A 60,948-nucleotide genomic window follows, 5' to 3' on the forward strand; every position below is an offset into this window, starting at 1 on the left:
TGGCTTGAAGCCATGAAACAAGAAATGGAGTCCATGTACTCTAACTCCGTCTGGGATCTTGTAGAAGCACCTAGTGTAACGACCTGAATTTGCTAATCGGGCTTAGGGCCTTGATTAGTGTGCCTAGAGGGCAATAAGTGATTTAATATGCTAATATGTGGATTTATGTGAATATATGGTAATGATGCATGTTTAAGTGAGTTAAATGTGCATGTGGGCCCCGTCTAGATGTTAGGGGCATAAGTGTGATAAATTTGATAAATGTTATATATATGTGATATGTCTGTGTAGCACAATCCGAGACAAAACTGGGGAGTGGTTAGCCAGAGAGTCACAACAGGGTTGAGATTTCGACTCGGGGCGAGTCGAGCGGTAATTTGGGTACTAGGTGTGTTATGGGATTATTGGGACATGAAAATAAATATTTGGAGATATATTTGAAGATAGAATGTCTAGGCGGGAATATTGGGGAAATTTACCATTTTGCCCTCGGGGACGTTTTGGTACCCCGAGCCTTGAGGTAGCCACATAGACTTAAGTGAATAAAACAAAAGGGAAGAATTATTTAGAAGGTTAAGAACCGACACTTACTCTTTTCTTTCAGCTGAGGATAGTTTTATTTCTTTCTCTCTCATTCACTCTCTAAGGCAAATTCAAAGGGAAACTTTGGGAATCAACTTGAAGGTCTAAGGAGTTAAGCTGGGATTTAGGGAGCTTGGAGCATAAGGGGGCTGGTTCTAAGGTTTAATTCAGCAAGAGGTAAGCTTTAACTATGGAGGTTATGTTTAGAGTTGCAGTTGGTTGTTAGAATATGCATGTTAGTAAGTTTGAATTGTTCTTGTGTGATCTAGTTGAGTTTTGGGGTGGATTTTAATGGGTTTTGATGTTGTTACTGAGTTATTACTGAGCTAAAATATATGTGTTAAATATATGGGTTTGATAGATGAGTTTTTGGTGAATTGGCTTAAGGAAAGGTGTGGAAAAATGGTGAGAAAATCTAGGTTCGATGATGAGGGCTGCGGCCCGTGTGCGCGCACGGCCGAGGGTGGCCGAGAAGTTCATGCGCGCCGCGGCCCGTGTGTGTTGCAGGGGTGTGCTAGCCTCTGTTTTGAGGCTAGCCGCGACTCTTGAGGGTGGGGCCGCGACCCTTAGTGATAATTTGTGCTTTTAAGGGTGTTTAGGCTTGGGAATTCAATGGTTAAGGCTCGGGATGGATTTTATCACCCGGATTGATAGAATTCAAGGTCCCGGAGGTTAGGGTTATGGCTCAAAGTTATTTATTAGATTAGAACTTGATGGATGGATATTGTTAATGTGTTGTGACTAGGGTTTCAGCGAGGCTCAAGTTAGAGGACTGTGCTTAGGACATCGGTTCTCGGAGAGCTCAGGACTCAGGTAAGAAAACCCTTGTTCCCATGGAGCTTGTGTGCAGGGCTGAGCCCAATGTGTTTGAATAGTATTGGTATGCAGGGCTGAGCCCAACATGTTAGAACTATGGGGCGTATCCCTTTAACTGTTTATGCTAGAATTCTATACTTGCTTGTTATACTATGAATATTATTATGTGAATGATCGGCAAGAGCCGGGAACGGTGTAGGCCGGGAACGGCGAAGGACCGGGAACGGCGTTGGGCACGTTGAGTGCAAGGTCGAGAACAGCAAGGGGCCGGGAGCAGCGTTGAGCATGTGGAGTGCGAGTTGCCAGGGTAAGTCCCTAAAAGGATACCTGGGATATTCTCACGGTGTGGTCCGCGAACCCAGGGCCTGGTAAATGCCTGGGACGGCTAGGCCGTATGTGTTTAGCCCTTTGGTGGCCTGTCTATATGCTTGATATATGTGTTGCATATGTTATCTGTTTGTGGGTTTTCTTGCTGGGCTTCGACTCACAGATGCTCTATGGTGCAGGTAAAGGTAAAGAGAAGGTCAACCAACCATGAGTACAGCAGGCGTGTGGTGGCGTGTACATGTTTGGCCAGCCTGGCTGCCACAGCTAGAGGATTTTGGGAGATGCTTGTAAATGAACTTAGATTTTGTCGTTTAGCCGACTTGGTTCTATTTTTATGCTGTAAACATTTCTAAACTGTATTTTGGGATCCCAGGTGTCAAACTTTTATGATTTCAATGTTATGGTGTTAATTCTAATTTTTTCCTCTGTTCATGGCTTAATTACACTGTTTGACTTAAAACCTCGATTAGCGAGTTGTAAGCACGTTTTTAAACTCACTTAGTAATGGCTCTAAGGCAGTAGGGCATTACACCTAGTGACTTACGGTCATTGGGTGCAAGTAGATCTACAAGAAGAAGAGAGGGGCTGATGGAAAGGTCGAGACTTACAAGACTCGACTCGTGGCAAAGGGTTATACCCAGAGAGAAGGAGTTGACTATGAGGAAACTTTTTCTTCGGTTGCCATGCTAAAATCTATTCACATACTCTTATCCATACTCGCAGCTCTTGATTATGAGATTTGTCAAATGGACGTCAAGACAGCGTTCCTTAACGGGAACCTAGACAAAACCATTTATATGGATCAACCATAACGGTTTAAAGTAACTAGACAAGAAAATAAAGTGTGCAAGTTGAATAGGTCTATTTATGGACCTAAGCAAGCTTCGCGTTCCTAGACTTAAGTAACTATGGTTTTGAGCAGAATGTTGACGAGCCCTGCGTTTACCAACTTAAGGAAAACAACATTGTGGTATTCTTGATTCTCCATGTGGATGATATCTTGCTCATTGGAAACAATGTCAAGAAATTATCTGACATAAAGAACTGGCTGGGAACTTAATTCCAAATGAAGGACTTGGGTGAAGCAAGTTTTGTTCTTGGTATCATATTTTGAGGGATCAATAGAACAAAACGTTGGCTCTACCTCAAGCAACGTACATAGATAAGGTGCTTGAGTGTTTCTCTATGAAAGATTCAAAGAAAGGAAGTTTACCGTCCCGACATGGAATCCATCTTTCTAAAAAGCAGTATCCGTAGTGTAACGACCCAAATTCCCTAATGTGGCTTAATGCCTGGATTAGGGGGCCAGGAGAGCCATAATTGATTTATTATGCAATTAAATGATTATATGCATGATTATGTGAGTGATATTATTATATGATGATAAATGCATGCATGTGGGTTCACTTTTCATTACAAGGGTTTGGTAATTTGGCCCGTTGAGGGCATATTTGTATACTTTCATGCATGTTGATGAGGTATGGATGAGGCCACATTATTATGTGGATATGTTCAAGCTATTCGACATGAGACGATCCTATGATGTAATTTAGTGATTTTGTCATAACGGGGTCAGTATTGGGATATTGGATAATAAGAATGATTATTTGATGATATATTGGGAGTTAGTGAGATCAGGAGGAAATTTTGGGAATTTTGACTATTTTTCCCCCGGGGTCATTTTTGGGACCATGAGTATTAGGATTTACTTGAGGTTACTTAAGCTTGAAGTAACCTGTCAGAAGGAAAACTACGTTCAAACACCTTTTCTCTTTCTCCCGCTATCCATTTTTACTGTTCGTCGCATTTTCGAAGGGAACTTAAGTTCTAGGACTTAGATTCTTGTGAGGATCGAGTTATAGCAATTCTGGGAAGGATTAGAAGCTTATTAATCTGAGGATTTATCAAGAAACGACTCAATTTGAGGTAATTCAAGCTTTAACTTTTTAGTTTTTGAGTTTCTAAGCTTTGAATTAGATTTTATGTGTTGATGAGTTTTTGAATTGTTTGAGCCTCAGGTTTTGATAGTTTTGGGCCATTGGGATGTTTGGGAACTTTGATTTTTGGATTTGGGGATGTTTGAGTAGTTTTTGGAAGGATTTAAAAGAGAAAAAACAAAGGTTTTTGGCTGGGTTCCAAGTGGGGTCGCGGCCCTGTTCTTGGGCGCCGCGACCTGAGCTTAATGAAGAAGAGAGGTGGAGCTGAAGGGCCTTGGGGCCGCAGCGCGTGGTGCAGGTACTTGTGGCTGGCGCCTCTGTTTGGGAGGCGGGCCGCAGCTTAGTAGGGTGGGGCTGTAGCGCTTAAGGGCATTTATGGCCAGAATGGTGTTTTAATTGTGGGAACTCAAACCTTAGGCCTCGGGATCATTCCTACTACCCGATTTAGTAGGATTCGATGTCTCAGAGGCTAGGTCTTGATTCGGGAACCTTTTATTACTTATTTTATTGATGGGAGATTGTATTTTGTTATGATTAGGTGACCGCTAAGGGACCAAAGGATTGATCGTTCTCAAGGGTCACTCTTTTATTATTTCACGCTCGAACCAGAAGTAAGAAAACTGCACCTAGTATGTGACATGCATGGTTATTGATGAGACATGTTGAGTGCTCTATATGTGGACATTGATTGCATATTAAATGCTTAGCCGTTTTGCTTATCTGTGAATGCTACTGACTTATTAGTCAGAAACGACAATGGTGTCAGTATTTGTGAAGTTGTGGCTTATTAGTCAAGTTTGACAGTAGTACTGAGCACTGGTCGTATGGTATTGAATTATGAGTCAAGAACAGTATTACTGTGTTTAACGCAAACCGAAAATATTAGATCTAATTGACATAAGCACTATCAACATAAGCATGAAATGCTTGACCGGCCTTAAGTTCGATGAAAACAAAAAACGCTTGTCTAGTCTAAATGCTAGTTATTTAGAGTCAGAGCCAAAAGGCTAAGGTGACCTACACGTCACATGGCTTAGGGAGCGGATCCCCAGAGATGGACTCATTAGCCATCTATTCAATGAGCAGAACCCTAGAGATGGACTCATTATTCATCTATATAGGGAACAAATCCTTGGTGGTAGACTTATTAGTCACTTATCAAGTGTGTAACTCATTAGTCACTTAAACAACTTGTGATTCATTAATCACTTATCTGATTGGGCTGTAAGCCTCAGAATGATTACCAGAATCATTTATTGATCTTCACTTATCTGATTAGGGCTACAAGCCCCAGTATGATTATCAAAATCATGTATTGATGTTGTATATATGTAGTAATAATTTTTCTTGCTGAGCCTTGGCTCACAGGTGCTATGTGGTGCAGGTAAAGGGAAAGAAAAGCTCACCCAGCCTTGAGTGGAGAGCTTAGGTGGCGATGTGTACATATGTGGCCGCTTGACCACCACAGCCAAGGTGTTCTCAGGGGAATTAGGGGTTAACCCTATATTTTGTCGCTTAGGTCGGTGGGTTGTAATTTTTATACTGTAATGACTATTTTGGATTGTAAATAACTTGTAAACGTTTTTATGGGCCCATGTACAGTTTTATGTTTTAAATAAAATTTATCCATTCCTTTTAATAGAGATTTTCACCTTGGCCTATTAATAACACCTAGATGCACGTTATTAACCTAATGACTCGTTTACCGAGTTAAGCACTGTTTAAAGTTCATAGTAACGGTCTTGGAGTAACTAGGGCGTTACGCGTAGACTCCTGAAGAGGAAGATGATATAAGAATAAATCCTTATGCATTTGCAGTTGGAAGTATAATGTATGCTATGTTGTGCACTAGATCAGACATCTGTCATACAGTGGGAGTTGTGAGCAGATACCAGTCAAACCTTGGAAGGGAACATTGGATAGAGGTCAAGCACATACTGAAATATATTTGACGAACTAGGGATTATATGCTAGTTTACTCGGGTGGAGTTTTGAACCTGTTAGGCTACACCGATTCTTATTTTCAGACTAATGTCGATGACAGGAAGTCAACTTCTGGAATGGTGTTTACTCTTGGGGGTGGAGCTGTAATATGGAGAAGCATTAAGCAATCCGCGATCTCAAATTCTACCATGGAGGCTGAGTACATAGCTACTTCTGAGGCAGCTAAGAAAATAGTCTGGCTGAGGAAGTTCCATACAGATCTTGGTGTTATTATAGAAATGGATAAACCCCTCATTTTTTATTGTGACAACAATGAGGCGATAGCCAATTCTAAAGAACCTCAGAGCCACAAAAGAGTGAAGCATATAGAGAGGAAGTACCACATCATCAGAGAATATGTGGCAAGGGGAGAAGTGAAGTTCATGAAGATTGCATCTGAGGACAATCTTGTGGATCCCTTCACAAAGACACTAGGAGAGACAACTTTTCTAAAGTATATAAAGGGAATGAGTTTGAGAGAAATGTCGCATTTGTTTTGAAAGTTGATAACTCTACAAAATAGAGTTATTTTACCACTTTTTATGTGTTAATTGTTGCTTAATTCTTGAGTTTTTAATTGATTTATTAAGTTTTTAAGTAATTTTGAATTTATTAGTCTTATCATGATTTTATATACTTTTGTGTGTTTTTATAGTTATTTTTTTGTAAAATGTTGTAGTTAATTATCTGAATTATTATTGTTAAGTTAGTGGTAAAAAAATGTTGTATTATTGAACTCAAATATAAAATATAAATTAAGTTATAATTAATATTTTCAAAGAATTAAATTGATTTATTTTATAGTTGAAAATATTGTATTATGATTTATTTTATATTTATTTTTTAGGGAATTTTTGCTCTTGAAAAAGCAAGAAAAATAAAGGAAAATTGACATTTTTAAGGAAAAGAAAGAAGGAAAATTGCATTTTTAAATGCCATGGATCAAGTTGCAAAGGCCCACCTGTCCAGGCCCAAGTAGGAAGCCCATGCCCATTCCTTCATCAACCAGAGCCCACCATTTATTCCTCATCAATTCAACCTCTCCACCTCCACGTGCCAGCCTCCAAACATCACCATTTCCTTCCTTCAGCAATATCTCATTTGCCTCTTCTCAGCCGTGGGCCAGCCACCAGCATTCGGCCCAATAAGCAGAAGTCCTCCCAGCCATCAACGCCTCTTCCACTAGCAGCCTGCCTCAGCTGCTCCCAACGCCAGGCATAGCAGCCACTTTGCCTAGCACCCCATGCATGCCATTTTGTATCTTGAGCCCATAAATTGTCCAAAAGCACATTTGTCCCCTATGACAAAAATACCACTTTTTACTCCACTTTCTACACATTTTACCCCAAAACATAATTATTATACCCTATAATTTACCCCTATTTACCATATTATAATTTATTAAATTAATTTAATCAATTTAATTAATTTGAATTAATTATTTTAATACCTCATTTGTGGCTATAAATAGGGAGTTTTGAAGACCATTTAGGGTGTCCATTTTAGAGGGAGGTTACTATACCAAATTCTACACATTTCAAAACCTCTCTATTCTCTTCTTCTTCTTCTTCTTTTTGGTTATTTTCTATGTATTTTTAGAGGAAATTTTGGGGGTTTCTCCTCCGAATTTTCCTATTTATGTTTGTAATTTTTAGTTTGTATTTGCTATTCTAGTTACGTGTTTCTAATCTTTTTAAGATTATTAAGGTGATAATGAAATATTATGTAACTAGATAGTATTTATTTTGTATGTTGATTTCCCATTTTGTGCAATAAAGTTTATGGAATTTTCTTCTTCAAATATCTTCTTTCATCTTAAATATCATGTATTTTGGATTATTAGCACATATTTAAACTTTGTTCTTCATTAGTGCAAATACATAATATTCTTTGTGTAAGATGTGTCATTAAATTGTACACATCCATGCTTAGAACAAAAATATTATGTTTTGCCTTATAAATAATGTTCATTGATTTATTTGTTATTTCATTAGATTGATTTACACTAAATGCTTTGAAATTATAACTTTGAAAAGTGAAGAAAAATCCTATCTTTTTAGAAATAATTTGTGCTTAAAATTATAAATTTATTTAGAAAATGATAGTTTGATTTATTTTAACTATCACTAAAACTTGGGAATCAATGTACTTATAAATATTATTGAACTTATATTTTGTGGATTCTAATCCTTAATAATCTTATTTTACCATCTTCATTTCTATTATTAATTTATGTTATATATATTGTCTTTAATTTCTTTATTAGTATCTCATATTTTATTTTTATTATACAAAAATCTCATCAATCTTTGGAACTAGGTTAGAATTTATTAATTTTGGTTTAAAATAGTTTCTCTTTTTCGATTTTAGTCAACTCCTTTGGGTTCGATCTCGTGCTTACACGAACACTATATTCCATATACGATTCGTGCGCTTGCGAGTTATAAATATTTAAAACATACCCGTTTTGGGTCTATCAAAAGTGCAAGTGGGAGTTTGTTGGGTTTTATGCCCTTATAAAACCACATTTGTTATGTAATTCATTCATTATCAATAAAGTAGTAGAAATCATTTTGTTCAATCAAATTGCGTTGTTTACATGTTTTATTACATGATTAATTATTATTAATACAAACGTTTATAAAATCCCGAACATATGTATAGTTACAATTATAGTGACTCAGTCACAGTGGATTATAATTGTAATTATATGTTCAAAAGCATTTTTTCCTAAGATTAAATCAGGACACTGGATTTTTACTGATTGGGTAATCTACGATAAGATCTACTTACACATCTGGTGTGATGTCATATCCAGGACATTGACCAAGTAGATAAGATTATATATATTTTGTTACATTGGACTGAGCTGATATTGATTATTAACAAGATAAGTAAGTATCGTTATTCTCTAATCTAATCATATCACAACATTGACCATAGGTCAATTCAATCTTAATTATGAGTGATTACTATTCTGCTAATTGTATTATTCAAGTCTTTTGATTTGTTCGTTACCAGCTTACCCTACAGACTTGATCATACTTACATATTGGAGATTTGGTAGTATAATTGAGTGAGAGTATTTATCATAGATATGAAATTGTTTACCGAGGTTTTCAGAAACTATACTAATGAATATTAGCTAAGATTAAAGATATGGAATTTAGAAGATTAACACAGGATTTTTAAGTGGTTGGGGTGTTAACGAGCCTTAGTCCACGAGTCAGTTGTATTAGAGCTTAGAAAGTCTTTTACAATGGAGTTTCTCTCTATGTTTTGACAGAGTAACTATATACAAGTCGAAGAGAGATCCTTTTTTCAGTGCTCTATCGCCTATATTTATAGGCTCATAAGAACACTAGATCTGGGCCGGGTATGACCCGGGCCCATCAGAGATGTGGATACTCTTGGCTTCTCTGGCGGAAGCCCAATATAAAAGATAAAAATACATAGGTCCAAGAATAATTAGGGCCCAATAGGGCGGCCCAAGAACTATATTTCGCCCGAAAAAATGGTGCTTTTGGTATGGGCACTCCGAGTTATGAGGCAGATTCAGGGGACAAAGCCAGTCAGAGTACTTGGCAGCGTAGGTCTGAAACAGCGGTGTGCAATCCCGAGGTGGCCTTTTCCGCAGGTGAAAAGTGGGGACAACCCCCACACATCGTGGGGCGGCTTCAAGGTCACGGATGCTTTTCCTTGCCAAACCGGGAGGACCTGATCCAGGTTTGTTTACCTCTGTCCCTCTTCATTAACCACAGGCCCGGACCGTTTACCAGGCTCCGGGATCGTTTTACGTATACTTCAACTATAATCCTAACTGTCCATACGTCTCCTGGACGACTGTCCTGGATCACCATCCTGGACACCATCCGGGTCCAGAATCACACTTGGGTCGTAGCCCTTGGTTACTCCTGTACCAAGCGGGCTTGAGCTGGGCCCATATCCGAATGCCTAGACCATGGGCCTGGACCATTGTCCTGGGCCCACAACAAGAATGGGGATAACATTTACCCCCCAAGCCTTCGCCTGGGGCCGCCAGGTGGAGGCTTGCCTTGTTCCTGGACAATCCGCGGTTGCCTTCCCAGTTCCTGCTTGGAATCGTGGGTCCGTGACAAAGGGCAGTGAAGCTGGCCGCATACTGGGCCCGGACCATTTACCAGTGTCCGGGTACGTTTACCTAAGTCCCACTTCGTGGCAGGGGGACACATGTCGCTAGGCGACTGCTGTATGGATGGATCTTGACCTCGAAAGGTCACCTAACCACCTCAAGGGTCGCTAGGCCTAGGCTAGTGCGTCAGCACAGATTCTGAAGCATCCCATCCGCACTGGGGTCCTTCATTAATGCTCCTGTGCTGAGGAGGATCGTCGGATGGGGTGACCTTTGACATTTGCCTCTCCTGGGCCGTTAGATCTGAGATGGCAAGGATCCAGCTTTAGAGTGCTCATAAACGCCCCTGCACGGTCTTGGACCGTTCGATGGGGAGATTTCTATCCGTTGGATCAGAGGCCAGGATTCGAGCCTTTATAAATACTCCCCAGACACTCATTTGCCATCTTTACACTCTCGAGCCATTTCAAGAACTGATAAGCTTTGCATGTCCGATATAGCCGACGAAATCCTTCATCGCCTGTTATGTAATGCCCCGAATTCTCCGATATGGTTTAGTGGCGGTTTAGTAGGCCGGGAGGGCCGTAATTGTTTAATTACGCCATTAAATGAATATATGCATGTTTATGTGAATTATATTATAATATGATGTCATATGCATGCATGTGGGTCCACATTTGATATATTATGATGTCTTGATAATTTGGCCCATTGAGGGTAATTTGTGTATTTGGGTGCATGATGTTAATTGTGAATGAGATTCCATTATTATGGAGATATATTTGAGCTATTTGGCAAGAGACGGTCATTTTTAGTGGATTAGCGGTTTTGTCATAACGGGGTCAATTTTGGGGTAATAGGAATGTTTATTTGATGATAAATTAGGAATATTTCAGATCAGAGTGAAATTCTGGAAGTTTTGACTATAATGTCCCCGGAGGTGTTTTCGGGACCCCGAGCATTAGGTTTTATTTGAGGTTACTTAAGCTTGAAGTAGCTGTTAGATAGAACGTACGATAAGAAAACCTCTCGTTCTCCTTCGTTAGTTCATTTTTTGTCACCCAAAGCATATTTGAAGAAATCTTGAGTTCTAGGAGTCAGAATCAAGTGAGGATCGAGGCCTAGCGATCCTAGGAAAGATTAGAAGCTTCTTGACCGAAGGATTTGACAGAAAACAACTTAATCGAAGGTAATCTAAGTTTAAAGTTTTGAGTTTTTAGAGTTTCTAAACTTTGAATTGGACTTTGTGAATTGTTGAGTTTTCGATTCGTTTGAACCTTGGGTTTTGATGCATTGGGAAGCTTGGGAACCTTGTTTTGATGATTGGGGAAGGTTTAGGGATGATTTTGGAGGTTTTGAGAAGTTGAAAACGCGTTTGAGAATGACCCAGGGTTGGGGGCCGCGACTCTGTTCTTGGGCGCCGCGGCCCTAGCTCGAGGTAGGGGGAGAGGTTCTGTTTGCATTGGGCACCGCGGCCCTTGGGTTAGCGCCGCGGTGCTTGCCTTTGGAATTTCTAGGGGTCGCGGCTCAGGTGCAGGGTTGAGCCCATTTGCATGTTTTGACCCCAGGGTCATGGTTTTAGGCCTTGGGATCACTCCTACTACCCGGATTAGTGAGGATTGATGTCTCGAAGGCTAAATCTTGGTTTGTGAACCCTTGATTATCATGCTATTGATGGTATCCTATGATGTGTTATGATTAGGTAACCGCTAAAGGACTAAAAGCTAAACCGTTCTCAAGGGTCGTTCTTTTGTTCATTCTAGCTCGAATCAGAGGTAAGAAAACTGCACCCCAAATGTGACATGCATGGTTATTCATGAGGCATGTTGGTTGTATAAATGTGGACATGAATTGATTGTGGAATACTTAGCAAATGTTGCTCACTTGTGCATGGTACTGACTCATTAGTCAGATTTGGCAAAGGTGTTAGTATCAACTGTGAAGCCGTGACTTATTAGTCAGGTTCGGCAGTGGTACTGGGCATTGGTCACATTGTGCTGACTCATTAGTCAGGACGGCTTTAGCGTGTTTAACGCAAGCCAATAAAGATTATATCTAATCGACTTTCTGCATTGAATGACTCAAAGAGCATTAATGCTGGACCGACCTCAAGTTCGATGAATAATATAAGCGCTTGAAGGCTAGTGGCTTACCTAGCAGCCACTCTTCCACTTGAAATAGTGACTTGCTTGTCAGTCACTCAGTATGGTTTACCAGAACCTGTTGAAGGCTAGTGGCTTACGTAGTAGCCACTCTTCCATTTGAATTAGTGACCTGTTTGTCAGTCACTCAGTATGGTTTATCAGAACCTCAAGTGATATTCACTCATTTGTTTGAAAGATTTAAGCTCAGTGTGATTATAATGATAACCATTTGATGATGTTTACATATAATACTGTGTTTTCTTGCTGGGCTTGGGCTCATGGGTGCTATGTGGTGCAGATAAAGGAAAAGAAAAGCTCACCTAGCCTTGAGTGGAGAGCTTAGGTGGTGATGTGTACATATGCGACCGCTTGACCACCACGGCCAAGGAGTTCTCAGAGGAACTAGGGGGTTTACCCTATTTTTGCCGCTTAGGTCGGCGGGGTTTGAAATTTTGGAACAGTAATGACCTTTTTGAGTTGTAAATAACTTGTAAATGTTCTTGTGGGCCCATGAACAGTTTTATGTATCAATAAAACATATCATTTCCTTTTTACTGGTTTTCACCCTAACCTGTTAATAACACTTAGATCACGTTTTTAACCAAAGGACTCAGGCAATGAGTCAAATTTCCGGTTCACCGTAACTGTTCTGGGGTAACCAGGGTGTTACAACTTGGTATCAGAGCAATGCCAAGGTTAAGGTTCCTGTAGACTAGCTAGGCATGTACACACATCACTGAAGTCAAGCTCGACTCATGGTTTGGTAACTATTTATGTAGTTATGTGTATAACTGCCTAAATGTGGTGCATATGCTTTACTTGTGTGCATGAGACACTGTGTTGAACCTGTGCCCCTGAAATATTATGAATTGTTATGTGATACATGCTGAGTGCTGAGTGCCATAAACATGTATATGCTTGTGAATGTTGAATGACTGTGGAATATGATAATTATCTGCTTGTTCTTGGATCGTGAGGCGGCAAGAGGTTTAGTTATTACTACCTGACTAGCCGTATTGATCAATGTTTCAGCAAGGTATCAGATAAGAATGAACCCAGAACAGACAGACACTACAGCTGTCCAGAGTGATCAGGACCAGAATAATAATAATAGCCAGGGTCAGGAAAATGACCAGTCTCAGATTCCACAGCCAGCTCCTGCAAACTGGCAGCAGTTGTTTAATGACTTACAGGCAACAGTGTTGAAACAAGGAGAGGAGCTTCGTCTCCTGAGACAGCAACAAGTGCCTGCAGTGGTTGGTGTATCAAAGGCACCTTCTGTGTCAGTGCTAGCAGCAGGGCAGCTGCCTGAGGTAGGAAACAAATGGGAACCTCTTTATGAAAGGTTCAGGAAGCAACAACCTCCTATTTTTTAGGGCAGTGCAGATCCTGCCAAGGCAGAACAATGGATGAGCATGATTACCACTATCCTTGACTTTATGAGGGTAGCTGGTAGTGAGAGGGTGGCCTGTGCTACCTATATGTTTCGGGAAGATGCCCGGATTTGGTGGGAGGTGATTACCCATAATGCTCTGAGCTGGGAGGAGTTTCAGACCTTATTTAATGAAAAGTATTACAATGATGCCATCAGGGCAGCTAAAGCTGAGGAATTCATCAGACTAGTTCAGGGAAGCATATCAGTTACTGAATATGCCTTAAAGTTTGACCATTTGGCAAAGTTTGCCAAAGAACTGGTGCCCACTGATGGGACCAGGAGAGAGAGATTCCTCCAGGGGCTACAGCCCAGACTGGCCCGTGATGTACGTATCACCACTGTGGCAGGAGTTACTACTTATGCACAGGTGGTGGAAAAGGCACTCACAGCTGAGAGTGCAGAGACCAAGATCTGGCGTGACAGTGCAGCCAAAAAGGATTTCAGGAGGACAGTTCCTCCATTTATGGGTTCTGGTAGGGGTGTTGGCCCCAGTGATTAGAAGAGGAAGGTTCCTGATACCTTCCCAGGCCCACGTCCTGACAGGAGGCCCCGTAGTATTACAATGGGTCGTCCTGGGGGTAATGAAGCCTGGAAGACTCGTCTTGAATGCCCTAGATGCAAGAGGCGCCATTTGGGAGAGTGTAGGACAAAGGCCTACTACTTGTGTGGAGTAGTGGGTCATCTTAAGAAAGATTGCCCTCAGGTAGGGAAAGAAGAACCCAGAAAGGTGGACAGCTCGGCCCCAGCTCGAGTGTTCACATTGACTCAAGCAGAAGCTAAGGCTTCCCCCTCAGTTGTTACAGGTCAGCTTCTTAGTGATGGAATCCCTTATAATGTGTTGATTTATTCTAGTGCTACACATTCCTTTGTTGCTAGTAGCATTATTGATAGATTGTGTAGACCTTGTGATTTCTATGTTGTGGGGTTGGTACTTTGTTACCCACTGGAGAGTTAGTGGTATCCAGGAGGTGGGTCAGATCTTTGCCAGTGACAGTGGAGGGCAGAGAGTTGTCAGTGGACTTGATAGAGTTAGTTATGACTGACTTCGATATGATACTGGGTATGGATTGGTTGGCAAAGTATGGGGCAACTATTGATTGCAGAAGGAAGATGGTCACCTTTGAGCCTGAAGGTGAGGATCCTTTTGTGTTTGTTGGTGCTGTGCATGGACCTCGTATTCCTATGATTTCTGTGTTGAGGGCCAGGGATCTGTTGCAAAGAGGTTGCATTGGATTCTTAGCCAGTGTGGTTGATACCACCCAGGTCATGCCAGTGAGACTAGAGGATACTAGGTTAGTCTGTGAGTTTCTGGATGTGTTTCCAGAAGATTTGCCAGGATTGCCACCACATAGGGAAATTGAGTTCGTTATCGAACTGGCACCAGGGACGGAGCCAGTGTCTAGAGCACCATACAGAATGGCCCCAGCAGAATTGAAAGAATTGAAGGTGCAGTTGCAAGACCTGTTAGACTTGGGTTTTATTAGACCTAGTTTCTCACCTTGGGGTGCACTACTTCTGTTTGTGAAAAAGAAGGATGGTTCTCCGAGAATGTGTATAGATTACAGAGAACTGAATAAGTTGACAATTAAGAATAAGTATCCTTTGCCAAGGATAGATGATCTATTCGATCAGTTGCAAGGTAAGAAGGTATTCTCAAAGATTGACCTTCATTCTGGTTATCATCAGTTGAGGGTCAAGGAGGGAGACATACCGAAGACTGTCTTTCGTACTAGGTATGGGCATTATGAGTTTCTAGTTATGTCATTTGGATTGACTAATGCCCCTGCTGCTTTTATGGATCTGATGAACAGAGTGTTCAGGGATTACTTAGACCAGTTTGTGATCGTCTTCATCGATGATATTCTGGTATATTCTCAGACTGAGAAAGAGCATGAGCAGCATCTGAGGTTGGTTCTACAGAGACTGAGAGAACACATGCTGTTTGCTAAATTTAAGAAGTGTGAGTTCTGGTTGTCTCAGGTATCCTTTCTTGGACATATTGTCAGTAAGGAGGGGAATAAGGTAGATCTAGCAAAGATCGAAGCGGTCAGAGATTGGCCAAGGCCAAAGAATGCTTCTGAGGTTAGAAGTTTCCTTGGATTGGCAGGTTATTACAGGCATTTCGTGGAAGGGTTCTCGAAGATTGCTAGTGCTTTGACTGAGCTGACACGCAAGAGCCAGAAGTTTGTGTGGTCAGATAAATGTGAGAACAGCTTCCAGGAACTGAAGCAGAGATTGATTACAGCTCCGATTCTGAGCCTTTCGACAGATCAAGAGAAGTTTGTGATTTACTGTGATGCTTTTCATCAGGGTTTGGGCTGTGTTTTGATGCAATCGGAGAAGGTTATTGCCTATGTTTCACGTCAGCTAAAGGAGTATGAGAAAAGGTATCCCACTCATGATTTAGAGTTGGCGGCTGTGGTTTTTGCTTTGAAGATATGGAGGCTTTATCTCTATGGAGAGAAGTGTGAGATCTATACAGACCACAAGAGCCTGAAGTACTTCTTCACCCAGAAAGACTTGAACATGAGACAAAGGCGTTGGCTGGAGTTGGTAAAAGATTATGACTGTGAAATTCTGTATCATCCAGGAAAAGCCAACGTGGTAGCTGATGCTTTAGGCTGGAAGGGTCCGGGACAAATTCATGGTATGAGGCTGATAGCCAGAGAGTTAGCAGATGACATGACCAGAGCTGGTATAGAGTTGCTGGTGGGCCAGTTGGCTAACATTACGCTACAGTCTACGCTGTTGGAGAGAATCAAAGAAGGTTAGTTGAGTGATCCACAGCTGATCAAGATCAGAGAGGATGTTCTGGCTGGAGCATCCAGAGATTATTCAGTGTCTGAGACAGGCTTGTTGAGATACAAAGGGTGGATATGTGTTCCGTTAGACACTGCATTGAGGCGAGAGATTCTGGATGAATCTCATACTACACCTTATTCTTTGCATCCAGGCACCACGAAGATGTATCAGGATGTGAGATCACTATATTGGTGGCCAGGGTTAAAGAGAGATGTAGTAGAGTATGTGGCTAAGTGCTTGACATGTCAACAGGTCAAGGCTGAGCATCAGAGGCCGGCAGGGTCATTGCAGCCTCTGGATATCCCAGAGTGGAAGTGGGAAGACATCACGATGGATTTTGTGGTGGGCTTACCCAGGACTACTGGTCAGCATGATTCTATTTGGGTGATAGTGGATCGCTACACCAAGTCAGCTCACTTTCTGCCAGTGAGGACTACATATACAGTTGATCAGTATGCAGATCTCTATGTGAGAGAGATCATGCGGCTCCATGGTGCACCTAGGTCGATCGTGTCAGATCGGGACCCCACTTTTACTTCCAAGTTTTGGGGGAGGTTGTAGAAAGCCATGGGGACACAGTTGAAGTTCAGTACAGCTTATCATCCTCAGACAGATGGGCAATCTGAGAGGATAATTCAGATTCTGGAAGACATGCTGAGAGCATGTGTGCTAGACTTCGGTGGATCTTGGAGTAAGTATCTGCCTTTGATAGAGTTCTCCTACAACAACAGCTATCAATCTACCATTGGAGTAGCACCTTATGAGATGTTGTATGGTAGGAAGTGCAGATCTCCCATTTATTGGGATGAGATAGGTGAAAGGAGATACTTAGGTCCTGATGCAATTCAGAGGACCAGTGAGGCTATTGAGAAGACTAGAGCCCGAATGCTTGTTTCTCAGAGTAGACAGAAGAGCTATGCAGATCCCAAGCACAGGAACGTGGAGTTCTAGGTAGGAGATTATGTTTTCCTCAGAGTCTCGCCATGGAAAGGGGTGAGAAGGTTTGGGAAGAAAGGCAAGCTGAGTCCTAGATTTGTAGGTCCATTTGAGATCCTAGAGAGGATTGGTCAGGTGGCTTACAGATTGGCCTTGCCTCCGGCGTTGTCTGCCGTGCATAATGTGCTCCATGTATCAGCTCTTTGGAGGTATGTATCTGATGTGGGCCATATTTTGAGTTATGAAGATCTGGAGCTTGAACCAGATCTCTCCTTTGAGGAGCAGCCAGTTCAGATACTTGACAGAAAGGACAAGGTCCTCAGGAACAAGACAATACCTTTGGTTAAGGTATTGTGGAGGAACAACAAGGTCGAGGAGGCGACCTGGGAGCTGGAGTCAGATATGCAGAGTCAGTATCCAGAGCTGTTCAGGTAAATTTCGAGGACGAAATTTCAGTAAGGAGGGGATAATTGTAATGCCCCGAATTCTCCGATATGGTTTAGTGGTGGTTTAGTAGGCCGGGAGGGCCGTAATTGTTTAATTACGCCATTAAATGAATATATGCATGTTTATGTGAATTATATTATAATATGATGTCATATGCATGCATGTAGGTCCACATTTGATATATTATGATGTATTGATAATTTGGCCCATTGAGGGCAATTTGTGTATTTTGGTGCATGATGTGAATTGTGAATGAGATTCCATTATTATGGAGATATATTTGAGCTATTTGGCTTGAGACGGTCATTTTTAGTGGATTAGCAGTTTTGTCATAACCAAATTTCTTGGGTTTAGGTACTGACTACTTGGCTTTCTTTCTTTGTTCCCAGATCATCAACTATGGCAACGGGCGTCACCCTTCACTCCGAGGAAGAAGTCAACATGGTCCCTGTCATCCTCTCCGGGTCCCGGACCCCCAAGGGCAACAGATGGGAGATGGACGTGTTGACCAACCTGTTCCTGAACTACCAGATGATGTACATCCTGGAGAAGCGCCTGGGCATAGAGTCCACTCCCGGACTCTTCCACAACCGCCTGGCCAGGATCGAGGAACGGGCGCACACGTCCGTAGAAGGGTTCGGGGCCTAGAGCGCCAGCCACATCAGTGCGGGAGCCACACTCCTGCTCCACGATTACTTCGTGCGGTTCCTGGCGTATGTGGGGATCCCACCGTTCCAGCTCCTGCCACAAGCGTACCGGCTACTCGCGGGATGGTGAGTATTCTGCATCGCGAAGGAGATCGCGGAGCCGACCCCTACGAAAATCTTGTATTTCTACAAGATGGAGCCGCAGGTCAACACCAAGGAGAAGACCTTGGACGGCTTCTACAGACTGAAGCCGCGAGGTAGCTACCCCGCTCCCACCAGCTCCTGGAAGCATCCCCCGAATGTTCGTCATTACTGGTTTATGACGTCTGGGTTCCTCGTGGAGAAGAACCCCACGCTGCTGCTGGACTTCCAGCGAGTGTGTAAGTGCTTTCCCGATCCTTTTTCCCTTTTTGTTTTATTTTTTCTTTCTTTTTCTTCGTTTCTCATCATGTTCCTCCGGGTGGCAGGACCTTTCGCTCAAACTCCCCTCACCCAGTTCATCATGGAACAGAGGAAGTTCTACTCTGGGCTGAGCGCAGAGGACCTGGACATAGGAGGCTACGTCAACACGGACCACCTCCGACTGGTCAGGATGCTCGCGGCCCACCAGACTATTGTCATCCCGAACCTTCGGGGAATCCAATGCGAGAAGAATGTCGCCATTAGGGAACAGCTGGCCCTGGAGCACATTGCAGAAGTGGAGAAGGCAGCGTGAGCCGACGTGGCCAAACGAAAAAGGGACCTGGCCCAGACGGAGGCGGCCACTTCGGAGGAGCTGGAAGAGCTCTTCGAGGACGCCCTACCGAACACGGGGACCCCCGGGGCTAACGTATCGGGGTGAGGTAACTCCCCTTTAATCTTAACTTATGCTCCCCAAGTCGGGGACTTAGCTAGGGATAGGCTAGCACTCCGAGGCCCCGCGTTCGGGGCTGACGGGGAGATGAGACCTTCATCTCCCGTCCTCGTAGGCTTGGAGGTTCTTATGTTCTTGTCCGGGTTCCTTTAGTAAGGGAATTTCTTGAACCCGGACAATATGGGGGACCGAGTCCACTCCTTCACTTTAGATGAGTTGAGTCGCGCCCGGAGCATAGATGAGGGTTCGTCCCGGGTCATTATTATTTTTTATGCTAATTCTTTGGGTTTGCCGTACTAACTATTTTTTCGGTGCTTTTGTAGGAGACTCCGGCATGTCTACCCCCACGAACGAGCTGAGGCAACTCCTTAAGGACAGGGCGGCCAGGAAAGCTACCAGAAAGGCAAACGATGTGGCGGGCCTCGACCCAAACCTCAACAAGGAGGCGTCCGGGGCAGAACTTCGACCCGGCGAGGGAGCCCTTGCCGTGGTCCCCATTCAGGACGTGGACCCGGCTGCAGTCTCTGGCTCCGCCCAACACCCGGTGATTGACTTGGAGACGGGTACAGCGGCCAGCCAAAGTTCTAGGAAAAGGGGTCTGGACGCTGGCGCTGAGGCCAGCACCGGGAAGAAGAGGCCCCGGACGAGGCAGGCTAGCTCGGCCAACTAGTCGCACGACGAGAGTCGGCTCGGCCGACGAGTCGCACGGCGAGAGTCGGCTCGCCGCGAAAGAGATTCTCGCACCACTGGTTCTCCCCATACATCCGGCACTACTCGAGGAGGGGGAAGCCGTTGTGCGGGATGAGCAGTCCCGGCTGATTAACCAGACTTGGGAGAATGGTCGAGGTTGGAGAGATGAGACATACAAGGCCCTGATGATTCGCCGTCAGGTCGAGTTCGCGGAGCGTCCGGCAGCGTTCAACACTCCTCAGCCAATCGTTGATCGGCCAGCCGCCGAGACGAGCTTCTGCCCTAAGCTTGGGCAGGACACGACCCCCCTGGCAGCGGACCTGTTGGACCAAGTGGGGAACACCATTTCCAACCTCCAACTCAAACGGTACGCCACAATAGCCAATCCGAATGTGCTGTTTATCCCAAGCACTCCACCATCAGGCCACCGCGGTAAGTTCATTTCGTATTTTTTATTTCCCTCTTCTTATTTGTTTATAAGGATTCCTTCTAACTTTGCTTTGTTCCAGGTTGATCTACTGTCCCATCGGAGTGTCGATCTGGTGGCCAAGTTGGCCATGAAGATGGAGATAGTCCAGCTGGAGTTGGAGGCGGCCGTGAACCAGAGGGAGCCTGCCAAGGAGGCCCTGGCCAAGGAAGCGGCCCAGGCTCGGGCGGACCGTGCGGTGTTCGACCGCATCAAGGCCGGGCTGGAAGAGGCTTTGTTCCGGAAGGAAAACGAGGCCAATGAGAGGGCAAAACTTCTGGAGGCGACCGCGGCTCAGTCTGCCCAGGACAAGGAGGAGATCCAGACCATGGTGGCTCGGGTCCGTGAACTGGACGATTCTCTCCGTGAGGAGAAGACGGCGCACGAGAAGGCCCGCCGCGAGAAGGAGAAGGCGGACGATATGCTGGAAGTCACCTTCGAGGAGGCCATTTACATGGCTTGGCGCAAGGCCAAGAGCATGAACCTCCTGATCTTCCCCGACCCGGAATCGAAGAGGGCCGAGTTCGAGGCCAAGGAAAAGGAAGATGCGGAGCTTCTGGGGGATAAAGCCTAGGCCCGGATCTTCACCTTGTCTCTTTATCTTTTTGTTGTAATTTTGTAATACCTCTTTTGGACGCGTACGCGTCCAAGACACTTTGTATTGCTTTCTCCAGTATATATATTTTTCTTTTGTTATTCCTTGAGTATAAATTTCATTTTATTACCGTGTTTGACTGATTCAGAGGGTTTGGTCCCGGTTCCAACGGCCTGGACTAGACCAACTGATTAGCTTGTCGAGTTTTCAGACCTAACCGCCTATTTTCCTTTCCCGGCTCCAACGGCCCGGGCCAACGTGGCTAACTAGTTTATTTTGGAACCTTGTTCTCCCTTTACCAGTTGTAGGCCACGGCTTTGCCCTGGGGCATATCGGATGCTTCTCTCTCCCAGACATCGCTCGTCCGGAGTGGGACCAGCCTTGGGCTCGGTTCTTTTAATTTATGCCCCCGGACATCGTTCGTCCGGGGTGGGACCAGCCTTGGGCTTGGTCCGCATTGATTTATACCCCCCGGACATCGTTCGTCCGGGGTGGGATCGGCCTTAGGCTCGGTCCTCTTTAATGTATACCCCCAGATCTCGTTCGTCCGGGGTGGGACTGGCCTTAGGCTCGGTCCTTCTAACATTATACCCCCGAACATTGTTCATCCGGGGTGGGACCAGCCTTGGGCTTAGTATGCATTGATTTATACTCGTTCATCCAGGGTGGGACCGCCCTTGGTTCGGTCCTCTTTAATTTATACCCCCGGACCTCGCTCGTCCGTGGCGGGACCGGTCTTAGGCTCGGTCCTCTTTAATGTATACCCCCGGACATCGCTCGTCCAGGGTGGGACCGGCCTTAGGCTTGGTCCTTTTAACATTATACCCCCGGACATCGTTCGTCCGGGGTGGGACTAGCCTTGGGCTTGGTCCGCATTGATTTATACCCCCGGACATCGTTTGTCCGGGGTGGGACCGGCCTTAGGCTCGGTCCTCTTTAATGTATATCCCCGGACCTCGCTCGTCCAGGGTGGGACCGGCCTTCGGCTCGATCCTTTTAACATTATACCCCCGGACATCGTTCGTCCGGGGTGGGACCAGCCTTGAGCTTAGTCCGCATTGATGTCTGGGGTGGGACCGACCTTAGGCTCGGTCCCGCGGGGTTTGTATTACCCGGACATTGTTGGTTCGGGCCAGGACTAGCCTGATATTACGCCCACCGGGTATTTGCTCATACCCATGATACCCCCCACAAGTGAGCGGAGACTAGTCTGGGGTCACTTGAGTAAGATTCTCATTGTTCGACAACATTTCTTTATGACGGTTTGTACACGCTATTTTTATTATTCAAAGGGGGTCGCCCTGAGGCATACATTGTTTACAATGAAAATACAAAATTGGAACACGCTCTCCTGACTACTGATAATATTTACGGAGATGTTCCGCATTCCAGGCTCGCAGGACTTCCGAGCCATCGAGCTGCTTTAAGCGGTATGTCCCGGGGCACACTTCATGTTGAATCTCATACGACCCTTCCCAATTCGGGCCCAGAACCCCCACTCCCGGATCTTGAGTAGCAGGGAAGACTCTTCGCAAGACTAAGTCGCCTGTTCCGAACTTTTGGCTTTTGACTTTCGAGTTGAAATGCCGTGTGATCTTGCCTTGGTACATCTTCAGCTGCACCTGCGACTCCTCCTGGATCTCCTTGATGAGATCTAGTGATTTCTGGAGTAAGGCGTGGTTCTGGGCGGGATCATACGTGTCTCTTCGGTGAGACGGGATGGTCATTTCGATGGGGATGACGGCCTCGCATCCATAGACCATGGAGTATCGAGTGTGGCCAGTTGATGTCCTCTTGGTCATCTGGTAAGCCCACAGCACGTGGGGCAGCTCTTCGGGCCATTTGCTCTTGCAGGCTTGGAACTTTTTCTTCAGCGTCCCTTTTAGGATTTTTTTCACGGCTTCTGCCTGCCCGTTTGCTTGGGGCCTGACGACCGCGGAGAAGCTCTTGATGATACCATGTCTCTCGCAAAAGTCGGTGAAGTGGGCGCTGTCGAACTACTTCCCGTTATCAGATACAATTTTGTAGAAGAGGCCATACCGACACACTATGTTGTTGATGACGAAATCCAAGGCCTTCTTTGAAGTGATCATGTTCATGGACTCTGCCTCAACCCACTTGGTGTAATAGTCCACGGCGATGATGGCATACTTCACTCCTCCTTTCCCGGTTGGGAGCGATCCTACCAGATTGATCCCCCGCACCGCGAAGGGCCAGGGGCTAGTCATCAAGGTTATTTCTGTCGGGGGGGCCCGTGGGACCTTCGCGTATCTCTGGCACTATTCGCACTTGCGGACGTAATCGATACAATCTTTTTTCATGGTCGCCCAGAAGTATCCTTGGCGCAGGATCTTTTTGGATAGACTGGGCCCCGCTGTATGATCTCCGCAAAAGCCTTCTTGCACTTCATGCATGATGGCACTTAGTTCTGTCCCGGACACACACCTGAGGTAAGGCATGGACAACCCCCGGTGATAGAGTTTTCCATCCATCATGACATATCGGTGGACCTGGTATTGAAGCTTCCTGGCTGAGGCCCTGTCTTCTGGCACTTCCCCGGCTGTCAGATAGCGAATAAGCGGTCCCATCCAAGACGCGGAGTGGTCGACAGTGTGGACCGCGGGGGCTCTGATGCTTGGGACGGGGAGATGATTGACGGGGACTAGCCCTGCCAATTCTGCTTCAGCGTCGGTGGCCAGCTTTGCTAGTGTGTCCGCGAAGACATTTTGCTCTCTGGGGATCTGGCGGATGGAGTGCTTTGCAAACGCTTGCAGCATCTCCCTCGTCTGGGTCACATAAGCCGCCATTATCTCTCCTTTAGTTTGATATTCCCCCGAGATCTGCCTGACAACCAATTGGGAATCGCTGTAGATTTCCAGGTTCGCGGCTCCTACTTCCCGGGCCAAACGTAGCCCGGCTAAGACAACTTCGTGCTCAGCTTCGTTGTTCAATGCCTTGAACTGGAAACGAAGGGCATTTTGTAGCTGGTGCCCCTGTGGTGATACCAAGATGATCCCGGCCCCGGCCCCATTCTCATTCGAGGCCCCGTCCACGAAGACCTTCCATACGGGCGCCGCGGGGACCTCGGGATCATCGTCTTCCTGAGATATCCCGGAACACTCAACGATGAAGTTGGCTAGGGCTTGCCCCTTGATGGACACTCTAGGGACGTAAGATATATCAAACTGACTTAGTTCCATGGCCCACTTTAGGAGTCTTCCCGATGACTTGGGCTTCTGTAACACTTGCCGCAGGGGGTGGTTGGTCAGGACCTTTATGGCGTGGGCCTGGAAGTAAGGCCGGAGCTTCCGGGATGCCATTAGCAGGCAAAAGGTCAGCTTCTCGATTAATGGATATCGAGACTCAGCATCCAGCAATCGCTTACTCACATAGTACACTGGGAGCTGCATCCTTTCCTCCTCCCGTACCAGCGCGGCACTAATCGTGTGCTTGGTCACTGCCAGATAGAGGTACAGAGGCTCCCCGTCCACCGGTTTTTCCAGGATCAGAGCTTGGGCCAGGTGTTCTTTTAGTTTCCGAAAGGCTTCTTTGCACTCGACTGACCATTTGAACCGTTGGCTTCCTCGAAGGACGTTAAAGAACGGGATGCACTTGTCCGTGGCTTTAGAAACAAAACGGCTTAAGGCGGCTATCCGCCCGGTCAGGCTTTGCACGACCTTATGCTTCCGGGGAGAGGGCATATCAATCAGTGCCTTGATCTTATTCGGATTGGCCTCTATTCCCCGGAAGCTCACTATGAAGCCCAGGAACTTCCCGAAGGCCATGCCAAAAGTGCACTTCTTGGGATTCAGCTTCATCCCGTACTTCCGAATGACTGCAAAAGCTTTAGCCAGGTCGTCCAAATGCTTCTCGGACGTCTTGGACTTGACCAGCATGTCATCGATATAGAATTCCATGTTTCGCCCTAGCTGGGCCCGGAACATTCGATTGACAAGCCTTTGATAGGTAGCCCCAGCCTTTTTCAGTCCGAAGGGCATGACTATGTAGCAGTATATTCCCTTGTCGGTTTTGGAAATTGGTGTGCTCCTGATCTGCCACATGCATAGAAATCTGATTGTAGCCGGAGTAAGCGTCCATGAAGCTTAAGATCTCGTACCCGGACGTAGCATCCACCATTTGGTCGATCCTGGGCAGCGGGAAACAATCCTTCGGACAAGCATTGTTGAGATCCGTGAAATCAATGCACGTTCTCCATGTTCCGTTTGGTTTCGGCACCAGGACGGGATTGGCCAGCCACACGGGGTATACATCCTCGCGTATGAAGTTGATTGAAGACAGCTTCTCAACTTCCAGCTTAAGGGCCTCGGCCCTCTCCGTCCCCAAAGGCCTGCATTTATGGTGGACCAGGGTCGAGTTTGGGTCAATACTCAACGCGTGGCAGATGATGTTGCGGTCGATCCCCATCATGTCTGAGTGAGACCAGGCCAGAATATCTTGGTTTTCCTTAACTTGGGCGATGATGGTGGCCCGAACATCCGCCGGAAGATTTTTCCTGACCTGGATGATCCTGGTCAGATCGGTGTCGCTGATGCACACCTCTTCAATCTCGTCCATTGGCTCCAGGACGCGACCATCCCCTATCCTCGGGTCTAGGTCATCTTCTTCCTGGATCACTCTCTCGCTGTGTGGGGGAGGAATCGGGTCGATGAAGTCCTCAACGGGCTCGTCCCGGACCATGTATATTGGCCGGGCGGACACATGGTAGCACTTTCGGGCACTCTTTTGATCTCCTCGGACAGTCCCCACCCTACCGTTGTCGCAAGGGAACTTCATGCAAAGATGGCGGATAGAGGTGATGGCCCCGAACTCGACTAATGCGGGTCGGCCGAAAATGACGTTGTAAGCGGTGGGGCAGTCCACCACTACGAAGGTGCAGAACTTGAACGAGTGCTGCAACTCATTTCCCAATGTTACAGGCAACTAGATCTTCCCCATGGGGAGTAGCGCATCTCCATTGAAGTCGTAAATCTGGGTCGGGCACGATGCCAGATCCGCTTCAGTCAAGCCATTGGCGGTGAAGGCGGGCTTGAACAAGAGGTTGACGAAGCTCCCGTCATCCACCAACATGCGAGACACCAACTTGTTGGAAATTTGCGCATCTATGACCAGCGGGTCATGGTGCGGGAAATGGACGTTGCGGGCGTCATCTTCCATGAAGGTTATGGGAGGTTCATCAACTTCAATCGCTGAGCCGGGGCCTGGACAAGGGCGCACACCTCCTGATCATGGTCCAGTTCGCTTAGGTAGCGCTTTTGGTCGTTCCTGGACGGTCCTCCCAGGTGAGGTCCGCCCGAGATGGTGGCCACATGCCCGTCCACTCAAGGGGGTGCTGCCCCGGATGGGTAAGGCATTCCTGGGCCGAGAACTTGCGCGATGGGGGCCCCCTGAGGGGTCTGTGCCGTCGATCCCTGTGCATACCCTCCCTGAGGCGGGTATGCCTTGGGTGCTCCTGGGACTCCCACGGGCATCCTGACCCACTGTTGGAGATGCCCCAGCTTGATGAGATTTTCGATCTCGTCCTTGAGCTGCCGACATTCTTCAGTAGTGTGGCCTACATCCTTATGATAGGCGCACCTCTTGCTGGTATCCACCAGGTTGGTGTATTCTGAATATTGGGGCTCGTAGCCTCTTTTCCCCTTCTTGGCCGGCTCAGGCTGATTTTGGCCTTTGCCAGATCGCTTCCCTCGGGAGGGGTTCACGCTCACTTCTGTCACTCCCGCCTGTGACTGCTGGGCCTCGACGGGGGCGACGCTGTGACCTGTCGGCGCAGCCCCATATCAGGAGAAGTGGGTGGATTGGGTCGGGGCATATCCCGAAGAGGCAGGATCGTACACCGTAGGGGTGTAGGTGATTCCAGGAGTAACGGCCGGTCCTGGGGCTATTGGGGGCGCGACATAGGATTGCGCTGGGAACTGTACCCCGTACCCCGGGAACACTTGGGCACTGGGCTGTGGTGTCAGAGGCCATCCGAAAGCCTGGATCTGGGCCTATTCCCAATTAATAAATTCTTGGGCCCTCCTGATGAACTCTTCCAGGGTAGCCGCCTTGTTACGCTGCATGTCATCCCAGAGAGGGGACCCGACCCGAATTCCGGACTACAAAGCCACCAGGCACTGTCCGTCGTCCACCTTTGTTTTGGAGGCTTCTTCAGTGAAGCGTTGGATGTAGGCCCTCAGCGTCTCCGTGGGGAGCTGTTTGATATTTGCGAGGGTGCTGATCTGCATGTCCATCCTCATGACGGCCACGAACTGCTTGCGAAATTCTGACTGCAGTCCGGACCAGGATTGGATGGACCCCGGCTTAAGTCTTTTCCACCACTCCTCGGCGGGACCACCTAGAGTGATCAAGAAACAGAGGCACTTGCCGTCGTCACTGACGTGGGCCACCATCATAAGCCGATTGTATCGGGACAGATGGTCCCTGGGGTTGGTGTTTCCGGTGTAGGCAGTGAGGCTTGGCATCTTGAACCCCTTGGGGAGTACAACGTCCAGGATGTGCCTCGCGCAGGGCTCTTTATCCTCTTCATCGGAGTCGGTATCCGCTCCTTCCTGCTTGCGGACCAAACAGTCTGTGACCTTTTTCAAAGCGACCAGCTGCTCCATGAGCTGCCTGGCCATGCCATCCTCCAAGGGGATTCTTTCGTTCCTCCTGTCGTTGATGTTGTTCCTAAGGTCGCCACCTCGGGGGAGAATCTTTTCCTTACAGGCCCGCTTTTTTCGAGCGTTCAGTCCATCGCGTAGATCTATCCGGGACGTGTCGTCCCCTGAACTAAGGGCATGACGCTCCTCGCTGCGCGGCAGATCCCGATGGTTTTTGTTTACTGAGGCGCTTGGGTACAAAGACCTTTCCCGTTCGTCTCGCCCTGGGGCGTGCCGGGGCCGTGCATTCCGCGGCCGCGTCCTCTGCGGATCGGTCGGGTGGCCTCGTCCTGGGACGGGGCGCACCTTCTCTTTCCTAGGGAACGGCTGGGGACGGGTCCCGGCTTTCGTGACAGGGGTGCTCTTTTCTCGGGTCTTTCCACCGGCCTTCTTTTCCTCCCTGTCCGGGTTTCCTGGGGCTGGCTCAGGAAACTGCTCCGGGGGAAGGGTCGGCCTTGCTTCTTCGGGGACCCCGGCTCGGGCTTGCTGAGCAGGCTGTTGCACTCCCGGAAGTGGGCCAGCTGTAGGATTGGTCGCTGGACCCTGCGCGGCTATGAATGCCTGCAGGGCTTAGAGAGACTCTTGCATCCGCCGATGCACCTCCGCTTGCTCAGCGATCCTGGCCTCCTGGTCTAGGACTTGCTGCCTCAGTCTAGTCACCTCCAGGTCCTGCTGGTTGGGCTCTCCTTTGGGGATCTCGGGATCCGCAACTTCGTCGTGGTACTCCCCCTCATTTTCCTCTTCATAATATTCCTCCTCGTTCTCTTCTTCGTACTCTGTCCCACCCTCATAGTCTTGTGACCCGTCAAGGTGAGATGTTTGAGGAGGAACGTTCTCAGGCGGATTCTAAGGAAGATGCTGGGAAGGCAATGGATCTCCATTGCCCTGCTCTGGATTACTAGGGTCGAACGTTGTGTGTCGTGTGTTCACCATTGTAGCAAAGGCTTGGTGTTAGCACTAGCTTTCTCAGGCTCTCAATGAAAGCACCAAAATGTTTACTGAGGTTTTCGGAAACTATACTAATGAATATTAGCTAAGATTAAAGATATGGAATTTAGAAGATTAACACAGGATTTTTACGTGGTTGGGGCGTTAACGAGCCTTAGTCCACGAGTCAGTTGTATTAGAGCTTAGAAAGTCTTTTACAATGGAGTTTCTCTCTATGTTTTGACAGAGTAATTGTATACAAGTCGAAGAGAGATCCTTTTTTCAGTGCTCTATCGCCTGTTTTTAGAGGCTCATAGGAACACTGGATCTGGGCCGGGTATGACACGGCCCATCAGAGATGTGGATACTCTTGGCTTCTCTGGCGGAAGCCCAATATAAAAGATAAAAATACATAGGTCGAAGAATAATTAGGGCCCAATAGGGCGGCCCAAGAACTATATTTCGCCCGACAAAATGGTGCTTTTGGTCTGGGCACTCCGAGTTATGAGGCAGATTCAGGGGACAAAGCCAGTCAGAGTACTTGGCAGCGCAGGTCTAAAATAGCGGCGTGCAATCCCGAGGTGGCCTTTTCTGCAGGTGAAAAGTGGGGACAACCCCCACGCGTCGTGGGGCGGCTTCAGGGTCACGGATGCTTTTCCTTGCCAAACCGGGAGGACCTGATCCGGGTTCGTTTACCTCTGTCCCTCTTTGTTTACCACAGGCCCGGACCGTTTACCAGGCTCCGGGATTTTTTTATGTATACTTCAACTGTAATCCCAACTGTCCATACGTCTCCTGGACGACTGTCCTGGATCACCATCCCGGACACCATCCGGGTCCAGAATCACACTTGGGATGTAGCCCTTGGTTACTCCTGTACCAAGCGGGCTTGGGCTGGGCCCATATCCGAACGCCCAGACCATGGGCCTAGACCATCGTCCCGGGCCCACGACAGGAAATGGGGATAAGAGAAATCTATAGCTTCTGTTTAAGAAGTGAAACGATGATTTCCTTATCGCTTGGTTCAAGTGTTAAATGATAGAGTACTCATTTCTGTAATTAAATTTACGAAAATATCATTTACAAGGAACTTAGTGGGAGTTAAGGATAAAATACCAATGAGGGGTAAAATGGTAATTTGCACTGGTCTCATTAGTATATCATCGATAGAGGATTGAATGACAATTATCGTTGTAACAATGGATAATGTATTTACATTTAGTGTAAAACATTCTATGAATTCAATAGTGCAATTCTGAGTTTATAGTGGAGTCACAATGAATTAATAAGGTAATGAGATTATTTGTTATAAATAAACTCATGGTAACTTATTGGAGCTTGAGTTCATGGATTCATGGTCCCTATGTCCTCTCTTATCAAAATGAATATATTAGTCTTAAATAATTAATTTAATTGTTAATTATAAAAATATCATATTGACTAGGTCAATGAAAATAAATAATGTTAAATTATTTATTGATATTTTGTGAGAAAAGAAACAGAAGAAACTTTTGAGTATTTTATTACAAAGTCTCAAAAATATAGTATTATAGCCAATTGAGATAATTTTGTTAATATTGATAAATTGATATTAATATTAATAAAATGAATTAAATAAGTGTCAAAATTATAATTGGTTGATTTTGACAAGTATTTAATTAATTATAATTATTAAATAATTAAACAAAATAGGTAACTAAAATCTATTTTATGTCCTAGCTAATTGCATATATATATATATTAGTGTTTATAGAATGCATTATAAAAGCTGAATTTGACAAGGTAAAAATTCACTACTAATATTCTATACCTAGTCGCCCACTCTTTCTTAGTTTTTTCTCTAGGAATTCTCTTCTCATGCGTTGAGACTTGCCCACACAAACACTAGGTTATTTTAGAGAAAGACTTGAAAGATAGTGGTCTTGTTAGATTGTGGTATTTTTTCAAAGCGGTTTGTGTTCCTTACAATACCTAGCATTCAACAAAGACAAAATGTTAGAAAATCCAAAGGGTGTAGTCATTGTTCCGCTACACATCTCGTAAATAATCTAATAGTTTTATTATTGTATATACGAACCTCTGTACATGAAAATTATTTATATGTATGTATTTATGTTTTCTATTGTATCTTATTTTGTGCAATAAGAAGCATGTGTTAGGAAAATATAATTTGCCTCAATGGAAATTGGCAAGAAAAATACAACTCTAGACAAAATATTACAAATAAATAATTATTGATTAAAAAGTATTACAACTCTATGACAAAAAATACATGTAAATATAAAGAAAGATGTAGAAGTATAAAATAAAACTCTAAGACAAAAAGATATAAATAAACTAGAAGTAGTAGAATGAAATATATAGATGAGATTACAACTCTAAAACAAAATATGCATATAAAAGAGTGAATAGAGAATAATAGAAGAAATGAAAAGCAATAGAATAAAAGAATAAGAACTCTCACTCACACAATCAAAGTGAAGAGTGTTGGGGATCACCAACTTGAACAAGGTTTGAAACATTTGTCCAAAAACTTATTTCCCCCTAACTCAAGCACTAAGGGATCTCTCACAGATTTTGGAAATGATTTATGGAATAATCAAGCCTCTAGATGTTTTCTAGCCAAGTGCTCTAATGGATAGAAAAGTTATATCTTTCAATTAAGCAATAGGCTCCTATTTATAGAGTTTTGAAACACCCTTTGAATTTCAAATTCCACCAACCCCCATAGCTGTTACCAATGATTAATTGGATGTTTATGGAATTAAAATAGATATTTGAGAGTTACTTGGCTGTTGGAAACGTTCAAAATTGGATAAAACCGAAACTTGGAAAATGCTGTCGGCCGCGGCTTGAAAAACACTGGCCGCGACCCAAGACGTTTTTTGAGCAACCAATTTTCAAAATTTGCCAAAACGTTCCAAATTCATTCCCACTTGATTTTGTAACTTCCATACACATTATGAGAGTTAAAATTCCATATCTAACAACCATTTCACATATGGCTTTAAGAAATTTGTAACGCCCCAAACTCCAGGGACCGTTACGGTGTGCCTTGTAAACAATGCTAAACTCGCTAACCGAGTCATTTGGCCAAAAACGTGTAACTAAGTATGATTAGCGGTTTAGGGATTAAACATTTTGGTTAAGATGTAACGTTTCACTAGAATGTTTAATATATACACTGGGATCCCGAAGATATAGTTTCAGAGTTTATTACAGAAAAATATTTACAACAGGCCATTCTAAGCGGCAAAACAGGGTTCGACCCTAGTTCCACTTTAAACCTCGGCCGTGGCGGACGAGCAGCTGCATATGTACACGTCATCACCTAAGCTCTCCAACTCAAGGATGGTCCAGCTTCATCTTGCCTTTACCTGCACCACGTAGCACCCGTGAGCCAAAGCCCAGCAAGAAAACACAATATAACATGATATAATATCAACAACGATCATAATAACCATTCAGGACTATCAGTCCAAACAAATAGGTGACAATAGGCAAAAGTCACAATAATGAGCTCAGCTTCCTCTAGCCATGTGACGATAGGGTCACCAGGGCTTAATTGATGAGAGATTCTTTCATAAGTTTGATCAGGACAGGTGCATGGTGATTGGTCACCAACATAACCTTCCTCTTGACTCTAGAGTCGTGCTATGGACAGCGTCCCCTAGCCATGTGACAAATAGTCACCGGGGTCATATACCTTGGCTATAAACATCTGGTCATAGACCAGGCAAGCGCTTATAAGTTCTTCGACCTTAGGGTCGGTCCCGCATTAATGCCATGGAGCTATTCAATGCGTGATCATCGACCTTAGGGTCGGTCTAGCATTAATGCCATAGAGCCATTCAATGCATGATCATCGACCTTAGGGTCGGTCTAGCATTAATGCCATAGAGCCATTCAATGCATGATTCTCGACTTTAGGGTCGGTCCCTGACTAGTCAGTGCCATACACAAGTAAGTCATGCCACCAATTATATATCACATGTCCAATACTCGTAAACAAGGTGTTCAGCATGCCTACTAAACAGATACTAGTACAATTAGGACCATGCACAACCACAGAGGCACAAGCTCTCAACAATATCATACCCAGTATACAAAGCATGTCCTAATCACAAGTTTCTCATGCATCATATGCAATATATCCAGCAATCCAACTTGCACCAATAACAACCATGCATGTCACGTTTAATAATCAACCAACATGCATCAAGAATAGCCATGCATGTCATACATAATAATCAATCGACATGCACCAATAGTAACCATGCATGTCATACTCAATAATCAACCAACATGCTTCGATAATAGCCATGCATGTCACATATACACAGGGTGTGGTTTTCTTACCTCAAAGTCGAGCTAGAACGATTAAAAGAACGACCCTTGAGAACGATCAACTTTTAGTCCTTTAGCGGTCACCTAGTCATAACCAAATATAAGGTATCATCAATAAAAATGATCAACATAAGTTCCCAAATCAATATCTAGCCTCCGGAACATCAATCCCCACTTAACCGGGTACTAGGTTCAACCTCGAGGCCTATGGCTTGAATCCCCAAGCTAAAAAAACATGTTTTTGGTCAAAATGGCCTTAAGGGACGTGGCCCGCCCTAGCTGCGCCGTGGCGCGCCCCTCAAACAGAGAGGGCTCCCCCCTGACTGACGCCTTGAGTCGCGGCGCACCACAGCCATGCCGCGACTCAATACCCAGAATTCTCAAAATGGCAGCACGCACCAGCCAACTCTCCCCTGTGTTTTCCTCTCAAACCAGCCCTACAAACCAACTCAAAACCTCCTCCAAACACTCATTTAAACCTCCATACATCATCCATAACCTCCCATCATCAAAACCCAATCTAACCATCAACCAAAACCCCTTTAAATCCAAACTTCCAACAATAATCAAAGGCTGAAAATCTAAAGATAAAAACAGAGCACCGCCTGAATTCAAAGACTAAAACTCACCTTAAAACCAGCTTTGAGCCTTCCTCAATGATTGTACCAAGTCCACTAACTCAACCCTTGGATTCCCTAGCTTGAATCCCCACCTAGAGCTCAAAACTTCAAAGAGGAGGATGATGAAGAGTGGTGTATGGGAAGGGAGAAGAGAACTCTGTTATGCCCTGTTCTTTCTACAGCCCTCCTAAGTCATATATATCCAAACTCCAAATGACCAAATTGCCCTTAAGTCACTTAAAGTCTCTATAACCATTTCAAGGGTAGAATTGGAACTTTTCACTTATCCCGTTAATCATAATTAACGCTTCCCAATTCCCGCTATTCTCAATATTCCCAAATACCAATAAATCATATCCCATTACCCTTTAATTCCCGGTAATGCTCTAATCATTAAATTCACCCTGAGACTCACCCCGAGCCCCGAACTTAAACCCGTTATGACTAGACCGAACACTAACATCTCATGATCGTCTCATGTCGAATAACTCGAACCAATCCACCTTATAATGTGGCTATATTAATTAATCACAACCATGCACCCAAAATATACAATTACGCCCACAGTGACCAAATTACCAAAATACCCTTATAATAATAAATACTCCCATATGCATGCATTTACCATCATATAATAATATAATTCACATGAACATGCATATAATCATTAAATACTATAATAAATCAATTATGGCCCTCCCGGCCTCCTAATCAAGGTCCTAAACCTTATTAGGAAATTTGGGGCATTACAAAATTCATCTCAATATTGTGTAATAACAAATCTACACAATAATGGGTAATATTAATACTGAAACAGTTCTACCTTTAGATTGGAAGGAGGATTCAGAAGCTGTTAAACATGTCCCTGCTACCACTTTACCTCCTCTGAAAAGATGTATTATAGAAGAACTACCAGATGATTGTCATGTCCCTACAGATGGTGTTGGTATCCCTGTTGATGTAACCATTGATGGGGAACAAGAAGAGTTTGATGCTGATCAATATTCTGAGGAATTTCATGATGCTAACTTTGATGAACCTGATAAAGAGGAATATGAAGAAGAGTTTGACTACATGGATTATGAAAGTGATATGGAGATCCAAATACCAGAGGTGGTTGTGCTTTCAGATTAAGAGGATGATATTGGTGATGTGAGGGGAGATGCAGTTGAGGAGAACCAAGACCCGGTTCAGAGTGACAGAAATAGGAAAGGAAAACAAGTTGATGTGAGGGAAAATACAGCTGAGGAGAGCCAAGACAAGGTTCAGCGTGACAGAAAAGGGAAAGGAAAGCAAACTGATGAAGATTTCATATTGGAGGAGGAAGAGTTTGAGCAAGATGTTGAAGCTGAGATAGAGATGGGTACACAGTCTGACCCTAGGAGGTGGTGGCGATCAGTTTTAGATTTTTGTACTCAAAATCTTGATGATGGAGACTCAGATGGTATATGTTCTGAGGAGGAGTTACACGAATTGAAGTCAGATGATGAGTTTGATGCTAGTAAAAATTCCAAAGAATTCAACCCGAAAACCAAAATGCAAAACTTCCAATTTGTTCTTGGCATGGAATTTGCCACGGTTACAATTTTAAGGAATGCAATAAGGGAGTACTTTATTGAAGGTGATCGAGAATATGTATTTATTGCCAATGATTCAAATAGAGTTAGAGTTAAGTGCAAATGTGCAAATTGAGAATGGATGTTGTTTGCTTCAATAGTTAACAAGATAGATGGAAAAACAATGAGGGTCAAAACACTTGTGACAAGCATAGCTGTGGCATTGTTTTGGACAATAAAAAGCTGACCTCAACTTGGCTTACAAAGCACTTTTTGGAGCAATTTAGGCTAAATCTGAGTATGGAATACAATGCATTTAGGGAGATAACTGCAAAGACCAAGTACTCACATGTGTCTAGCTAGACATTTTACAGGGCCAAGACCAAAGCAAGGAAGATGTTGGATGGGTCTGTCAAGGAACAATACACCATTCTTGATGACTACTGTAAAAGGTTGTTGGCTACCAATCCTGGCTCTACTGTGAAGTTGAAAACTAATTTGGTTAATGGGAGAAGGAAATTTCAGCGTATTTATATTTGTCTTAAGGCATGTAGAGATGGCTGGTTGGGGGGTTGTAGACCTCTAATTGGTCTTGATGGCTGCTTTTTAAAAGGATATTGTAGGGGCACTTTATTGGCTGCAGTAGGCATTGATGGTAATAACTCCATGTTTCCCATTGCCTACTGTGTTGCTGAAAAGGAAAACACTGAGGTTTGGACTTAGTTCTTGGAGCTATTGAAGGCTGATATTGGGAGTTTGAGTCCTACCAAGGTGACAATGATGAGTGATCGTCAAAAAGGATTAGAAAATGTAGTGGGAGCCATCTTTAGTTGGTGTGAGGTGAGGTATTGCGTTAGACATCTTCATGCTAACTTTAAAAAGGAATATCCTAGACTTTTACTTAAGCAACTTTTGTGGGCAGCAGCTAATACTACAACACAAGCTGAGTTTGCTCGAGCAATGCAAGAAGTCAAGGATGTCTCGGATGGTGCTTATAATTGGCTGGCAGGGAAGAACCCCACAGAATGGAGTAAGTCACATATTTCAGAGTACCCAAAATGTGACATTTTGGTGAATAATTTGTGTGAGAGTTTCAATGCAGCCATACTTGATGTTTCAATGCAGCCATACTTGATGCTCGCGACAAGCCAATCATAACTTTACTAGAGAAAATTAGATTTTGGTTGATGTCTCGGTTTTATAACAAAAAAGCTGAGTTGGAGAAGATGACTCAACCTGTGGGGAAGAGAATTTTGAAGATAATTGAGAAGCAAAAAGAGGTTGCAAAGCATTGTCTGGTTACTAGGTCTGACAAGTTTCAGTTTCAGGTTCAATGCAGCAATGGTAGTGCCTTGGTTGTCGATTTGGAATTCATAACTTGTACATGTAGGAGGTTTCAACTATCTGGGCTTCCTTGTGGCCATGCACTAGCTACTATCTGGTTCATGGGAGGTAATGTCTTTGATTATGTCCACGGATTCTATAAAAAAGAATCATTGCAAAAAGCATATGAACAAAGTATGCATCCTATGACTAGTCCAGATATGTGGCCTCAGATAGGACTCAACCCAATTGATCCACCACCTGAGATGAAGCTGCCTGGAAGACCTAAGAAAGCTAGGAGAAGGGAGACCGATGAACCTCCACCTGCTTTAAAGAAAGCTCGAAGAACTGGACAAGTTAAAACATGCAGCAATTGTCTGAAAACAGGCCACAGGAGAGAAACATGCAAATCTTCTAAGGTGGTTGGGGTATAAACTTTATGCTTTCTTCTCTTCCTAGATAATTTTTATCATTGATTAGTTGCTTTATCATTGTTTTGTGAATTTGGAGCTAAATATTTGTTTGTTCAACCTATTTTAGAATCGTGTGGTAAAAAAGCGAGGTCGTCCACCACTGCAGAAACCAACTGAAGCCACACTTTTAAGGAAGGAAAGAAGACTAAAACAACATGCTAAAGGAGGAACTGGTGGTGCAAATAATGCTCAACCCGATATTATCTGACTGGAAGGAGTTTCATCTTTTGATTTTATTTTGAACTAGTGGTCGAATCTTGTATTTTGGTGTCTGTTATGTGTTATGCAAAGTTGGTATTTGGATGTTGTGGTTGATGGCTGTTTTTTGAGTCATGAAGTGTTATGTTGACCATTTTAGAGTTATGTACAAATCACCTTTTGATCATATCTGTTTTTTGAGTCATGACAGGGTCATGCTGGCCATGATATTGGTCATGTACAGATCAGATACATTTGGCTTTTTAGGCCTATATTTTTGTACCTGTCATGTACTAGTTGTTGATCATATTTATTTATCAAAATACATAAACTAGAATACTGAATTCAAAATAGACCAAGATAGATTATATTGATTCGGGGTTTCATTTTACAACAAAATTCATTACAAATCAATGCATAGGGTGCAATAGCTTTGTCATTGTCAATACTGCACATGAAGATTACCCAAAAATAAACTAACAATACCAACAACTTCTACTTTGATTTTGTAGCCCAAATAACCACAACCAATAGAATTACAGCAAAATACATAGTATTCAAAAAGTAGTAACACTGCATTCGACCTCCATCATTTACTCTACCCCTGCTTTTAGCCCAACTTTCACAGCTTTCTCTTCCAACATTTTGAAGGTTGTGAGATTGTGTCTCAAATCCATTTGAAGAACCACTGCATTGCCGATGACTTCCAATATCAGTTGTCGTACTTAGGGATGTGATTTCAATTTCAAGGTCACTAATTTTTCTTAGTAGTCCAGGGATGACTACCTTTGCTCGATGGCACATTGGAGGGTCTATCCATTCAAAGAAATTACACCCACCATGAATCTGAGTTGACCAAAACATACAAAATTTCTAGTGAACACCCATAACCATTTATTCAATGAATCAGATTACAAAAGCAAATGGAGACCAATCTTACCCGATACTTGTTGCATGTTCTGAATCTTCGCCCAGGATTTTTGTTTGTCCAAGCCGTTCTTTCTACCACTGGCCTTGGTGGTCGACAATGGCAATTTTTTCCAATCTCCATTAACTTGATGCAAAAGATGCCCTAACCCCCAATTCGAAGGAATTACAAGTTTTCTTCTAGTGGGTTCACGTGCTATACTGTCGGGGGTGGATCGTCTGGGTGTGGTCGGGGGGAAAGCTTCATCGTTTTTCTGGGTATGGAATTTTGAGATTTTTTGGTTTTAGACAATCGTTTTTTTTGGTTATATTAATTAATCACGGTTAGTTTTTTTTTGTTTTAAATTAGAAACAAAAAACATTAATTGTTTTTTTCTTTTAAATTTTAATAATTTAACCAAATCGGGTCGTGCTACGTGTATCATATATTCCACTAACGGCTCAGGGACTAACGACTGCACCAAAACATTAACAGTAGACATTATTGCCGCCAAATTTTTTACATATTTAAGTGCAACAAAATTAACTTAAGAGTAATCATTGCGGCAAATAACCCTATTAATTATAATTGGAGTGATATTGTAAGTGAAAAAGTGACATTTTACCTATCAGGTGTTTCCGTTAACTTGTGGCGCCAAACAGAATTTCCCTATCCACTTAACACACATTAAGCATAACTCACACTCCTCAGCAATGGCTTCAATGGCGCTCTGCAATCCATCTCCCACATTTTCCTTCTTCCCAAACCCTACTACTATCCCAAACACTAACAAATTGTCTTCATTTTCCCTTTCTTGTGCACCGAACTCGCCTCCCGCTGCCGAGGACGATGCCCCGAAGAAGAAGAGGCTGTCGAAGCAGTCGTCTTGGGAGTCCAAAGACTCCGAAGGCAGGGACTACCTCTACAGGTTGGGTAAAGAGGCAGATAACATGAACATCGCCGTCGGAGCTAGGTCTGGCGTCATCGATGACCTCTTCGCCGGGAATTTTCTCGGCCGAGACTGTAAGGAAATTTTTAATTTTCAATTTGTTTCGCATACGAAAGTCGTAGGGTTTTGATTGAGAAGCTTTCATTGGCTTTGTGTTTGTGTGTATAATACTGAATTGCGTCCCACTCTTTTTTTGGCAGCTGATATTGTGTTTGATTATCGTCAAAAGGTGACGAGGTCATTTGAGTACCTTCAAGGAGATTACTACATCGCTCCTGTCTTCATGGTATTTTCATCTTCATCACTTCATCTTTACGCAAACTTTAAATTTCCCTAACTGTTATCGTTGTTATACTTATTTCCATTTCCATTGCTGCATTGGATCAACTTCATAATTTCTGTTCTATGTTAGTTTTCTTTGTAAAATGTTGTTCTGATCCATCTATAATTTATTCATTTCTTGTTGGCTTGATTATAAATCAAATCTTAGAAAAATAACCAAAAAGAGAAGAAGAAAAGGAATTAGAATGAAGTTTAGTGTTCTAGTTGGAAGCTATGAAGGAATAAATGGCGATTTCTCTATATCTCTCTCTTAATGGTTTCATTTACCTTTTAGTTATTTATTCATTCTCTCTTTTTTATTCTAGTCTGTTGAATTTCATCTTATGAATGATTTATGATATTCAACATTTGACTAATTGCTTGTGGCTTCTATTTGACAGGATAAAGTTGGTAAGTTCAATGTAATTGGAAAAAAGTAATTAAAGTTCTTTGGAGACTTCACAATGAAGCTATCGGAAATGTGGTAGAAATATTCTATTTTCCTTTTATTTATGATGAGAATTACTACAAGGATAATATTTTTGTCTTATATCATTAGTAACTATTGTTTTGTTGTTCTTATTTTCCTGTTCTATCTTTTGGAAAATGTTCGACAAATCATTTGGGGTGAGATATGGTAGAATTTCTCTAGGTCTTGGCTTGAGTGTAAGTGATGGGAATTGGAGTTAGATGAGCTTTCGTATTTAAAATTGCTTCCATATGATGTCTTTTATTTTATGTAAGATTTTCATATATAAAAAACCATAAAGCCAATCATATTGTTCTTCATTGCTCTTTTTACCCCCTAATGCTTATTTGTTCATGAAACTTGCCACATTTTCTTGCACTCATGCCTCTCTTTTATTTTCTTGTTCTTTCTCACCCTCATGCTTGTTTGTTTATGCAGTGTGCCACATTACGAAAAACTACCTAGCTCATATCCTCAATACAAAAGTTCCTCTGATCCTAGGTATTTATATCACAGTTATTTTTGAAATGTTATTCTTACTTCATTATAATAGATAAGTTCCAGACATATTTTCCTTAATTGCATATTATTGTTCTATTTTTTTTAATCAATAAAAATGTCAGGGAATTGAAAAACATTTTTGTTATCCTTGAGAGAATAGGAGTTTCTGTTGTAATTTTTTCTGTGTTGCTGTTGATGCAGTGGTAAGGCCGATTAGTCTTAAGAGATTTTAGCTACTACTTTTTTGTTTTGTAATGTTTATTTGCTGTGTTTAGGTGAATACTTTAAATCATGTTGTATGTAGCGGATGTTGAGGATTGTCAGTAAAAAAAGTCTTGTTTCTTATAGATATATAAAAAAACTTTGGTGAAAGTGACCATAGCCTAGAAGGTCTTGTATAAAGAAAAAATGAAAATCTGTTTGATTGTTCTTTTAGTGCGTGTTTGTGTATTTTATATGAATGAAAATATAAATATAGACTTTGGATGTAGTGCTGCTCCAGCACCAGTGCCATTCTAAACCTGAGTAATTTATAGTATTGCTGGAGCAATGTAGGAATAAAATTACATTGTTGATGTTGTTATTACTCCAGTCGCCCAAATAGTCCTGTTGAACTCAGGCTGAGGGATATGGCAACCAGACCTTTCTATCTTGGACCCCATTGCAAATAGGTTGTTTAATGATTCCAGCATCTCATTTCGTAGAAAGTGAAAGTCCCAACAAAGCAGTCTATTGCTCAAGTATCTTATGAAATGGAAGTCTCAACAAGGAAAACTACCTACAGTTCCATATCAATCAAACCTTTGTATAACCTAGGAACTCTATAAAAATCTGGAGAAGAGGTTGCTAGAGTTCTATCAGTGCACCAAGGTTCCTCTCAAAATCTCAATCTTCTTCCATTTTCCAGTTGATATTTCTCAAAGCTATCAAACTCCCTAGATACATCATTTCGGGATTAACTCCCAAAGGCAAACCGAGATATTTGAATGGCCATCTACCAACTTGGCTCCTCACTGAATCAGCCAGCTTCATTATCTTGAACATTGATGCCTAAAAGTACACTTCTGCTTATTAATTCAAATACCATACACCAAACAAAAAACTTCCAAAATTTTAAAAAGATTGTACTACTAACAATCCTTTGCCTCTATAAAGAACAAAGTATAATTGGCAAACTGTAAATGTGATACCCTTTTTTGGTGTCACTCGTTTCATTTGTAAGATCAGATGAATTTACGAATATTATAAGAAATCTTCACATTGATTTATACAAGTAATTTTTGCTATTACTGAATTTCTTTTCAATAAACTTCTGTGTGATTTAAAAATATTTTATTTTCAACCTCTTGTACTGAGTTGTGCATGGTTGATAATGATAAGAGTTTAGAGCTTTACATGTAAATAGAACATGTTGAATTTTAAAATTCTCTTACAGGTATTTGGGGAGGAAAAGGGCAAGGAAAATCATTTCAGACTGAACTAATATTCCAGGCCATGGGAGTTGAACCTGTAATTATGTCAGCTGGGGAACTAGAGTCAGAAAGAGCTGGTAAGATGAATCTCTAGCATTTCCAAGATCACATACCTGATCATAATTTTACGGCTACCATCGTTTTCTGTTTGGTGTTCTATGAAAATATCTAGGTGGAAACTTTTTATTTTATGTTTCTAATGAATATTTTTTTTTGTAAAGATGTTTTGTTTATACGTTTTTGTACCAAGTATATCTGAATTTCATGGCAATTTTTTATGAGATAATCAGTCTACAAGAAATTGAAACTTTGAAGTACTGTTTCTCATAGTTTGCTGCCTAAAACCTTTCTAATACAGGAGAACCAGGGAAATTGATTCGCGAACGCTATAGAACAGCTTCTCAAGTGGTCCAGAACCAAGTTAGAAGCTTTACCACTTTCACTACTTATGTGTATGTCTTATGAAATTAACAAATGTATATTTTATGTTTTTTTTTTTCATTTCATTTCATGCTTCATGTTAATCATGACCTACATATCATTTTTCTTTTTATAATTTTTAAAAAAAAAAGAAAAGAAAAGAAGAATGAATTTCTTTAACGGCACTTACAAGAGAAGGAGGGGCAAGGAAAGTTCTCTCCAAAGCATAGACGAAGAGTTCAAAAACAGACCATTACAAGTTACTTTAGAATTTAAATAAATAAAAAATAAAATTACATTCCATCAACCTACACTTTTCCCTCTGCCAAAATTGCGTTGCATATACTCGTAACAATAGCAAAAACATACAAGGTTGTTGCCATCTCACTTCACAGCTGCAATGGAAACAGTCTTTAACAAGGCGTACTTGAAGTTGCTATTTGCGCTTATACCTTGACTTACTTTTAAAGGAACTCTTGGATTTTTTCATTCCTGTTCCACTAACGTTTCTTTTCTGTTTTTTGTCAGTCATGTCGCCTTCAAATAGCTCTTGCATCTCTTCTGTCCTCGACTGAGTTCTTTGCGAAGAATGCTTAGATTTCTTGGCAACCTTCATCACAATCTTACCAGCATCCACTGCCTTTTTCTTAGCTTTCACAGCTTTAGCACGTCGGTACGCCAGGTCAACTAGTGACATTTCTTTTTTATCACTACTATCTTCTAACTTTTCACTTTCAAACTCCAACATTTCTCTAGCTGCTTCCAGTTTTCGGCGCTTCTTCCTGGGTAAGTTTTTCTCGCGCTCTCGTTTCCTCTTTTCCTTCATCTTTAGATCTTCAGCCTGTTGGGCACTGGTTACCTCATTTCCAGAGAATTTTCCTTTATCAGAAAATGACTTAGCTGCTTTTGCTGTAAGCTGCTTCTCCTTTTCGGTCACAAACCAAGTCCTTTTTGGGCGAGAAAAGATTTCATCTCTGTGAGCAATCAAATTTTCTGCCTTTGTGGCCTCCATTTCAGCTTTTCTAAGTGCTCTCTCTTCAATCTCATCTTGAAGAACTGCAGCCACTTGATCTTCCATCTGCTCAATCACCCTAGACCACTTGGTTATAGATTGCTCTGCAACAATGCGGCTTTTTAACTTTGAACCAGCCCTTTTTGCAATAGCTTTCAATAGAGATCGATCATTATCTGTGACAAATGTAACAGCATAACCTTCTCTACCAGCTCTGGCTGTTCGACCCACTCGATGAACATAGCTTGTGAGATCACGAGGACAGGCATAATTTATGACTGTTTCAACACCAATTATGTCAAGTCCACGAGCTGCTACATCAGTTGCAATTAGAAAGTCCACTCTCTGCTTCCTGAACAGTTCCAAAGCATCAAGACGCTGGACTTGAGTAAGATTACCATGAAGCTCAGCAGCTTTCAAGCCAGCTAAACCAAACAAAATTTTTAGCCTATGTGCAGCCTGTTTTGTTCCACTGAAGATAATAACTTTAGAAGTAAATGTTTTTGAGCACAGTGCAAGAAGAACAGCTTCTTGGTTTACTTCCCGCATTCGTCTGATCCTAACTACCTCCTCTGTAAGCGTTGCTGGTCGTTTGGTGGATGGATCAGCAGAGAGGCGCAAGGGTTTATTCAGAGAAAGCTTGACAAGCTCATCAACTTCTTCAGTCATTGTTGCTGAGAAAAGCATTGTCTGTCTCCTCTTGGAACACAGCCGAACCAGCTCATGAATTTCAGCACTAAATCCAAGCTCCAAAAGACGATCTGCCTCATCAAGAATAAGAACAGCAAGATCTTCCAAATCCACTGACATAGAATTGCGTAAATGATCTATCATACGACCTGGAGTAGCCACAACAATATCTGGCATTGATCTCAAGGCTGCCTCTTGCACCTTTGTTGAAAGTCCTCCAACAATCAGGCAACATCTGATATCTGTAAATTGGGCAAGTTTCTCAATCATGCTGTTCACCTGGACAGCCAACTCTCTGGTTGGGGTGAGTATAAGAACCCTAATTGCTGGCATTCGTTTTGGGCGAAACAGTAACCTCTCCAAAGTGGGTAACGCAAAAGCAGCCGTTTTTCCCGAACCAGTAATTGCACTCCCACATATATCACGCCCAGACAGCGCCAATGGTATACACGCCGCCTGAATAGGCGTAGGTTTGGCGTAACCCAAGGCCTCGCAAGCACGAAGCAGAGGACGCGACAAATTTAGCTCCATGAATGAATTGGCATGAAACGATGTTCCATCGGAAGGGGAAAAAAATGACTTGCTGTTAACAACGGCGTTTGAATCATCGTCTTCTTCGGCTTCCGGTCTATAATCTTCTTGTCTGTCTGGCTCCGATTCGGAGCTATCGCTATCTTCGTCTTCTTCGGCGGGGTTAGGGTCGGTGGTGGACTGCCTCTGTAGGACTTTGGAGATCTTGAAATCGACTGAAGTCGTGCTTCTACGGGCGTGTTCTTCCGCGACAGATTCAGAAAATGCAGCGAAGTCCCATGGAGATTGAGATTGACTTTTTGAGGGTTTTGGTTTCCCTCCTCCTTCTCCTTCTTCTTCTTCCTCCTCATCTATTTGGTCTTCCGTCTCCGAAAGCTCGTTTTCTTCATCGCTTGGGGGCTCGAATACGAAGCTTAGAGCCATTGGAAGGAATAAATCTACTCAGCGGCTTGTGTCGTGCTGACTCCAGACGCAGAGGTTTTCAAGGGGTTCTAGAGTGGTTTTAGAAAAATAAGTGAGACGGCCGAAGTTTTAAGTTTTATTATGTATATGTATTTTTTAAAGTATTTATAATAATATTTCTGAAAACATATAAAAAGCCAATAACCTAATTCCAAACCCTAACCCTAAGGCTCTTTCACTCTCATACTCACTGAGCGGCGGCTAGAGCAAGGGATAAGCTCTCTCTCTTCCACAGGTCAAGCATGAAGCCTCCACTCACTCCCTCTCTGTCTAGGTTTCCGGACGTTGGCTTCTCGCCTCTCCCTTGCTGTGGGGCCTACACACCGTCCCTCTGCTCTAGCTCACCCGGCCAGCCACGGTCCTCTTTAAGTTTCAAACGCCCAGAGGTGGAATATTAAGATAAATGATTTGGTCATGTGCAATGAAAACCTGGATGGGATACGGATAAGGCTTACAGAGCCATAGAGTTCTTTATGGTACAATTGTTATCAAAAGCAAGTTCGGCTTTAAGCGATCGGATGTGGGATATGGATAAGGCATATAGAGCCACTTTTAGATGCCCAAGCAAGTTTATTTCAGCCTGTTATCTTTCAAAGTTGGAAACGGTGGCAGTATCAGGTTTTTGGAGGATATTTGGGTGGGTGATTCATGCATAGTAGGAAATTTTGTTCTTCTCTAAATACTTTCGGATGCTCATAATGCTAGTATTTTGTATTTGCGGCATCAGGTGGATTGTGTTTGGGAGGGAGAATTCTCTTGGAAATTAAAAGATATTTAGTTAATTGAGAGATGCGACAGATTTTAGAATTAGTTTCAGCGATTGGGTCAGCCTCTTCCTGTGCTGCGGTAGAGGACAGTAGCATTTGAAAGCTGGATGGATCTATATTATACTCTTACAAGTCTCTATTTTGGAAACTTGTTTCGTTGAATGGTTCGCTGCCACTCTCCCCATGCCCACTCTCCCCATGCTCTTTCGTATGGAAGTCAAATGCGCCATTGAAAGTGAAGGTCTTTAGCGGGATACTTTCTCCGGGTAAGCTCAACACTAGTGAGGATTTCAGAGACAGAAACCTATTATAGTTATCATGCTATATTGGTGTGTTTTCTTTGCACGGGCTGGGTATAGCGTATAGGAAGCTGCGGAATGTTGCAATTTGGGTATTTGCCGGGCTTTGTGAAGGAATAACATAAACTTTCAAGGTGGAGGGGGATTTCTCATACATACGAGAAAGAATAAAATTGCGGTTGGCTCTTTGGATACTCAGGATTATCAAGTTGTATGATTTATTGTCTTAGTGATTGGATTCTTTGGTTGCAAATTTAGATGACACCATACCATCTTTTGTAAATCTCTATCTAATAGCTTCATATCATTTCAATAATAAATAAAGTGAAATGAAAACCTACAGAAGTTTCAGAAAAATTAGTTTGGTTCAAATCAAAGATGAATAAATTGACAAGGTTAGATGTTTCTGTCAATCATCGTTGAGATGTTGACTGCATAATCAATATTGTTGCCGCAAGCAAACATTGTTATCTTGTCTAACATGGAGAACCGTAATTAAGAAAGTGTTCCTGTTTGCGTATGACGTTCTTGGTTTGGTAGAGTTGGACTGTTATGTAAATGTTGCATTTTTTTCTCAAAAAAGGAATGTTGTAATGTTGAAAAATCTCATTTCTGTATATTTTTTTATACTAAGAATTAGTGGATGAGTCAAATGTAGCATTAGTTTTTCATTTAGGTGGATTGACTTGCATTATAAATCAGCAGTAATTCTCGGTATGTAAGTTTCAGTGATATTTCCATCATTTTGATGAACTCCGGGGACCCTTGTTTTTTTAAAATCTTAATAAAATAAACAGAACAACATTTTCATTATTAAAATGAATTAAGAACCTGACTTATTCTTTCTTTCTAAGAATGACACATAGATACTCAAATATTGTTCATTATAACTGGGATTTGCTCAAGACCCATGTCTTGTTCGAACAGCAAGAAAAACTAGTATCTTGCCGTTTCTATGATTATGGAAAAGAAAATTGTACACCTCTAGAGATACAAATAATGAAGTTAGTAGGCATTTGTCTCACTGGAGTTGGAACTTTTAAGTTATTCTTTGGAGAGTATTATACCCTACAAATTTACTATTTCTTTTGAGACAACTCCTGCTCCTTATCTTTATTGTTGGATGTTTGGTATGAAGTGCCATCACTATGCTGTTTCTCAACACTACTGAACTACTGTGTCATTTAACATTAGATTGATATACCTTTAATTTGTTCAGATCCACTGGTCTAGTTGAATCTAGGGAAGCCCTGTATTGTTTATGCCATTCTCTTGTTTTTAATAGAAAATGGAAAAAATGAATCAAGAGAATCTTTGAAGATGACGAGAGAAATGAAAAGTGCCTATGGGATGAGATAAGACATTGGGTAGTTTAATGGAGTCTCTTTGTTTGATTTTCGTAGAGATTGGAATTGTTTTTTTGTAACATTTTGTTTTTGTCTAATTTGGTGGTTACTTTTAGTGGTTATTTCATTTCACTTTTTCTTGTATGAGTCATTATTTATCGATAAAACAAGATCGATGCTTTGTATTTTTAAAAAAAAAAGTATATATGCAACGGAAAAAATAGCACTACGAGTCCTGTCTGTTTTTTACTTGATATATATACTGACAGAGACAGTGTAGTATAATAAAAGTTTGTTTAACCATCACAGGGCAAGATGAGCTGCTTAATGATCAATGACATTGATGCTGGACTTGGTAGATTTGGTGAGTTTTTTTTTTTTTTAATTTTACTTCTTATAGTACACGCTAGGAGAGTAGCAATTTAATTTGTTTTGATTTAGAATTAGTTGTAGGAAAATATTGCATTATATGTGTCTCTCTCTTCAAAATTACTTCTAGGTGTCCATTATTGACATTCTCCACATTTTCCCTTTATGGTTAAAGTGCATATTAGCTTGTCTATGTTGCACATGCACTGATTTACTTTAATAAAACATTTTTCCTCTTTGCTGTTACATAGGAAACACTCAGATGACAGTCAACAATCAAATTGTTGTTGGGACACTCATGAATCTAGCTGATAATCCTACAAGAGTGAGTATTGGACAAGACTGGCGAGAGTCAGATATTTCAAACAGAATTCCTATCATTGTTACAGGGAATGATTTCTCAAAAATTTATGCCCCCTTGATTCGTGATGGAAGAATGGAGAAATTTTATTGGTAAGCGATTGCCCTCTTACTCAGTTACTTTCCTTATTGTTTGATTATGCATTAGATTTGTGAGAGCCTTCTGTGTTATGCAATGCCTGTTTTGCTTAGTAGTGGTCATTGTTCCCTATCAATCATATGAGGTTTCTGCGACTTTTTAAGCAATATGACTGGAACCAGTCACTGATGCACATTTGGTAACTGTTGCTAAGGCTCTTGCGGTGTTAACTTCATTATATAGCACTATTGTTTATAAAATTATTTCATTTCATTTGTAACCAAATACCTTTATTAATGTTATTGGTGCTACTTATGTCCTATATCGCTAATGGCACTTTTTATATCCAAATCTAAGGTAGTGATGATATCAGATGTACTAGTGCTTTCCATTAGCTGAAGGTTTTTTTTTGGTAATCAGGCAGCCCGATCTTGAGGACATTGTGAATATCGTTCATAGAATGTATGAGAAAGATGGCATATCTAAAGATGAGGTGATAAACATTGTGAACACATTTCCTAATCAAGGTATCTTATTACTATTTTTCTGGAATAGTTTAATTATAGATGGTGCATACAAAGAACAAAAGCAATTTTAAAGTAACAAAAACTTTTTTGTAGAGTTATGAAATATCTTACTGAAAAAAAAAAGAAACTACTATGAAAGAAATGTATATTACTTGCTTAAGTTACATGAGAAAATATCTTTCTAGAAGATGGTAGCTGCAATCACATTGTCTTCTGTATTGTCTTCAAGTTGCAAATGCTAGTGCATCCATATTTTTTCTTTTGTAATATATCATTATTATTTTATTTATTGATTTTGGTGATTGTACAGCACTGGATTTCTATGGAGCCTTAAGGTCTCGAACATATGACAGGTCTATTTCCAAGGTATGAGCCGATCTGTTATAGATATATAGACTACTGTAAGCTATTTTAATATTTCAAATCTTACAAATACTTTTAGAGTTTTGGAAGTTTCTTACCTATTGGAATTTGTTTAATCTTGTATGTTGTAATTTTATGCAAAAGAGCTTAAACCTCAACTTTATAGCATGTATATTCCAATTTTTATTCCACTATCAATTAAGTTTATAAGTTATATATAATCTTATACAAAGTTGAATACAGCAAACTTGGATCAAAATGAGGACGCACTAAGTTTATATAACATGAGTGACGAGTCTTGCTAAATTTGATACTACATAATCAGAGAATGTGAACAAATGAGAAACTATAGGATTTCAAATAATCCTTTATAAACTATCATGGAAGAGTCTTTTGTTATAAAATGAACATATTGATGATTTGATTAGTAAAAAAGACAACCAATTTATTTAAGCTTTTGCATTATGGTCAAAGAAAGATGAATCTTTATATGAAATTCCCAGAAGCAATCTTTATAATGGATACACTGATGTATAGTTTTGTATTTTATAATAAATATGAAATTACATACAATACACTTGTTAGATGACAATGCATCCATTATGAATTACCAAATAGAATGAATATTTGTTTTGAGGTTGATTAGATTACTAATTCTGCATTATAGAGCTGCCTAGCTGATGTCAAATTTGTACAAGTTTTCATACACGTGTATACAACTGATTCTTCTTTCATGATATTATATTAGTGGGTAGACGATATTGGTGGTGTTGAAAATCTTGGGAACACACTTCTCAAAAGAAGAAAGCAGGAAAAGCTTCCTGTTTTTACCCCTCCAAAGGTAATTTTACAAAAATCAACATATGTTTGCTTAATTTGTGTTCAGTAGGGATGAGAATGAGTGCTAATTTTTTCTTCTTCTTTTAATGAACAGCAAACAATAGAGGCCTTGCTTGAATCAGGCTATTCTCTGATCAAAGAACAGCAGTTGATAATGGAGACTAAACTTTCAAAGGAATACATGAAGAACATGGATGACTAGAGTTTTGGATGTCATAGCAGGATCATTTCATCTTTATTTTTAGCATAAAAATTTCTCCTTAAAATTGAAATGCTGTCTAAATAAATAACAAAATATACGTTTCGGTACATCTGCTGCTTTCACTTGGAGATGGGGCCCTATTTTGTAACAAAGATTATTAATTCATTGTTAATCGCAGTATGAATAGAATCATGGTCACATGTTGAGATGGCCGAGTTGGTCTAAGGCGCCAGATTAAGGTTCTGGTCCGAAAGGGCGTGGGTTCAAATCCCACTCTCAACAAAATCCATCTTTATTATTTTTATTTATTTTTCAAGTCATTTTTTATTGCCAAGGACTGAGGTTAAGACTTTTATTGCTGAGGTTAAAAGTTGTTGGACATAAAATGGTCATTGATATTAACAAAAAGACTATTTAGTATATTTGCAACTATGAATTGATACACTGAATTTTTTTTCAAAAATTAATATTAATCAAAATTTTATATATAAAAATAAATAGAACCAGATTTCAAAAAAAAAAAAAAAAAAAACAATTACGAATAATTTGGGTGTAATTTTTAATGGTCCGAAAAAATATGGGGCAGAATAATATATAATTCGAGAGCAAACATTCTAAATAACCTAACAAAAAATTAAGCAAATCTAGTGCAAGAAAACTCATGTGTCATACACCACAAAACGAATCCCTATATGGCGGCTCTAGTGTTGTTATTATAAGTTTGGACTTATTAACTAGTTATGACTCTCAAACATAGAAATGTTATAAGAGCATCTTCAATGTAGTGCTATAAAAGTAGTAATTGTTATATTTTAGCACGTCCTAAGAAAATACAGCTCTAATGGTGTTGCAAAAAGTGTCAAATTTGACACATATTAAAGTTGGGTCAAATTTAGCACAAAATATAACATAACCAAATTTGATCCACAATAAATGTTACATTTTTTATTTACCTTTTTGCTACTAATTAATGTCTTTTATAATAATTGACACAATAAATGTTACATTTCATATTTAAATTCAATTCACAAGTTAGTCTCAATTATTTTAAGGATTAATTACATCTCCCACCGTAATTTTTAAAAAAAATCGTTTTATACGGCATGTTAAATAAATTACAAAAATACGGCATGTTAATCGTTTTATACGGTAGTTTTATACGGTTCTTCTTCTCAGCTTCATGGAGTACCATGGACAGATTTTGGTACTTCTTCTAGGCTTCACGGAGTACCATGAATAGTTTTTAGTACTCCAGATATTCAAAAGACTTCTGTAACGAAGAAAGAGGTGACTCCAGATAAATCATTTCCAATATTGTCCTTGGAAATTAATAAAGTAGATTAATTTATTTTTATTTAAAATGAATGTATTTATTAATATTAAAATTAATATTTATACAATTACTCAAAAAATAAATAAATATTTATACAAATTACAATATGCAGTTAATTAAAATTAATATTAATAACTATATGTTACAATATACAGTTAAAGTTTTAAGTTTTGTTATAAAAATATATTTAAAGTTAAAAAATTGGTTTTGTAAATCTTTGTAATAATCATGTTAAATAAATTTATAAATATTTATGTAAATGTGAGTTGCAAAAATAAACTTTTTAGTTGTGAAATTAGTTTTGTAAATTGTTGTTACAAAAATGTAAAACTTGTTTAAAAAAAATATTGTATTTCACCACTACATTCAATAAAGTGTTTTATAAATAATGAATATCTTAAATTTATATTTTTAAGTTGTATAGCATAAATATGATGGTTCATGTAATTTTTTGGTACGATATTGTAATAATATAGAAAAATATAATATTTTTATGTATCTTTTGTTTATGATTTCTTAACTATAAAATATTTTCGTAAATATTAGTTACAAAAATATATTTCTTAATTGTAAAACTAGATTTGTAAACTATTGTTACAAAAATAAAAAATTTAGTTACAAATTTGTTTGTAAGTTTTATCTACAAAAAAAAAAAAAAATCTACAATTCTATAACGGATTTTGTAAATATTATTTACAAAGACGTAATAGATATTTACAAATTTGTAATAAATATTTACTAGTTTGTAAACGTTGTTCACAAAAAATTGTATTTTACAGCTTTTATTTATGATTTTGTCACTCTGTATTTACGATTTTGCCATTCCGTGTTTTTATCCAAAAATTCCGTATTTTTGTAATGCACCGTATTTTTCAGATTTTTTTTAACTTTTAGTGCATTTTTGTAGATTTCCCTTATTTTAATATAACTGTAGAACGACTAAGAGAATTTATAGCAAATGGCCCAAATTAATTGCATTTGAAGCCCAATGTCCCTATTTTTAAAATGGTAGAAAAATGACCTTTTTAGATGATTAATTTACTAAATTAACCCTAGTGTATCATTTATATCATCATTCTCAGCAAGAACACGTGAAAGATGAGAGTGATACAACCAAAAAAAATTCTCAGCAAAACAAAAAAAGAGACAACGAGAAGGAGAGGGAGAAGTCGATTTACAGCATTTATTCCTCCATTTTTTCCGGTAAAGAAGAATTTTGGTTATCTTTCACTTGTTTCATATTGCCATCTCCATCTTTCCAGCATTTTTCATTTTCTTCTCCATCTTTCCAGCATTTTCCATTTTCTTTTCAGTGTTTTGAAACAAAAATTTAAGTATATTTGCTTTCTTTAGGCCATCATCCAATATTTCGGATCATTCTTCCATTTTTCCACAAATCTAGAGGTATTTCTCTTCCTTTTCATTATTTTTTGTTTTTCTTTCTGATTAGTATACTCATTTTCCTGTGTAAATGGGTTAGAGACTATTTGCAATATTATACTGAATTGCTTAATGACATTCATGCGATATTATATTGAATTGCTTATTCTCATTCATGCGATATTACACAAATTGAAATGAACAATTATTTTTCTTCAATATATTATTTGTACGGTTCAGGAACATTTTTCTGTTTTAGGTGGTCATCAATCTAGCATTGATTGATTTTGTCTCTGGTATTGTTTATGTGAAACCATTGTGGCCTAGAACTAAATGCATTTTCAGAATTGTATAATTTTAATTTATCTCTACATATGTTGTATGTAGACAATAAGTGATAGCATACAACCCATTATGGATAGCAATTTTGATGAGGTTCAACAAATTTGGTTTTAACTTTGTATTATTGTTATAGCCAAAGACTTAGATGTGTTTGCAATGAACCCTCCAAGGAGAGTTTAAAAGAAGTTCTTATAGCTCTTCAAGCATTTAGTTTGCATCTCAAAGCTAAATGAATAAGGCTTTAATTTATGTGCAATTTTAATATTTTGTCATTTGGAGTTACTATTTAGGATTCTTATAATTTTCTTTTGGAATCTGTATTGAGATATACTAATGAATGATTTCTGATTATTTTTTTTGTTCCCTCTGCATATATATTTTATATCCTAGCATCTAATACAAATGGACTGATTTCTTGTGCCACCATTAGCTTTTTTGTTATTATTATTAATTTAAAAAGTTTTATGTGTTAAATATTAATGGGGTCTTCATTACAAATTGGCAATTTAAGTCACTTGGCTTGAAGTCCTTTGCACTCCCAGCTGTCCATTTTTTACTGATTTGCTTCTAAATACAAGACTATTAATTTTGCCTCACAATTGTTTATGATTATATTTTAATGATTTCCTTGGAAGGGTATATTTGTTTTTGAGAATATTTGCTTTGCTTATATGGTTTCTTTCTGAGTTCATAAAGTGAAAAAATACATGGTGGTGTTCTAAATGCTAGAGTAGTCAAATAGTTTTTTGAAGCAAATATAATGAGACATGCCAATTTGAGTTTCTTTTCCACAACTCAACTCTTCCATCAATGAAAGTCTCTTTTAAGTTGGTTTTGTCATCATATATTTGATCAAAATTCTGAATTAAATAGGCTATTTAACCATTGGAAGGTGCCCATGAAGTTTAGTTGCAATATAAATTATTAAATGTGCTTGTTGAAATGTATTAAATGGGTTTGTTGAAATGTATTTGATTGGTATATCTGTTTTGTGTGGTGTCATATACCACACTTGGTTTGCCAATATTATTCCAAATTTTTTCTCCTTTTTATGTTGTATATGGTTTCATAATTTTGGTATATTTATTTTAATATCTTATGTTATTTTACTTTCTAGCATGTGTAATAATGTTGTGGTATACTAAGTTGTGTTTTCTAATCTTCCTTCTTTCTTATAATTTTTTTTTCAGTTATGGGAAAGGTTCCTATTACAATATTGTATGATGGACATTGGAATGACAACAAAAAATTCGTGGGTTATAGGTTGACAGCTATGTTGCTTAACGACAATGCCACATTTTTAGATGCTTTACAACTATTGTATAAAGAGTTGCCTCTAAAGTTGGATTGTCATCGCCACTACATTAGGATTTTTGTTGATATGAACCTTGGAGAGAATGGAAATAATATTTTAGAGGTTATGGGTGATAGTGGTATGAGTTGGTACCTACATATGGAAAAATCTGATAAAGAAATGAAATACCCACTCATTGTAAGTTTTGAGGAGCGTCCAATGGTTGAACTAATTCAAAAGTCCATTGAGAATAGTCGTTTGTTGTTGGAGTCTGTTACTGATCACTCCTCTATAATGGATTCAGATTTGTCTTCAAAGTTTGGCACAAAATTTGAAGTAGGTTCATCGTCAAATTCTCATGGTGGGAGCAGTGGTAGTTCAACTGTTCTAAGTACCAACACAAACAATTCTCCTACTTCAGAAAACGTAGACTCTATATTTGTAGATCCCATTGGATTGGAAGATCTGAAAGTCAAATACTTCTTTGAAAATAAAGAAAAGTTGAAGACTGCATTAGGGTTGATCTCAATTAAGAAATTTTTTGAATTTGTGACTATTAAGTCTAACCAAACTAGATTGGTTGTCAGATGTGTAGTTCCAAATTGTGAATGGTACATGAGGGCTTCAAAGTATGGAAATGGAGATTTTTGGATGGTAAGGAAGTATGTCAAGGATCATACTTGTCCAATTGATGTTGTGTTAAATGATCATCGTCAAGCTACTAGCAAATTAGTGAGTGATTGTGTAACTAACTTGCTAAGAGATGATGCAACAACATGTCCTAAAAAGATAGTAGCTCATATGTTGAGAGATTATGGGGTCCATATTAGTTACTTCAAAGCTCGTATGGCAAAGGAAAAAGCATTGGAGGCATTACAAGGATCTGCTGATGAGTCATATGCTCTATTGCCATCATATCTCCATGCTCTAAAGTCTTCTAATCTTGGTATGTGATTGTTTGGTTTGTAATTTTTTGTTTTGTTTTTGTGTATGTCTTTATTGTGTAGTTTTTTTTTATTAATATATCTATATATTTTTCTTTAATAAAATATGTTTATGATGTACTCAGCACATATTTCAATAAATAACACATAATTCTATGTAGTTTTTTTGTTATTTATTGTTTATCATGTTTAGTATATCAGTTTTTGTCATCAGTATATATATTTTTTCACCTATAGTATATGTGTTTCCTGTACTGAGTGGGAAAAACAAGCCATCTTTTTATATAAATTGTGTTTATGATTTGTACAATCATTTCCATTTGTAGGCTCAGTGGTTGATTATCAAACTGATGATGAAGGCAGATTCTTGTATATGTTCATGGCATTTGGAGCTTCCCTTGAAGGATGGAAGTATTGTAGGCCAGTCATATCAGTTGACGGAACATTTTTAACAGCTAAATTTGCAGGAACATTGTTCATGGCATGTGCCATGGATGCCAATAATCATATATTCCCAATAGGTTTTGGCATCGGAGATTTTGAGAATGATTCTTCTTGGATTTGGTTTTTCCAAAGATTAAGAGGTGCATTAGGATCTCGAGATAATCTAGTTATTGTTTCAGACAGACACAGGAGTATTGAGAATGCAATATCTACTGTGTATCCAAATGCAGAACATGTCTTATGCACCTATCATTTGTTGAACAACCTAAAATCTGCATTGAAGTTCAAGGGCCATGATGTGCTATTTGAGAATTGTTCAAGAGCTTATTTGAAGATTGACTTTGAGTTTTATATGCGCCAAATGGAGTCAATCAAACCAAGAATTCGTGAATATCTTCTTCAAGTTGGATACGAGAAATGGGCTAGATCATATTCTACTAGAAGAAGATACACCATTATGACCTCAAATATATCTGAAAGCTTAAATTCTGTTTGGAAAGAAGCTAGAGACTTTCCTGGTATATGTTTGATTCAGATTTTTTTTTTCTGGTTTTCATTTTTTGTTTGTTATCTATTGTTAGGTATATTCATTTTCTATTATGGTATATTGTATTTTGTAACTGGTATATTGAGAAATATACAAGATGCAGCAAAAAGTATTGCTTATTTTATTTGTTAAACTAGAAAAAAAAATTATAAAGTTTATGGTATATGATTTCCAGTAGCATGTATATGTATGTAATATATATATATATTGTTTTTACATATTGATCTAATGTTGTTTCTTAACTATCAGTTGTAGCTTTATTGGAAAATTTAAGGCAAAAGGTTCAAAATTGGTTTGATACACGTCGTTTGGAAGCAGCAAGCACATTTACAAGGTTGTCAAAGTGGGAAGAAGACCAGCTTGTTGAGCAAAATCGTCTAGGTAGAATTATGAATGTAAGTCAACTTTAGCTATATCTTTTATTTACCTATGTGTATATTTTTTTTACCAATGACAGTATATATATAGTACCCTTAGTGCACATGTTTCAATATTGATTAATGTTTTTCATACTCAGGTATACTCTGTTGGTCATCAAATTTACCAAGTTGTTGATGGTAACTTAGAATTTGTTGTTGAAATTCTAAAGCGCAGTTGCACTTGTCGCAAGTGGGACTTAGATGAAATCCCTTGCTCGCATGCATGTGCTGCCATAAGAAAAGCAAACTTGTGCCATTATACTTATGTCTCTAAATTTTACATGAAGGATGTTTTTGTGAGCACATATAATGGAATAATCCATCCAGTGGGAAGTCAAAAGTTTTGGGATATTCCTGATATTGTCAAAGATCATGTTGTGCTGCCACCCATTGTAAGGAGAAGAGCTGGCAGACCAAAAAAGAAGAGGATTCCTTCAGCTGGGGAAAAAAGGAGGCAAATCAAGTGTGGTAGGTGCAATGAAAATGGACACAATCGTAAAAGATGTAGAAATGCTATTCATGTGAAGATGAAATATATGAAGAGGCTGAAATCTTGTGTTCATACTCATTAAACATTCACTTTAGTTTTACCACTTTTAGTTTACTATTTGTTGGATTTGGAACATCAGGATGTTTTCCACTAATAATTTGGCTACATTCAATTGGTTGTAGGTCATGTTAGAAATATGAGTGTGTTCAATTAATTGATGACATTTATCTTTGAAAGTGTTATATCTCAATTAGATTTGATGTTTCAAATACATTATGGTATCTTCTGTAATCAAATTTAAAATGGTATATAAGTTTAAAAGTATATTTGTTATTTGAATTATGGTATATGACAGTGGCTATTGCTTATGGTTTATTAAAAAAAATAGGGTACATGTATTATTATTTATTGTAGTCTATCACAACACCTGTTGCTTTTGATTACATATAAAAAAAATTATGGTATATAAGTTTATCATAACGGTATATATGTTATTTGTGTTACAGTATATCAGATATAGAAATATCTGAAGAGATTTTGTTTTTTTTGTACATAATTTCATTAGCATGGTCTATCTTCTATTTGTATTACAGTATATGTATTTTGTATGTATAACTTGCAATCGAAAAAAATCTGGTATGGCACATAAGTTTACAAGATCGGTATATCTATTGTATGCTTTACAGTATACCACTGTTATTGTTTTCTTACAATACCTCTATATATATGTATGTTGTGGTGTAGGAGTTTATTAAAATAGTATATCTATAGAGAACACAAGTATATTAATTTAGGCTAATTTTAATTAGCTATGTTATATAGAGAGAAAAAAAATGGTATATTTATTTGTGGTATATAACTTTAAAAGTGTAGTATTTCTGATATTTTTATAATGGTATATCACTGCCTCTATTACTTATTAATTGTTTGTTTTATTGTATATTAGAATTAAAATTACATTATGTTAAAATAAAAGTTCAGAAAGGAAACTTGTTTCTGGCAACTTCCAATAATAATAACACTATTATTTATTTCTTAAAGTATATCACTTTGTATATATATATATATATTGTGGTATATGAGTTTAATATTATAGTATATTTGTTTTGAAAACTGGCATATTAGTTAAGGTTAGTTTTATTTAGCTATAAAAATAAAAATATGGTATATATATTTGGGGTATATAAGTTTAAAAATATGGTATATATGTTTTTTGTATAACGGTATATCATTGTTTCTATTGCTTCTCTTAAATTAAAAAAATTAGCTTATGTCAAATATAAGTTAAATAATTTCATTGGTATATAGTTTTAAAATGATTATAAGAATGTTTTTTTCTATGGTATATTAGAACTCATGAATGGTAATTTCTTTATGTTATGGAGAAACATTTTTTTTAACTATGGTTTTATTTGCATGGTATATATGTTATTTGACTTGTAGTATACCATATTCAAGTATCCATATTAATTAATTTTGTTAAAAATAAAAAGTAAAAGCTTTTGGCATACATGTTTAATAGTATAGCATATCTATAATTTATATGACAGTATATCATAATTATCAATAGCTTGTCTTTGCATATATTATAGTATATAAGTTTACAACTTTGGTATATCTTTGGTTTGTCTAATGGTATATAAGTTTACAACTTTAGTATATCTGTGGTTTGTCTATATTTGTTGTGTTATACGAGTTTATTAAAAATAGTATATCTACAGTGAACACCAGTATATTAATATAATTGAATAACATCTTTTAACTAAGATATCTTTTAATTACATATGAATATCCAACTTTTTGTACAGAAATATTAAAAAAAAAAGTTGTTCGTATGTGGTAAGTTTACAAAACCATTTATGTATCGCTATCAGTATTTCTCCTCTGTTTTTCCTTTCCCCAAGCATAAAGCTCCACAGCTAACTTTTCACGAAAGAATCGCATTTTTTGGTTTGTGATATCTTTTAAACTATTGTTCGACATCAAAGCTTCAGCTCTCTTGATGACAAACATTCCACAATCAAATCTGCATTAGACAAAAGACACAAAAAAAGTCATATTTTTTTCTAAAAAAACAAGATATAACAGATGACAAAGCATATATACAACAAACAAAAGTGATATACCAGAGCTTTTGTATTAGAGACAAACATCCCCATCATTTTAACAAAGCTAAAATGTAAAGATATATACTAAAAAGTCTGGCATACATCCAATAAGATTCATTTTTATTCAAAGTTTGCAAAAAAATATTTAAACTTACCCATTTTGTTGAACTTCCAAGTCTTCCACAAATTCCATATCAAAATCTCCTTTTTCAATATTTTTCCTTTCCTTGTAAAAATTTATAGATTGTAGAAGCATGGGTATCATCATTGAGTATGCAGTTACAACTGTCATGACATTCTTCGTGCGCCCTTTCCCAGCCATGCTATCATATATTTTAATCTTTTCGCTCTTCAAGACGATTTCAACAAGCACCCAATGGTACATATCGCGTATGTAAACAGGGCTGTAGATAAAGTCCACATTAATCCATGGTGTAGGAATTCTCATTTTCTTCCCATTTGCACAATTCAGTAGGTAAGCATAAGGCTTTTTTTCCCAAGAGAACTGTTCGCTTGGATTGTTGATATATGTCTCCCAAGCTTTGTTGATGTAGCGATCACATATGGCATCCATTGTTGTGCACCTTGTGTTATTATGTCTAAATTTTTTACGCAAATAATAGAACACAACATCCATATGCTGAAAGAACAATAAGTTAATATTATTAAATGCATCTATTAAGATAGAAGCATGGAAGAAAACATGACAAATATACCATTCTTCAAAAAACATATACAAGAAAATAAAAAGGAGCAAGACAAATATATCATTCATCAAAAGACATAAATAAAAAAGAGCACAAGTAAAATATACTATCTTTCAAAATTCATATACCAGAAAATAAAAAGATCATAAGACAAATATACCATCCTTCAAAATTCATATACTAGAAAATACATATACCATTACTCAAAATATATATACCATTATTCAAAATGCATATACCAGAAAATAAAAATAGCACAAGAAAACTATACCATCCTTCAAAATTCATATACTAGAAAATAAAAAAAGAGAATAAGATAAATATATCATTATTGAAAATACATATACCAAAAAATACAAAAGAGCAAGACAAATATACCATTATTCAAAGTACATATACCAGAAAACAAAAAGAGCACAAGTAAAATATACTATCTTTCAAAATGCATATACCAGAAAATAAAAAAATCACAAGACAAATATACCATCCTTCAAAATTCATATACTAGAAAATACATATACCATTAGTCAAAATATATATACCATTATTCAAAATGCATATACCAGAAAATAAAAATAGCACAAGAAAACTATACCATTCTTCAAAATTCATATACTAGAAAATAAAAAAAGAGAATTAAGATAAATATATCATTATTGAAAATACATATACCAAAAAATACAAAAGAGCAAGACAAATATACCATTATTCAAAGTACATATACCAGAAAACAAAAAAGAGCACAAGTAAAATATACTATCTTTCAAAATGCATATACCAGAAAATAAAATAAATAAACTAATGCAACAGCAATAACAAATACTCCAGTCCAAAGGATAAGTTTTGCAAATAAAAATATACATTATATGAGGCAAAACACAGAAGAAAAGAAACTTACATAATCACTGATACATTTTATCGGCGACCATATATCATAGAACCACATTTTGTGCTTCACAACATCTTCCACAAAGTTAAATGGTGGATCAATCGCTTCCTTTTCTACATATGTCCTATAAAAGAACAGATAAAATGATCATTATATGTAATTAAATTTTTAATATTTCTTAAATTAAAATAGTGAATAATTTTACCCTTTTCGTTCATCGAAACCTTCTTTCAGCCACTTTGCAAAATCCTTACATAATGTTAGTGCTGGTGGTTTGTCGATCTCATCTGT

The 60,948-nt window shown here is 39.9% G+C and overlaps 4 protein-coding genes and 1 non-coding gene across 5 annotated transcripts; 4 read left to right on the forward strand and 1 right to left on the reverse strand.

Annotated features, from left to right (window-relative positions):
- Positions 1-35,657: 35,657 nt before the first annotated feature.
- LOC133825641 (uncharacterized) lies at positions 35,658-36,884 on the forward strand. Its single transcript, XM_062258555.1, has 3 exons — positions 35,658-35,910; positions 36,006-36,631; positions 36,744-36,884. The coding sequence occupies exons 1-3, from the start codon at positions 35,658-35,660 to the stop codon at positions 36,882-36,884; spliced, it is 1,020 nt and encodes a 339-aa protein (XP_062114539.1).
- Positions 36,885-38,424: 1,540 nt separating this feature from the next.
- On the forward strand, positions 38,425-49,972 carry LOC133824032 (ribulose bisphosphate carboxylase/oxygenase activase, chloroplastic). Its single transcript, XM_062256893.1, has 12 exons — positions 38,425-38,804; positions 38,931-39,016; positions 39,453-39,462; positions 39,959-40,021; positions 41,457-41,570; positions 41,852-41,913; positions 47,330-47,384; positions 47,641-47,842; positions 48,249-48,355; positions 48,666-48,721; positions 49,467-49,559; positions 49,653-49,972. Exons 1-12 carry the CDS (start codon positions 38,495-38,497, stop codon positions 49,758-49,760), a joined length of 1,266 nt encoding a protein of 421 aa, XP_062112877.1. The 5' UTR covers positions 38,425-38,494; the 3' UTR covers positions 49,761-49,972.
- Positions 42,066-44,690, reverse strand: LOC133824031 (DEAD-box ATP-dependent RNA helicase 28). The gene has a single exon (XM_062256892.1). The coding sequence runs from the start codon at positions 44,567-44,569 to the stop codon at positions 42,350-42,352; it is 2,220 nt and encodes a 739-aa protein (XP_062112876.1). The 5' UTR covers positions 44,570-44,690; the 3' UTR covers positions 42,066-42,349.
- On the forward strand, positions 49,962-50,042 carry TRNAL-AAG (transfer RNA leucine (anticodon AAG)). Its single transcript has one exon. It is a non-coding gene; the product is annotated as a tRNA-Leu (tRNA).
- A 3,965-nt stretch (positions 50,043-54,007) lies between these two features.
- Positions 54,008-57,035, forward strand: LOC133825642 (protein FAR1-RELATED SEQUENCE 5-like). Its single transcript, XM_062258556.1, has 5 exons — positions 54,008-55,055; positions 55,380-56,015; positions 56,079-56,153; positions 56,294-56,439; positions 56,562-57,035. The coding sequence occupies exons 1-5, from the start codon at positions 54,008-54,010 to the stop codon at positions 57,033-57,035; spliced, it is 2,379 nt and encodes a 792-aa protein (XP_062114540.1).
- Positions 57,036-60,948: the final 3,913 nt, after the last annotated feature.

The sequence above is a fragment of the Humulus lupulus genome, chromosome 3, assembly GCF_963169125.1.
Source record: "Humulus lupulus chromosome 3, drHumLupu1.1, whole genome shotgun sequence".
NCBI lineage: Eukaryota > Viridiplantae > Streptophyta > Magnoliopsida > Rosales > Cannabaceae > Humulus > Humulus lupulus.

Coding starts and splice junctions, on each gene's coding strand:
- LOC133825641 (XM_062258555.1), top strand. CDS start 35,658: ATGATGAGTGATCGTCAAAAAGGATTAGAAAATGTAGTGGGAGCCATC. Junction 35,911..36,005: donor GAAGAACCCCACAGAATGGA/GTAAGTCACATA, acceptor GTTTCAATGCAG/CCATACTTGATGCTCGCGAC. Junction 36,632..36,743: donor AATCTTCTAAGGTGGTTGGG/GTATAAACTTTA, acceptor AACCTATTTTAG/AATCGTGTGGTAAAAAAGCG.
- LOC133824031 (XM_062256892.1), bottom strand. CDS start 44,569: ATGGCTCTAAGCTTCGTATTCGAGCCCCCAAGCGATGAAGAAAACGAG.
- LOC133824032 (XM_062256893.1), top strand. CDS start 38,495: ATGGCTTCAATGGCGCTCTGCAATCCATCTCCCACATTTTCCTTCTTC. Junction 41,914..47,329: donor CTCAAGTGGTCCAGAACCAA/GTTAGAAGCTTT, acceptor TAACCATCACAG/GGCAAGATGAGCTGCTTAAT. Junction 47,385..47,640: donor TGCTGGACTTGGTAGATTTG/GTGAGTTTTTTT, acceptor GCTGTTACATAG/GAAACACTCAGATGACAGTC.
- LOC133825642 (XM_062258556.1), top strand. CDS start 54,008: ATGGGAAAGGTTCCTATTACAATATTGTATGATGGACATTGGAATGAC. Junction 56,016..56,078: donor AGAAGCTAGAGACTTTCCTG/GTATATGTTTGA, acceptor ATCTATTGTTAG/GTATATTCATTTTCTATTAT. Junction 56,154..56,293: donor TATACAAGATGCAGCAAAAA/GTATTGCTTATT, acceptor CTTAACTATCAG/TTGTAGCTTTATTGGAAAAT.